Consider the following 72,089-nt stretch of genomic DNA (forward strand, 5'->3'; position numbering starts at 1 on the left):
CGTCTATGTGATTAGTAGATTAAGCAGTGCCATCTGTTGCCAATGAAGATGATCTGTGCATGGAATCACTGTAGCACCCTATATAAGGAAAGGTCACCACTAGATCCTATGGTTCTGGAGTTTTGCCTGACTTAGCTCCTTCCTCAGTCCTAACAAAGATGGGGTTTCTTATCATGGGCCACTGACTACCCATTATAGCCAGATACTATAAGATCCACAATGATGGCCACAATGTTGGGCAGGAACCACAATAACCCAATCAACTGTGGAAATGTCTAGAGAGATCAAATGGGCATAACTAAGTTTGTTCTTCCTCAGATTCCTGCATTTCCTAGCTAAGTTCACACCCAAGGACTTGTAACTAACCAAGGAGGAAGTTACCTGACTGTACCTCATAAATGGGTTTCTTTGTCAAGACGTAAATAGATGAGTAATGGGAAAATGGGCTACCACCAGGCTACCGACCACTAAGAGATGTCTCTAACAACTTATTTGCTCACACTGTTTGTAATGGGGAGAATTTACCTGACCAAAGTATACTTAGGACCATTAGTGGTGGCAAATGGCTTGCTGTATGGGTGAGCAGTTCAAAGAAACAAACTGAGAGTGTAAAATCTTAGTCATGTTGAGGTAGATGGGCCTGTGTCACAGGACACATTTCACAGAGTGACTTTCTGGTTCACTTCAAGACCCTCTGATGCTAGTGCAGCACTGAACAACCAGATGACAGAATGGTCTATGTAGGTACATTTCTTTTTGCAACCTTCTTTTAATAAGGGTTCAACCTCTCCTCTAGCCCACCACTCAGCAGAGGTATGTTATATGGAAGAGGTATATATATATGGAAGAGAAATGTTATTAGGATATGAGAGAAGTGAACCTGTTTAGCAATCGTTCTTTGGGGGTGAGCTCCATCTTCTTTCTCAGCAATTCAATCCTGTAGCACACACCAAATTTGTCTCAGCAGCTGCAGACCAGTCCTCTAGACAGACAACCACCAGGCATGACCCAGCAGCTGTGGTTCAATCCTGAAGAAACTGCAAGGCTCACCAACTGGCCTGAGGCAAGGTCACAGAAGTGGCAGGCTGCCCCAGGAACCTCAGGAGCAGTTCTTGGGCAGGCTTCTCTCAATGGTAGCATTACCACAAGTTGAGCTCAACAGTGCTATGTAAGGCGAACCAATACATGCATGTGGTCAGTGAAGAATAGTGAGGCAAAGCAAACCAGCCAATGCTCCGTGCTTGTTTCCAACTGTCTGTGGGGTCATACTTACCCTCCATCATCATGAGTCTTCTCATGTGTTTGCTATGTCAAATCATCCTTTTAACCTGTGTCTACTTCAGGAAAGCACAGGAAGCACCCTTTCACTTGTGTGCCCCAGCGAAGCATCATTTGACCTCACTAGCTTTCCAAAGAAACCAGAAGTTTCCACTTCTGTCCTACTAGCTGGTCTATCTCCCCAGATGCTTTAGGATACACAGTACAGCTAGGAAATGAGGCGGGGCTAAAGACATGGGCAGGACACTAACAGTATCAATGCTGTCTCACCAAGCCCAGCCTAGCAACTGTTGTGCCAAATGTCTGATTTCACAACAGAGACTAACATTGAGTCTCTGTGGAACATACAGCTCTTAAAAAGGCCAACCAGCTGGTAAGCTTTTTACCTTGAATGCCCTCTGTTTATGAGGATATGTGACTTCCTTACTGACACTCATTTGGGGATGGGTTTGCCTTTCTTTCTTGCCTCAGTGCCTCTTGCAGCGCTAGCAACATAACCATTCTGACATATTTGCACAGGATGCTTGAGGACAATTGGTGCCAAGGGTTGGGATCCAGATGACAGGACATATTTCTCTTTCTCACCAGGGTAGGCAATCCTGAAATAGTCCTTAAGGCTCTTCAGAGAGCCAAGCAATGTGAAGTTCTGTTTACATTCAGTATGGAGTAGGTCAACAAACTACGTTGGGTTAACATTTTCTCCTTTACTGTCTCTCAATTTCCTAACCTAGGTGCTTGTATTTTCTAAAATAAACCCTGTATTCACATTCCTTTCTGAGGTTTTATCTTCTGAGCAAATTGTGGCTAAGACAGTATTCCACCTACACCTATTAAAATGGTTTGTTTGTTTTCTGTGAATAGAGAAGTCCATGTGTTGTAGTAAGCAATCTTTGCTCACACTGTCCCTGACATACAGGAGCTGGGTTTCTGAGTAGATACTGGGTAAGCTTTGGAAAGATTACCGTTATGGCTGTGACGTCCATCACTTGGCCTTGGAGTGGGTTGTGCACATAGTATCCTCCACAATAGTGAGAGCTTCCTTCGCCAAGCAGAGTGTCCTGGCATAAGCTGCATCTCTTCACAGGAACGGGTGACCGCTCTGATTTGAAAAAGAGACCATCAGTTCATTATACCCAAAAGAGGTTTCCAGTCAAGAAAGGCACTTTTGTTTTCTTCTCTAGAAAATTTCCTTATAAAAGATTCAGCATCCATCCACACATACCTTTCATACTCAGCTCTCGATGTTTCCACATTTGGGTAAAAGATTTTCTTAATAATACTCAGAGCACAGCTCGATATATAGTTCAGTCTTTGAGCCACTATTGGTAAGAAAACTGTACACTTTTAAGTTGAGACAAACTTTGGAAATTATCTATAACAAGAAAAACCCTCCCATTTGACAGATAGGGAAACTGAGTCTAGAACCATTTTCAACTTTCTTCTCACTGTCATGAAGGTAGCCTCCAGACTCTAGCCACATACATTTGGCAGGGTCTCTAGACTGCTGTTATTGTCTAAGTTAGGATTTTTTAAAACATTTTCTACTCAAAAACTCCTTTTTCTCTGAAAAACTTTTGTAAGACTCCAAGTACACAGATACATAAGACAGGTACACAAATCAAACATTACTGATAAAAGCCTAATGAAATCTTATTACAGTTCATTGCTGTGCATATAAATTTACTGTTAGAACACAAGCAAATCTGCATATCAATGAGATGAATTTGCTTATTTATTTTCTAGAAAATAATTAAATCTTGGCTGAATATTTAAAATTGCAGGACATAGATTATCTTCTATGACTTAAAAGTTGGCCAACCTTTTGACTTTATAATCATCAACACTGAGAACAGCACTTTACATCAATATCTTAGGTACAAATGGCAGAATTAAACCTTTTCAGAAGTTTTTGGAAATTCTTTGCCAATTCCAAGTGAAACTTCATTTAACACCTTTCTGTGAAACTCTGGTCAGCCACTCAAACAGCTACTCTTAAAATCAAAGATTTTTAACCCAATATATTCTAAAGATATACTAATTGTATCTTTACATAAGGAATGAGAATAGAAACATATTAAAAGTATTTACTTTTTATAATTAACAATCATGCCTTTATAGGAACACAAAACAAACAAACAAACAAAAAGAACCCCATAATTCATCTTTAATTTGAGCCAGGGCATCTCAGAAAGCATTGGTTCCCATAGCATCATGTGATAGCGTGTACAGTACAAAATGCACGTGTTGCATGTGCAGGATTAAGGCCGCAGCGAAGACACATGATGCGATCAATGTAGGTTCATAGGGCATTTGTTAATTTTTTGTCATTGCACATTCTGAAAACTTTGAGTCTTGCCAAATTTTCCATTGCTCATAGAATAAGAGGCTGGGTCCTAAATGGCCCTTTACTAAAAGCAGCTTAGGAGATGAGAAAAGTGGGGGAAAAAATGAAGGACCGACCAAAACTGTGTGCATTGAAAACACACACTTTGTTCTACGCATTATGCAGGGATCTCATACAAACACCGGGCAACCTCCTTTGAATGGTTACTAGGCACCTGCACAATTAGAGAAGGTGGTTGATTCTTATGGCTTCAATGTGTATTGAATATTGGGTCAGAGACAAAGGGAGAGTGAAAAGAAATCAAATAAAAAGGGATTCGTTGAATGGGCATTTGATTGTTGTGTTTTCAACAAGCTTGTGGACATTACTCTGGGGTCTTTGACTCACTGGTGACATATTGCTCAACATGTTCTGCTGTTTGCGATAACTGATCATATTTCACTCTCAAATGAAAGACACTACTGACCAAAAAAAAAAAAAAATCTAGTTATAATGCCTCTGGCTAAGAGGAAGCCAAGAAAGAGGTGCAGGTAAGTTAGTTTCCGAGGAATGAAATAAAGAACACAAGGGATTACAATACAACTCAAGCTGTAAGGAAGTCTCGACGTCAAGTCTGTGCTCCCTCGCTTGGGTCTATGTGGCCTGATAGCTTCTCTCCCGCCCTTCCCAGATGACTGCTTCTGATCCTACCTAGGCTGGAGGATTAGTTAGTAATCACGATGTGCTTGACGCCTCCCATGTAAGAAGGGAGCCTGCTCCATCCTCCCCTCTGATTCACAGTAGGCAGCTGGGCTAGTGCTTAAAGCGGGCAATGCTACCACCAGAACATTCAGAGTGTGAGCCAGTACTATTGCTGTAATGGAGACCCTGAAAGGGAAGAGAATGAATGTGCCATAGAAAGGAACAGCAAGAAAGGGCAAAGGAGGTGACGTTGACTCTGCTGTCTCTTCCCTCTTCCTCACGAGCACCTGGGATGATATTATTACTGCCCAAAGGGGCACAATGTTGCTTCCTATAAAATTCCACAAAGGCATTCTGTGCTCAGCTCAGACCAGAAGAGCTGTGACCCTCAGGCTTCAGAACTCTGAGAGTGGCAGGAAATCTCATCAAACATGGCTCATGTTTTTCTATCAGGTGGTTCCTTTTTGTTTCAATTTCCTGTTTGACAGACACCCCCTTACTCTCTTGGGGACTGACCCCCATGTTTGCCACTCAACCCTTTATCAAGGCCATTTCCTATCATTCTCTGTCCCTGACTTTGACTGTTTACCCATAGTGCTTTGCCAACCGGCTTCCAAATGAGCTAGGTCACTGAGAAGCATCAGCAGGAAATGAGAAGACAAAGAAGAAAGATCAGGGTATTTCTTCCTGCTCTCCTAGATTGTAACTATGACCCTTTGCTACTGAGGCTCGCAGCTGGGGTGCTCAACACAATGCCAGTCACCCTCAAATGCTAGAACTGTGTTTTACTTTTGTTCCTTTAGTCCCGGGAATATCCCCAGTGCCCAGATGCCTTATCCTCTGTGTTTAGCTCTTTAGCTCTTTTCACAGCACTGGGACCACTGCTTTTTGCTGTGCTCATGAGTGAACTCAGAGCCTTGTGTAGTGAGCAACCATTTACCAGCTCTCACTGCATTACTCAGGCTGGCCTTGAACTCATCCTTGTAGCAGAATTTGAACTTGTAATAGTCCTGCTTCAGCTTCCTGAATAGCTGACATTACAGTCCAATGCCTCGGAGAGAGGATCTAAGCTGTGTCTCCATTCGCACTTTTCATTTCTGCCATCTGGACGATTCAGATCCCTGCCAGAGCTTTGGCTGAGATGTCTATGTGCCTGGGGAAATCCCTTTACCCACAAGGCCCATGGGCAACCCTGCATTTTCCCCCCACTAATTATGGTTACAAAAGTAATCTGGTAGAAACGCTGAGTGATATTGTATCAGCGTTTCCTGACATTGGAATCAGTAGTGATCAAGACAATGTGATATTAACTTAGGAAGGGGTCACATCACATCTCTTGTTTCTTGGAAAGTGGATGGAGGTGGGTGGAGGGGAGGATGAACACACATGTATTCACATGTGCATGCCTGTGCATACATGGAGATGAGGTTTATTGGGAGTTTTCCTTCATCACTTTCTAACTTGTTTCTTTGAGACAAATCTTTTTTTACTGAGCCCCACTTTTTTGGCTAGGCTGCCAGCCAGAAAGTAGTCTTTCAGTGTCCCCCTCACCAATGCTGCGGTAACAGACAAGCTTAGGAGCACACCTAGCTCTCACATAGATGCTAGGTGGCATCTTCACATTCTTCAATAAGCACTCTTAACAGATGAGCCGTCTCTCCAGCCCCAGCCTCTCGTACTGTTTGTAGCCTTAACTACATTAAGAATAATTTCCTTCACCAATAAATATATTTCCAAATCGATGAACTGGTCTCTAATAGCTCTAAATCAAAATTCTCAATGACTTGATAGTACTCTAGCAGGGCCTGTACTACCATTCTAGTTAAGGGACATTTGCAGACGTTCCAAGTTCTCCGTGTTCTAAACACCTCTTCGTTTAACATCTTTAGACAATGTATAATACTTTGATATGATAAACTCAGGATGAGGTTCTATATATGCATCAGCAGCAGAGTCGACCCTCACTCAAGAAATGGTCACTTCTATCTCCCTCTGACGCCTCAATGTGAGTCCTGTATAAACTTTCGAGGGATGCTAGAAATTGGTCTGAATCTTCCACTAAAACCCTTGGAGCAAAGAATGGTGCCTCTGCCTTTAGTCACACTATGCTGGCAACTTGTCCAACGTGAGGACAAGTTTTCCTTTTTTTCTTCAAGGAAGGGTTTCTCTGTGTAGACTTAGCTGCCCTAGAACTTGCTGTGTAGACCAGGCTGGCCTTGAACTCACAGTAATATGCCTGCCTCTCCCTCCCAAGTACTGGGATTAAAGGTGTGCACCACCATCACCAAGCAGACTTGGAGTCTTACTTTGAGATTTTTATATATGTATTTCTCTTTAGAAGAGCAAAGAATTGTGTGTTAGAAAGGCAACTACCCTGGATCAGAGTGAATACCAGCTGTATATTAATTCTCTCCATCCCTTCTGAAAAACAATGGCCAATACTCAGGGAAGTTAAGCCCCTTGAAAAGTCTCCCACTGCTGATGGTTACCCCAGCTCCTAGAACTGAGTAGTCAGAACGACTCCTTTCTGTTCCTTTCCCCCATAATCTCCATTAAAAGCACTTTGATAACTCTGCTTGATTAAAAAAAATGAGCAGGAGTTTAGTTTTTTTTTTTAATGGGAACTTTCATGTCAAGTGCAGAAGCCACATTGACATCCCAAATGAAAACTACACCATCACCCAGGAGGCACTCCATTTTGGATGAATTCTTGATTCGCCTGCTATGTGTCTGAGTTCATGGATTTTTCTCTGCTACTGCTAAGGCAATACTATTAACATGTCAGAAGAGCTTCCTGGAGCAAGAGAGTCTTAGAGTGTTTTCAATTCTTAATGAGAGACACCAGACGTGATTTCCAACTCCGACTTGAATCGTGCCTTAATGCTATCTGTTAACTAGTGTGAAAAGAGGAGGCTCCCGTGTGCAAAGTGGTTGTGTTCTACATGGGAAAATGGTTCCAGGGTATGATATTCTATCAGGTGGATTGCTCTCTGTTGTTCCACACAAAAAATTCAATAAAGGGGACATAACCCTACTTTAAAATGTCAAGATGGGATTTACTTTAAATCCCCATGAATTAAGAAGATGCGCAGAGCCTCGGCTAATTTTTATCTCTTCTGTGAAGACAGAATGGGGGAGCAGGGCATACACGATGTCTCTGTGCCAGATGTAGCTGGCCCTCCCAGCACAGGGGTCTGTTATCTGCACAAAGCAACTGACACACTTGCTACCTAGCAGGACAAGCCAGGAAACAGGTGAGGGACTTGAGAGAGAGACTGAAATTGCTTCTGTTTCCTTCCTTCCTTCTTTCCTTCCTTCCTTCCAAATTTTATCTCTGTAGATGTTTCGCTGTTTCCATGGGCTCATTTCTATCTCTATCTCTATCACTACTTCATGCTTTTTTTATTCAGTTGTGTATTCAACCAAAGAAAATGAATAGGAAAAACAATTATGGTACGGAAGAAAAAAAAACAAATTCAAACCCACCATACGTGAGCCCCTTGGGAGTCACTGATTAATTTTCATTTTCTTCATTTAGTTCTGAACTTGGCCTATTTCAGTAAATGTGTGAATAACTCTGGCTTTGCTTCCAGCTCCGGGGGCGGCGGGAGGGGGCAGGTGAATCAGCTTCACTCCCGTTGTTACTGAGATGGGTTCATAGGAACACAAGTTCATGAGCCGTGGTCTCAGCACATAGCATGGGCCTTCGTCACGCACAGCAATTCTCAAAACAGGAGGACTGGTAGATTTCTGAGAACAGTCTGTTAACATAATTCTTCAGGCACAGATATCAACGCTTCTATTGGACTTTCTTGTCCTTTCTTGGAGTCATGTTTGTCTACACATCCTAGGTGTTTCAAATGTCAGCTCCAAAAAAATGGCATCAACTAACAAAGTCTCCCCCACCACCACCAAAGGATCCCCAAGGGATCCAGTTGAAAAAAATGGGTACCAACAGAATTGTGCAAAGCTACTTGTAAATACTTGTAATTAGGGGAATCACAATATATTGAGGAAGACTGGCAAAGATTCATATAGCAGTGGAGATGTGAGCTGAGGTAGGAGGTTGGAGGGAGCTCCACAGGAGGATGGAAGGCATAGCATTTGTAAAATACAACTTGACAGAGGTGAGGTAATAAGTTTGAACAGGTATACAAAGGTGACAGATTCTGACAGCAAAGAAACTGTCACGGAAGAGCAATGACACATACTGGGGGCACGTTAAAGAGTGAAGAAAAGCATCAGGATTGAGGCTGTACCCTGTAGACTCCAGAAAATCACTGAGTGTTTGGGGACAGGAAAGTGGCATGGTGTGTAATGTCCTTGAAGATGATTTATGTGTCATCAGTGACCCACATGGGCAAGAGGAAGCTTTTTCTAGTCCTGCTGTGAGGCCATGAGGTCTTAGAGACGGTGGTGGCAGTGATAGTGAGAGGGGAGATATGGATGACCACCGCCAAGCGTACTTGATTAAACTCTAGTGACTTCTTAGAAACCTTTTAGGAATGCTTGGTAGGCTTCCTCTTCCCACTGCCCTGGACAGCCGGATAATATGTGCTTCACTGGGGTGCCGTGCGTATCCCAAGACTTAAAGTGGGTCAAAATTCATGATAAACAATATTAAACAGTAACCACTGCTTGAGAAATAACCTCTCAGACTGGGGCCAAAGCATCTCTAGTGATGCATGGTCTTCTTCAAGAGGAAGAAAGAACAAAGAGTGCTCTGAGATTCGAAGGGAGCCTTGGACAAGAAAGTACAGGGTCTATTTTTTTTCTTCCACTTGTGACATTTGGACTTCAGTTGATTGCCATGACACCCTCCTCCCACAGGAAAGGAAGAGAGAGTGGGGGGAGGTAGGGAAGGAAGGAAGGAAGGAAGAAAGAAAGACAGAAAGAAAGACAGAAAGAAAGAAAGAAAGAAAGAAAGAAAGAAAGAAAGAAAGAAAGAACGAAAGACAGACAGACAGAAAGAAAGACAGAAAGAAAGAAAGAAAGTTGGTTCAGATTAAGTATCATTTTTCTTCTCTCCAAAGTACCTAGATTGTTCAGGGTCGTTGCCCTTTCCACATCTGAACTTGAGGAATGACTCATCTGAGAGACACCCCCAAACAGAAGTTTCTGTTCTCAGCAGTAGCTCCCTGTTAAACTGCCTGTTAAACAAATTGGGAATCCAGCAAGAGCAACTGAAGTAGTCGAGCAAATTTCAACCATTCACAGATTTCAAAGTCACTGGGCCTGGCCAAAAAAGACCTCAGGTGTCCTAAAAGGAGAAGAACCTTGCCTCTAAGAACATTCCCTTCAGTTTCGCCATTTCCTTCCATGACAGGCATCAGTGGGGTGACAATTAGGTGTGGTGGGTGGGCATTTCTGTGGGCTGGCAGCCTATTTTAACTTCCAACTGTGGGAGTGAGCTTTAACTCTGTGCTAAAATTAGGGGACTCCAGTAACTCCTGTGGTTATTTCAATCAGCTCCCACTTATTGAGTAGCAGCAGCGGAGTTAAGTAATAATATGGTAACCTTGCCAAGGCACAAATGAAATGCAGAGCAGTGCCCAGTTGGATCTGAAGTCTCTTCAATGATCTAAGTAGAGAGCCAAACCAACAAAAGAGCGGCTGGCCCTCTGGGGGCAGGGGAGCCAGGGGCATGGAACAGAATCCTGGCAGCTCTTCTAATGCCAGGGAAAAATTGAAGGGAGCAAGGACTGCTTGGTCTAGAAATTCAGACTCCACTAAAGAAATGCCAGAAGCCCTGGTGGTCTGGAAGGCTTGTTTTAATCTGCCAGAGCCAGGGAGGGCATCCAGCACAACCTTGGCCCCTGGTACTTGAGCCTGCAATGTCCTAATGGATGTCATAATCAACCCAGGTAAGCAGCTTCCATGGCCACACTGTCAAGGGTGCTGTTGTAACTCCACTGTGAATGGAAGATTTTCTCAGCTGAGAGAGTAAAAGGCTGTGATGCCAGCTCCCAGTTCAGACAAGGCCACCCTCATTAGCAGACAGAGAAAAAGAAGGCATAGGTAGAACTAGATGCTTTGAGAGAAGGTTCTGTTAGGGATGTGTGCAGTGCTGTGGGTCAGCGACCCCTACATCTTCCCTTCTGGGTTGGAGTTAGAGTCAGGGAGAACAAAGAGCCGGAGATTACGATGGCACAGACAGGGGCTAACTATGAGTTGATCACACAAGCTTTCGGATTATGCAGGACTTTCTGTCTCACTGTTCTTCCTTGCCTACTGGCCATTTTCTTCTAGATGACTAAGTTGAGATGAGTCTAACCAATACTAAAGGGGCACAGTTTACATAAAGACTGTCAGAGTCAGGATCATAAAAGTCTGCCCAATACACACACCATCCTTGAGTCTACCTGTGAACTGGAGAGAGAAATGAAGTTCATCCCTGGCACTAATGTGTCTCATGGTGTTGTCAACTCAGGCTGCAGAGAGTCACCCCAGAGAGTCACCCCAGAGAGTCACCCCAGAGAGTCAAATGGAGCTGGTGTCAGGGAGGACTGAGACATCTGTGCTTTAAAATCTCCCCCACATGATTCCAGTGAGCAGTGAGGCTGACAGACACTGAATCAGTCACTCCAGAAAAGCTCAGTCAAGGAACTGAGGCTAAAGATTGGACAAACAGAGCGGGCACAGCCCTGGACATTGCAGGTAGGAAGCTAGCGTGTGAAAGGCCATCTGACAGGTATGTCTCCCTTTGCAGGGAGATGCACCCCACACCCTCACCAACAGGAAGCACTGCCAGAATCTTGGAAACTCTGCCCTGTGCACGTACTGCTTAGTCAAGCGGTTCGCAGCAGGGCACAGTCAGCAGTCAGCAGCTTGGAGGTTACCTTACTGCGAGCTGATTTCACTGACCTGTGCTAACTCTCCTCCGCGGTGTTTAGTGAAATGGCGGAAAGAGAATTTCACATAATGTTAAAAAAAAAAAACTTTTGAGCAGCAGCTCTGTTATTGGGCAGTAGGATTAATCCTGTAACACCACCCAACCAACAGTAAGCATCCCCCAAGTCTGAAGATGGGGCTCTTAGTTCAGGATTCCTCTCCTCTGCCTCTAGAAACTCACCTGCTCTAATCTTCACTCTCTAGACCATAACAGCTTTCTACTCTCTGCCAAGGGGCTAGGGCTTAATATGTTACTGTGGAGTTTGTTTAAGACAGTGCTTCTCAACCTTCCTAATGCCAAGACCCTTTAATACAGCGCCTTATGTTGTGGTAATCCCCCAACCACAGAATTATTTTGTTGCTTCTCCGGAACTGTAACTCTGCTACTGTTATGAATCATAATGTAAATATATGATATGCAGGAGATCTGATCTGTGACCCTCCCAATGGGGTTGCGAACTACAGGTTGAAAACCACTGGTTTAAGCACTCTCAGCTTTATCCTGAAAGTTTTATCTGGAACCATACAGAAACATGAGCTCTTGTACCATGAACAAATATTCCTATTGATAAATATTTATTGAAAAACCATTCTATGCCACATCATGACAGGTTCCAGAGGTCTTGTGGTAGGCAAAGGGAACCACAGTTCTTTTCTCATGAGAGCATTCAGGAGATAGTAAATGAAACACATGATTTATTAGTCAAAGAGGTGTGTGTGTGTGTGTGTGTGTGTGTGTGTGTGTGTGTGTGTGTGTGTGTAATTGTAAAGGGGAAACTTATTAGGGTTACCGAATCCTGAAGACTGGATCATCCAACATGCTGTCTGCGAGCTAGAGAATCAGAGAGAACTCAGAAGCTCTTCAATCCAAGAGTCTGGACGCCTCAGAACATGGGGACCACTGATGCTATCTCAGTGTAAGACCTGAAGGCCTGGAGGTCTGGAACTTCCCAGAGAGCTGTCCGTGTGAGTCTGTGCTGAAAGGTAGAAGGGGTGAGGACTGGCTATCCACGGGTGATAACTGCTGTAATTGATGGATTCGCTCGAGAAGAGTGGAGTTTGCACACAGTCCTTGGCTCTGTCTCTTTCCATTATTAGTCCATGCAGACACAGCCTTCTGGATGGTGCCACTCAGATTCAGCATGGGTCCTTCCCCCTCCGTTGCTGTCCTGTCCCTCTTATCAGTCTCTGGAAATGGCCTTGTAGATGCACCTAGAAATGTGCTCTGCTGTTCTTCAAGGAACCTCTCAAACCAATCAAGTTGGGGTCGTAGTTATCCAGCACACATGCCAAGTCACGACTGTGACTCAAGGTACTCGGTGGAGGCATTGAGCGACTTAAAAGTCTTAGATAAGACTTAGACTTCTCTGTCACAGAGGCTTCTTTCAGGAAGCAAGGCTTAAGGTGAGATGGGAAAGGCAAGGGAGCATCAACAACACAGAGGTTAGACCAGAAGCGTCATCCAAATGGACAAAGCTCTTAGAGGAGATGCTATGGGCAGACAGGGAAAAAATGTGCAGGAGGAACTGAAGGAAGAACTGAGAGCTGGGATCGAGAGCAAGAAGAATGGGCAGGGGAAACAGAAGAGGCCTTGTGAAAATACATTATGGCCCTTCCCTTAGAGCTACCAAGTATTGTGTTTTTAACTAAGCAGGAATTTTGAATGTCAGAAATAGCTTCCAATGGGAAGCCCCCCCTGCACACAGTGAATGCCACTAATCTACATTTGGGCTGTGAAACCCGGAAAGTGCATCCTAAAGACTGGAAAAGCCTCTCTAACTATCCCAAGGCCTCTATTGTTTTGTTTGTGTTATCCGCTCATCTTAAACCATTCCTGGTAACCCACTAAATTCTGGGGCTTCCTCTTGGTCATTGCCCAGAGGAAGCTTGTGCCCAGGTGATAAAGACAGAGGAGGAACAACAGACAGGCTGCAGGTAGCCTGCAGAACTCCAGATATCCACAGTGTCTCCCTGCGCCCAACCCTGTCGAGCTGACATCAGTTGGAGGGAAGTTGAGGAGCGCAAAAGGAGACAGTGATGGGCAAAACAAAGTCCTCGTTTTTGTGGCTGCCAGCCTGGGAAGGAGAGATAGGTGACAGGAAACGAATAAACATATACACGCCAAGTCAGATTATTACAAATGCTGCAGACAATGAAGGGGGATGAGCGGTGAGAAAGAACCTGGTATTTTATAGACAGGAAGGTGTCGAAATAAGTGACATTTGAGCAGAACGCACAGCAGGAAGCTATATGGAAGAATGGCTTCCGGGAGCAAGTATGGCAAGTGCAAAGTCTCCAGGGTGGAAACATGCTTGGCATGTTCCCCAACACAAGGCAGAATAACTGTAGGGGAGTCATCAGGGGTTGGGCCATCAGGGGAGCTTGCCTCTTGAGAGTGGAGAGTTATGATAGTCAAAGATAAAGACTGAGAGAGGAGAGGCCACAGTGAAAGCTCCCGGGGCGGGGCGGGGCGGGGCGGGGTGGGGCGGGGCGGGGCGGGGCGGCGGGCAGTGTGTTATTCAGAGCACTCTTTATAAGGAGTGATTTTAGTGAGGTCTTAAATGATTGGAAGTAGAAACAGGACAGATCCATGGGAGAGGATGTCTCCTGACACAGAAAATAATACTGGAGAGGGACTAAGCATGACATACTTCAGAGAGACTGGAACATTGTTCAAGAAGGAGTAAGGAATGGGTAGGGGAACAAATGGGCAACTGGAAGTGGAAGGGGCCAAACTAGAGGCGGCTGGAGGTTTGGCCTAATGCTGCTTGCATTCGGATGTTAATTTAGGTCCCCAAAACCACTTACACAAACATCTGGACATAGCTTCTGGGAACCTACCCACAGTTGATTCAGATTGGTAAATAAAAATGCCGGCAGCCAATGGTTGGGTAGGACAGACAGAAACGGGACTTTAGGATTCCCAAGTGGGGACCAGGGGAGGAAAGAGGAAGAAGAGGTCCATGAGGCCAGAAGAGTGTGCAGAAGAGGAAAGACACCATGCCTGAAAAGAGTGCAGAATAGAGAGGCATGGCAGCCATGTGAAGGAGCCAGGGAGTGCGGCCCAAGAGTGCTCTGGGCCCAGAGCAGTCAAGCTAGAACACAAAATTTACTGAGTAAAAATTTGGGATTAACTGTGTGGCCCAGCTATTGAGCTACTTAAGGCATATAAAAATACAAAGGCCGTGTGTGTGTGTGTGTGTGTGTGTGTGTGTGTGTGTGTGTGTGTGTTTCTTTCAGGAACGTAGAACATTGAGGCAAGTAACGAACCCGCAGCCAGGACTTATTTATTAATTATTTAATTCAACAAAGCATCTTGGATTTTCTTCTAAACATACCAGATAGCTTTGGAAGGGTTGCGTGTGGACAAGTCACATGACATTTGTTTACTTAGAATTTACTGCAATTGCTGTGTGGGTAAGAGACAGTGATAGAGAGCGAGGGCAGTGAGTGGGGCAGTCGGAAGTCACTGCCACTGCGGCGGCTGAACCCAAAGACGACGGTGCCCTGGCTTGTATTAACTCAGAACATATACTGGATGAGAAACTGGCCAACGCTCAGTGATAATTTGTGCATGGGAGGGAGAGAAACAAGAGAGAGGGATCAAAGATCTTCCTGCATCTATGTCTTTTGCTAGTTCATTTGGGGGGGTTGAAAATTGGGGGTATATAAGCAGCTGTCTTGATGAAGAAGTGGTGTCCTAGCTGAGCCAGCACTGAGGGATGGGCCTCAGGTATAGGTATATATGCAGCCCTGGGCACATAAGAAAGAAAGGGAGTCATCCCCCTCCCCGGAGAACAATGACATAACAATCATTCTTCTTAGATTGCTTCTTTTTAAAACTTATTTGTCTGTCTGTCTGTTTGAAGACAGGGTCTTACTGCATAACTGTAGCTGTCCTGGAACTCACTGTGTAGATCAGACAAATATCCACCTGTCTCTGCCTCCTAAGTGCTGGGATTAAAAGTGTGTACCATTATACCTGCCTTTTAGATGACTTCTTTTTTAAGATTTATTTTGACTTACTTATATGTCTCTCTGTGTATCTATGAGAGAGAGAGAGAGAGAGAGAGAGAGAGAGAGAGAGAGAGAGTGTCTGTGTGTGTGTGCGTGCCTGTGTGTGTACATAGATGCAGGTGCCTGGGAGGCCACAAGAGGATGTTGGAGCCCCTAGAATTACAGAGAGTTGGAAGCTAGTACTATAGGATCCAAACTCAGGTCTTCTGGAAGCACAGTAAATGGCCCTTAGTTACTAAGCCATGTCACCAGCCTTACCTGTTAATCATCATTCATCCACAAGTACAGACTCTGGGTTCCAGAGCTCATATACATGCACACATTAATCGGAATGCAGGTGGGCTCCATTGGCTAAACCTTTCATATGACATCCCTGTAGTCTCCCAGTTCCCACCACTTTGTCTTCATGAGACATCCACATAAACAGAACCACACAGTCACATAATCTTCTGAGACAGGATGTATTCCTTCACTAGGAACGCCTTTCTAATGCCTCTGAGATTCATCCAAATGGTTGCTTTTAATCACTAAATAAATATTCCAGTTTATGAATGCACCATAGTTTGTTAACCCATTCAGCCTTTGAAGGACGCTTGGATTATGTCCAGGTCTGGGCAATTATGAAGTGAGCCACCGAAAACATTTATGTGCAGCCTTTTGTTCGAGCCTAAGTTTTTATTTCTCTGGAATATAAACTAGTATCTGGCATCACAGAATAGTGTGCTCAGAAATGTTTCACTGCATAAGTGACTGCTGGACTTCTCTAGAGTGCCTGTTCTGGGTCGCCTCCCCACCTGCAATGGGTGGCAGCTCCCTTTGTTCTATGTTTTTGCCAGCACTTAGTTTTGTTGACATTTTCCTTCTGTTTAAGCCAAGTTTTTGAAAAAGTGTACAACCAACTGTGATTTTAATAATTTAATTTAAAAAAGTAATGTATGTGAAGTCACACAGGATTGGCCGCTCTGTGATTGGTTTGTGTCAGTGCAGGTTCAGCTACATTATCCATACAGCAGGATTTTCTTCTTTTTCAGTTGTAAGTAATCTATAGTGATGGCATATGTATATGTATATATAGAATAATCCAAATGTCCCAACAAACTCTGCTGGGACACACACACACACACACACACACACACACACACACACACACACAGTAACAATCACATTTAGCTATCTAAAGGACATTCAGGCTGTTTCTATCCCTTGGAAACTGGGAATAAACTGCAGTGAGAACAGGAATATAGATGTATCTTTAAGATTCTGATTTCGATACTTTTGAATATCCAGACATGCGATTGCTGGATCATAGTCTAGCTGTATTTTTGAAAACCTCTATGTTATTTTTCATAGGAGATGCCCTATTTAACAGCTCTGCCAACCACCGGTGTGCTAGTGTGTTCTAGTCTCTCCATATTCTCCCCAACATGAGTTATCACCTATCTGATAACCACTATTTCAATACATGTGAGTAGATGTGGGCTTTAATGCATGTCTTCATATTTCAATCTTTTACTTTTATTATATACATCAATATTTTAAATAAATAGTCAACATGCAATTTCATATCTTTATCCTTTTTAAAATATATTTTAATTAAAGTAAAATTATATCACCTTATCCTCTCCCTCTTCTTCCTTCAGCACTTCTCAAGTTGATAGCCTCTTTTGCTTTATTGTCTCTCTCTCTCTCTCTCTCTCTCTCTCTCTCTCTCTCTGTGTGTGTGTGTGTGTGTGTGTGTGTGTGTGTGTGGACACAAATATATAAACACAAACCACTAAGTCTATTTTCTTCTTTGTGTCTATTGGTTTCATTGCAATTTTGAATTCCACTTTCTTCATAGTTATCATTTCGAATGTCTACTCAAGTCCATTGCCCGTTTTAAAATAAACTATTTGATTTTTTGTTTATGTTTGTTTAGCCACTAGTTCGTAAAAGTCCCTTATCAGAGAGGCAGTTAGGAAATATCTTCTCCCACTCCGTAGATTGCCCCTTCCCTCTCTTTATTATACAGAATGTTTTTAATGTGATATAGTCATGTATCTCTGTTCTTGTTGCTTATGCCATTGCCAAAACTAACATGACTGTTCTCTCTCTCTCTCTCTCTCTCTCTCTCTCTCTCTCTCTCTCTCTCATACATTTTACATTTTCAGGCCTTGTATTTAAGTCTTTAATCCAGTGTGCATCATTTTTGTGTATATTATAATAGCCCTCGTTTTGCATATAGAAAGCCAGTATCATACAGCATAACCAAGTAGGATTTACCTTTTGGATACAAGGATGGTTGGACAGCTCTAAAAAAATTAACAGGAGATATGTGCCAGAAGAGCCAATGACAAGAACCACATACACTATCATCTCAGTAAATGTTCAAAAGGCAATTGACAACATCCAACACCATTTTGTAGCTAAAAATAACAACATGGTAGATATAAAAGAAATTTACCTCTACACAACAAAGGCTGTGTATGTGGAAATCTCACAACAAACATCATGGTCATGGGTGACAAACCAGAGCCTTGCTTCTATGATGAAGGCCTAAGCAAACTGCCCATTCTCTTTACTACTTTTATTCTGCCTAAAACTGGAAGGCCCTACAAAGAGCTGGTCAAAAGAAAGAAAAAAAGAACATCAATAGAATCATGGAAAAAATAAAATTACTTCTCCAGATGATAGGATCTTATGTGTAAAATCCTTTAAAGATGCTAGGAAAATAACAAATAGTTAATTTCAGCAGCACTGCAGGATATAAAAGCAACATATACAATTCAGTTCCATTTCTGTACACTCAGTATCTAGAAAGAAACACAATAAGCCATCCCGTTACAATAGCACCAAAAAGAATAAAGTGCTTAGAAATAAATGTAACCAAAGACATAGAACACTTGTACATTGGAATCCACAAAACACTAACGGCAGAAAGCAAAGAACACACAAATAAAAGGTAGAGCACTTCCCACTCATAAGTTTGAAGTCTACTCTTAAAGTTTCCATGCCATATAAAGCAGTCTGGAAAATAGACACCGTGACCCTTTCCTATAATCCTGTACTCAGCAGGCTGATAGGGGAGGAACACTACAAATTTCAGGCCAATCTTGGCTACAAAATGAGTTTCAACTAGCCTGGGCTGTAACTTAAGAGCTTGCCAAAAAAAAAGGGGAGGAAGAGGAAGAAGAGGAAGAGGAGGAAGAAGAGGAGGAAGAAGAGGAGGAGGAGGAGGAGGAGAGGAAGAAGAAGACAAAAAAGCTATCTATGCATATAATTCTAGCCAAAGTCTTAATCCTAATGCCATTTTTATAAAACTAGTAAAAATAATCTGCAATTCATAGGGAACTACAGAATATCATAAACATTCAAATCAATGTTGTGGGAGAAATTGTTGTGTACCAATTTTTAAAAGGTATAGCAAAAGTACAGAACTTAAAGCATTATGGCAATAGTGTAAAAACCCACAGGTAGACCAGTAAGACATATCAGCTCTGGAAGAGATCATAACCAATCTTTAGCAAAGCTGCCAGGAATCCACAGTAGATGAAAGAGTAATCTCCTTAGAAATTTTAGAATCTCCTTGAATACACCTATGAGAATTATTGCTGGGACTTTGATTGTAATTATAGCATATCTATAGATCAATTTAACTGGCCTTTTTCCTATCCATTCCTGCCCTCTCTTCCTCTTGCTTCCTCCTTCCCTCCATCTCACTAGAAGCCTACCAATTTTAGTAATTTTCATGAAGAGTCAACTTTTGTTTTCTATTACTTTTCTGTTCTTTGTTTCTATTCTTTATTCTTTCTTTGTCCTCATTGCCTTTTTAAAAAAAATTGTTTGGATTAAGAGTAGTGGCATGAGGGAACATTGAAGATGAAAGAGAAGTGGTAGATTTTTATGTTTTCTTCATCATCTCCTTCTCTGCTCCCTGTAGCAGTTGTCCCCTATCTCCCTGCTCCCTAGTGTCCATTTCTTGTTTTCGCCCTGCACTGAGTTCAGAACAGAAGAATTAGGAAACAAAAACAAAACAACAAAGTAAATAAATAAAGGCAAATTCATCACCGGTTTAGCCATACTCCAAATTCTAGCCTCTTTCCTCAATTTACCTGTTCTCATCTTTGAAGCTCTTGTGTGTTTTTTACCTCCAGCTTTTGTTGCTGGAATCAATCAGACCAACAACGACCAATATGTCTTTTCCATGTGAAAGTCCAACCTCCTCCCTTGTTTTTAAGCCAGTTCGAAGGAGGACTTGGAATGTGGTACTGGGGGTGGCCATTCCATCTTCTCCAACCCCTACTATTCTGTAAGTGCCATAGGAACCATCTACAAAGGTGATTGAGACAACCTTGAAGACCTTCATATCCCGAAGTGGGGAAATTCCCAGCTACTGCAGACTTAAGACTGGCATTGTTTCTCTTCTTTTCTCTTTTCTTTTCTTTTCTTTTTTTTCAGAGACTAGCTGAATCCTGCCACATGAGAATAGGTTCTTTTGTTCAGAGGAGAAAACTCGTTGAATTTAGTCTTATAGCACCATGTGCAAATGTGAAACATGTTGCCTGAAAGGCCGACAAAGGACTGCATAAGCTTTCCTTCATGCCTCTCCTCCTTGCTGGACCAAGACTAGTTTCTCATAGAGAGAAAAGCAAGCTCTCCTAGTCTCTAAGCCCATGCATACATTTCCTCACGTTTGGTCGATTTGATCCAAGTTTCAGGCACTTTTCGAAGAATTCGTCAGCTTGGGCTGAGCATCCTTCCCTCCTCAAGAAGTGCAGTACCCATCCGGGTGTGAGTCAGGGGACAGCCCCAGTGGCAGATGACTTTCTGTAGACTCCGTGGAGACACACAGAGAGGCGGAGCTTAACATTAAATTAGAGCATGTCATCTCTCTCCCTCACACCTGAACCAAAGAAGCCTGTGTTACTACATAGGATCTGCTTTTTAAATGTATTTTAAAATTAAAATCACTATGGAAATGGAGAGGGTGGATGCCCACAGTGAATGGTCATTGTGTAGCAGGCTGGCTATCTCACTAGTGGTAAGGCCACAACCTCTGCCTCCATTGATAATGTAAATTATCCCTTGTTTCATTTGTCCTCCCTTCAGGCCAGATACAAAAGGCCTGGAAGTGAACAATCCATGCCTAAACACGGAAGAGCTTGAAAGCTGGTAAATGTCAGATGTTTATTCTGGGTCATCATTAAGGTCTTGAGTGGATTTGCTTATCAACAGCAGCTATTCTGTCAGTGGGAGCAGGAGAGACGGGGGTTTTAACCATGTGGAGACAGCTCTTTTAAAGACACATTGCAACCTCTCTGCCGTGCACGGTAAGCTATACAGATAATTCTTTTTGCGGGCTATGAACTGTTGTCTCCTGAGCAATGTGCTAGAAAAACAACGCAGTTTTTTTTTTCTCTCTCTCTCCCTCTCCACTTTGTGGAAACGCCATTTTTCATTATCCGCTGAAGGCAAGCCTGCTGAAAATTGAGATGAGAGTAGAGATGCCCCTCCTACAGATGGCCAGGCATGTCCTGACAAACACACTGCAAAGATCTCCGTGAGAGCCTAGGGAGACCTCCGCCAGCAGGTTTCCCACAACGAAGCTGGCAGCGCCAAGCCTTTGAAAGATGTGGACCCTTGCAGTCCATCCATTTCTGCCGCCCTCTGTTCTCTGCTGAGGGTTTTGCGGGCTGCTGTTGTTTCTCCTCTTCAGTCCAACCAAGGCCCGGCTAAAGAAAAAGTGCCAAGACAAACAGAACGAGAGCCTTGGGGACCCCGTGTTGGGTACAGAGCGTGAGCGTGGTAATCATTCTTCTGATTTGTGCTCCGATGTGTTTTCTGTTCGCTTTCACACAGAACGCGCATTCTCCCCCTGGATCGCAAATAATCCGAACCAGGGTAAAATCATTACAAAGTGGCCTTCAAACACCACGTCTCTGCTGGAACTGAATGAGCGATCAGACATTTAAATACGGAAGCTGGGAATTCGGCGAATTACGTTGGTTCAATCGTTTGAAAGCTCAGGGCTGTTTAAACTTTGCTTTCTCAGAACACCTCCCCTTCTCCCCCCCTCTTGTTTTTCCTCTCTTTCAAAAAGAATTCTTCACCGCCTCCTCCCCCCAACACACACACACACACACACACACACACACACACACACACACACACACACACACACACACACTCTTTTCATTTCAGTGACTTGGGTTTGGGCTTTAGTCCCTTAGACTGAATCTGGGGTCTTAGGTATGCAGGGCACAGTGCCTTACCTGTGAATGCCACTCCTAGTTCCATGATTTGGTGTGGTCCGCAAAGCCAAATATAAAGAAATAATTTCTACCTCATTCCTAACACACGGAAGAAGGAAAGGAAAGAGTCTAACTGTCAGGATCCCGAGCGTCTGGTTACCTCGGTCCTTGACTTGGATTATGACTCTTGAGGTAACCAACCCCTCATGTGCCCCTAGTATCTGCTGACCATCATCTCTGAAGTCAATCACAGGAGAGAAAAAAACTTCATGTTATATGTGGGATGATGGCTTCAGTTGTCTTTCCTCATCCCATCCAGAAGACGGGTGGAGAAGCCCAACTGGGAACGGAAGTTGAACATCCTCCATTGCAGCGGCAAGGCTCTTCTCGGGCAATGCTGCTGCCATGACAGTCACGCAAAGGAATCCTACCACAGGGCTCCAGGACCCTGGTTAATGCCAAGTGCTGGCTTTTCATTTAGATACTCAAGGATCAAAAGGAAACTATTCAATAAAAAAGGAACCTAAAGGGAGACCCCGGTGCCCACCTAAACCTTAGTAAAAAAAAAAAAAAAAAAAAAACCACTTGTTCAAATGCAGCTTCCTCCACCGGCCTTTTCATGCAAGCCCTTCTGCTTCTTGCACACAAGTTTGTTACAGAATAAGGATTTTCCCTATCGCAACTCCACACTCCCTCCCCTTGCAGCTGACTAGGATGTCAGGAGGGTGATGTGACAGCTTGTTGCTAAGGAACTGAAGACAGTGTCACCACTCATCCCCCTCCCCCTAATGAAGAAGAGGAAATCTTCATCAACAGATTGAATGGGGAGAATGCATGAGTGTGTTCTTCTGTGTGCATGTGCACACATGTATACTATAGTTTCTGTCTGAAGTGCAAATCATCGGTCACCGGGTCCAAAGAAGCTGCTCTGGAGAAGCCTTCGACTGCTGCTTCCTCGCCCACGTGCCACGCCTGTATCTGAACTTTTCACTTCAGTGTGCGTGCGCCTTCACACTGTCCTGTCAGAGATTTACCAGAGATGTATCACACTCTGACCTTAGTGACTTCCTCCCTTTAAAGAGTCAAGTACAAACTTTGCAAAGTCTCTAATACGCTAGGTGTTCAGCAGACAAGACTGGGACATGAAATTCCTCCCACCTGGAGCACGCCCACACCAAGGCTTCTCTAAAATCTATTTATCTTAGTCACGACCTCTGAGCATGAATAGACGAAAGTGGTGAATGTCCCCGTGTCCCTGTCCCATGTGCCTGAGAGTGGGGAATAGTTAGAATTTATACTGTGACAATTATTAGAGAGAAGGGGGTTAACTTCAAGATTTAAAAAAAAAAAAGAATTGTATGACAATCTGAACATTTAAAATATATCCTATTTGGTGCCATTGCAAAAGACCTCTGCATCTCGGTTTAGCTCCCCTGTTATTCATGTTGCTGATTTTGTGATTGTGAGGCTAAGTAAAGTGGGAAAAACTAACAGCAGATGATCCCACAAATGAATGGCACACACACAGCAATAGATAAGTGTAGCCATGGTTATGGAGGAAATGGATACATACAAAAGAGAAAGCGGTGATCCTTTGAAAGCAGAAGATAAGACTTTAATTACTTATACAGAAAGATACAGAAGGATGTGAGCTGAATTTGATTGAAGGGAAAGAAACTTCTTGTCAAATCCCTGGGTGCTGGGCCAACACTTGGCTTGAACTCCCAGCGATTTCTGTTGCGGTGCATTCTGAGTAATGCATGTTTATTCTGCCTAATTGAGGAGGCTGGACGCTAATGAGTTTTCTGAGCACTCAGAAGGAGAATGCTGCATATGAAAGGGGAGCCAAAGGCTACATGGAAATGGAAAACAAGAGGCAAGATGGGGAGAGACTGTTCTGAGAACGTGGGAAAGTTCGTTTTAGTGGGCTGGGAGAAATCCAATTGAGACGGGTTGTATAAAGATGTGGTTAAAAGACACTGGCTCATCCAAGTTAGAACTAAACTACAAATCTAGTGTCTGCTTCTGGTCACCCATCAATGACTTGGGCATGTACTGACAAGCAAACATGTCACTCAATCCTATCCACTATGTATGCTACATGGAATTACTTTTTTGTTGGTTCGTTGATGTTGGTTGTTGTTGTTGTTGCTGTTGTTGTTGTTGTTGTTGTTGTAATACTTAGTGTTGCTATAGTTTAAACTCTTCTTGATCCTCCTGCCTCAGTGTGGCAGTGCTATGATTACAGGTGTGCACCATCACAGGTAGCTAAGTTAAATTTCTTTGCGTGCTCACCGAGGTTCTTTTCCTCAGTCTATAAATGAGGCTCTCGACATCTGAAACACTAAATTAAAACTGTGCCACTAAAGACAAATGGTTTTACTAATGCCAATATGTTTTTTGGTTTAAAGGAATGAGATCAAAATGCCTCAAGACAAGAGCATCAGCTTGCACCGAATCCGCTCTACCCAGATGCCCAGAGACTGAAAAGGGCACTAAGGAGTAGGATCTGCCCTGTAGCTTTGAGGAATGATAGTAAACAGATGGCATAACAATGGTCCTCAGGGTAGCTTCGGCCAAACTTGTCACAGAAGAATAGTCAGAGTAGTTGGAGGTGGTGGAGAAGAAAAAGGGCATCTTTGGGCAGGAAGGTGTAAGGAAAGGTCAGGTAGCTAAATGACTGGAATATTTTGGCTACCTGGGTAGTTGATTTTGGATCTAAGAGTTACCATGTGGGCTAAAGGGATCATTTCCGAGGTGTCTTCTATATGTGGTTGCCCTCTCTTCTCCCTCTCCCTCTCCCTCTCCCTCTCCCTCTCCCTCTCTCCCTCTCTCTCTCCCTCTCTCCCTCTCTCCCTCTCCCTCTCCCTCCATCTCTCCCTCTCCCTCTCCCTCTCCCTCTCCCTGTCTCTCTCCCTCTCCCTCTCCCCTCTCCCTTTCTTTCTTCCCTTTCTTCCTCTTTCTTCTCTCCCCTCTTCTCGGACTCTTATCTCTCCCCACTCCCTCCTCTCTCCTTGTCTCCTCTCCCATCTCTCTTCTAGTGTCTCCACCTCCCTGCTCTCTGATCCATCATGTCTCAGGCTCCTCATAGCATGACAACTTGGGATCATACAATTTTTTTAACTAGGCAGCTTAGATTTCCAGGACAGTGTTCCCAGAGGGAGGGAAAAAAAAACCCTGCAAGTCTTCCTATGACCTGGGCAATGCCAAATGTCACTTTAATTGCATCCGAACTCTCCAACAGATCACAAGAGTCAGTCCATGTTCCAGGGAATGGGAGTGAAACTTATTCCCTGAATGAAAACAACGCCAAAATCCACCTGCAGCCAAATGTAATCTACCACAAGAAAGAAAGAATAAAGTGGAATGGCTTAATGAGATGTCAGTGCTAGACAGAAAAGGTAGGCAATCATAAAAAGAAGCAGAGCTTTGAAGGTAAGGCAGAAAGGCTGAACACATGGGGATTTTACACTAGGCACTGTCTGCTGTAGGACTGTCTTTAGTCATGAAAATGAAAGTATCATCATCTTCTGGCTTATCATAATCTTCATAGTCCCAAGCATTGGACTAGGCAGAGGAGAGACACTGCCATTCCCATTAGAAGCTCCCTGACAAGACACTCTGCTGTCCAGGCGCATGTGCTTTTGAAGGACATAAGCTCCTTCAGGCCATTGTCTTAAAAAACAAAGAATACAACAGGCAAAAGAGTTCCCTATGCAGTAGGGGGCTGGCTGCCTGCAAGTCTAACTTGCCCAACACTCCAAACCCAGTGCCAGGGCTGCCCTTGGTTCCTGACAGGTGACTGAGGTTTTCCATCATCCTTCTGTCTTTGATCTCTTACCTTTTTGCATGGATGAACTCTCTTCACTGAGTCCTTAAAATATGCATGTCTGAAAAAACGGCTGCTCCAGGCCAGTGTGGCCTCGGATTCCTACGTGAGTGATCTATTTTCCATTGCAAGCTGGAGTTCTGGGTTCTGAAGAGGAGGTAACTAGCTGGATTAGGCTTATCTCTGAACAGGTTTCCTCGGAGTCCAATGTCCATTCGCAGTACAGTCATTGAGGCCTGCGAAGCAGGTTTAGATGTTCAAAGAAAAGCAACCTAGAAGCATCACCTGACTCCTGCTGCCATCAGTAAGAGAAGACAGGTGGGAACCCCTTGACTAGAAGAAGCATAGACCAGGTGAGTGACAAGAAGGAAGGGTGAGAAACATGCCAGCCTGGCCCTGCAGACTCAGATAAGGAGAAGTTTGGTTCCCAAGCCATCATTCACTCACATTCCAGATCCCTTCTTACCCTGATAGAACATCAGGCCCATTTCCCATTGAATCTGTCATGGCAGCTTTGATGTATGAAGCAGTCACGTAATGCACGGTAATGGATAATATCAAAGAAGGTCCTTTCTTATCTGGCTCTCGCAGAGGGTTTTTAATGCTTGTAATGGTTGGGGGCGGCTGGCTCTCCCTTCCTATGCTACCCTCCAGCTTCTAGCTCTATGACCATGGCATAGAAGAAAGACGGATGACGGATGAATAAGGGCTTCCGTACTTCCAATGAAAATTACTAATTCAAGAAATGGTCAGGGAAACAAATCCCGGTCAGAGAAAGGTATTGATACTGTTAATTACTGCTTCATGTGTCACGGGAAGAAAAATGTAAGTCAGAATTTTCCTAATTAGTACACGCGAAGTCAAGTGAATTTCAAATTGATGCAAACTCTGTGACCACCAGAGAAAAATATTGCTTTTCTTATGGTAAAGTTAAGCATAAAGTTAAAAAAAATCATCATTTTCTTGTTAATCAAGCTTACCTCCACAATAACTTTAGACTCTAGCATTCCTTCAGAAATGCTGCCTGCTCAAAATTCTCCAAACAGCGGCAGCAAATGGAATTCTGCTTGGGTAGGAGAAACGTGGCCAAGCAGTCAAAATCAATTTGTTCATGTGATTGACACTAGGGACTGTGTGTCAGCTGAGCTCTTTCATACCATCTGGGCTCTGATTATGATCAATAGGTATTTGTGATATGCCCAGGAAATGTGCTGTTTGATTACTTTTACATGGAAGAGAAGACACAAATGTCTCAACCCAGAGTCCCCTGATGTGGCTACAGAAGCCGGATGATGAATTATTAGAATATGGAGTTTGCACTGATAAACTTTTGAACTTTCATTGAACTTGTAGATTAAGAATAGGCAATTTTTCCAAGAGGAGAATTCACCAGACAACCAACAATTTTTCTTTCACATATTTAAGCGAGATGTTCGATCTGGTAAGGAAATAATAGTAATTTATGTCTTTGATAATTGAGAAGGATTATAGTTCTATACACAGAAAAAGCAACCGTCACCCAGGCCCTGTGAGTCACAAACCCATTAAAGAAGAAGCTTCTAGCTTAAAAGCAGATGAAACCTCTGGGTCTGGAGGGTGGTGTTTTCCAAGAGGCAGTTAAGAGAAGGAAAAGAAATCCCCTAGAGACCTATAAAATTAGGGCTCTCTGTCTGCCTTCTTCCAAACAAGAATAATGAGAATTATCAGATTCAGCATGACACCCACACTGAAAGAAAAGCATGCATGATCAGACCCATTTCTCAATATGCATGTTTCCCGCTTGCAGATACCTTCAGGTCCACACATACATAGGCCTCCACAGACCTTGTTGAGAGACAGCCTTTCCAACAGCAGCCTCCTTCAATCAGCAGAGATCCGTCGTTCTATGAACATCACTTGCCCTTTAATATTTAAAAGCAGCCTAGAGAAGATCAAGTAGGAAGACTGCTGACATCTGAAAACAAGTCTGCTACAATCAACTTGCTACAAGAAGTCATTTTACCGATAAAACTGACTTGATCAGGTTCTTGAGAGAGAAGAATTACTAATTTTGCTGCTGTGGCTGTATGAAAAACTATATGCTGGCTTGTTGGTTCAATGCACTGGAGACTTCTATTAGATGCTGGACATGCTACAGCTCAGTTACCCTTATAATGATAAAGCCTTCTTTCATGATCTCCTCACTGGAATACTTTGCTTCCTTGGAATTCAATTATAGTCAATCCCACCACGACGTTGAAGCACACATTGTAGACATTCACATCTTACGATTGGTTAATAACTGAGATTTTAGTAGCCCAAGTGTTACCAGGTAAGGCAGGGAAACAGCCAACAAGGGTGAGGATGGCATTCCTAAAGAGAAAGTCATGGATAGAACAAGCTCTATTAGACTGCTCTAAGCCAAGCTAGTTTGGCTACTGGGAATGGAGATTTCTTGAATTTTCAAGAGTAATGAGCCTTAGAGAAGGCAATTATAGAACCCAGAATCCAGTAGTGGAAAGTCACCAGAGACCTGGGTAGGTGTAGAATCCTATTATTCTCTGGGCCTCTCTATCTCTGCTGGTCCTTCAGCACATTGGCTGTCTTTCTGTCTTCAGTGGCATGGATTACTCAAGATTTCTGTTTCTGAATAGCGTGGTTTACATGACCTCTCCTAGTCTTCAGTTTTAGTATCACTGGTAACCACATTTTCTGGCTTGATAAAAATGAAGAGAGACAAGTTAGTTAGCCAGCCACTGTATGAACTACTATGGTGTTGCTTTCTCAGCCGTGGACCAATCCTCTAGAGCCAACAGGACTAAATCAAAGGGAATAGATACAATTGTCATCTAGAAGGGGCAATTCTGTTACAAGAGACTTCTGGCCAGTCTGAAGGTTGGATTCCCTGATCCATGGGATACCTGGAAAAGTTCCAAAGATGATGTAACATTTGAAATAATCCTAAGAGGAATGCCTGAATGGATGGACAGGTACTGAGGGAATGTGGTGGGATGAAAAGGAAAGTGAGGGGAGAGTGTGTGCACTTCAGTTTGGCTGGAACAGCATTTTTCAAACATTGTATGCACGCCACTCATCTGGAGATCTTGTTAAAATATAGACTTTAACTCAATACATTCCAGGTAGAGCCTAAGATTCTGCATTATAGATGGTGTGGATGTGTTGGGATTCACTTTGAGTAGTCAGGCTTGAACAAAGGTTATAACAAAACCCTGAGTGCCTGGCTAAAAGGGCAACACTTATCTCACCTCAGTAAGTAATAGGAGACTAGAAAATGGTAGGACTAGAGCAGTGTTAAAAGACAGGTGAGGAGGAGATGTTTTATGAGGTTAATCCAAAGAGAACTGGAAGACCAGCTACATGGCAATTATAAAGGCGAGGGGGCAGGATAGGACTACATCAAGACAGACACAGCAGAAAGGGAGAGAAAGGACACATGAGATAGATAGCTGACGCACATGACCTTCCTTCTGTCCCTGCTCAGTTTTGCTGTGGTTGACAAGAGGAAGACTCTTCCTCAGGCATCATCTGGTGACATCTTTATGTGTCCTTCTGAGGGTGTCTGCTTTTCATTTCAGATCGCATCTAAAGACATATCCTCTCTTTTACCTCTAACCCTTAATTTCATTCTTTCTCTGCCTAACTGCATTTGCTATTGTGCGCAACTTGCTGCATGAGTTAACTATATTAGAAGCATGTAACTGGGTTATTTCACTATTATTTCATTGTGTACCAGTAACCAAATTCAGTAACTATATTTGTTCTGCTGAGGAGTTTTGGAGGAAGCGTATCTGAAGGGCACTTGGCAATGAAGTAAAGTCTATTACTGCCCTTATCGCAGTCAGGAAAATGATCTGTTTGTTTGCAGTTCACTGGAGTACATAGCAAAGAAATTGAAAGAGGGCTTAGGGGGTGTCTGACTGAAGTCCAGATATGGAGATGGATATGTACTCTAAATATTATGCTGCGGTTCAAAACTCAAAAAAAAAAAGGCAGTGACAATATACAGCAGAGAGGCTTCTAGATCATCTATGGGCAAGGGAAAAATAGATAAAGCAGACAGATCATATATTGGAATGAAGAAACCCTGTTATTAACCAGTTTACATAGTCCCTACTAACAGTTTGAACCAAACCAAAGATAAGCCTAGTGTTAAATAAAAATCTCCACTGAATTTTCTTAAGGCTAAAGGTTTTGGACTATCCTGACATCATAAGCACAAATGCAGAATTCTGTGCTTACCTAATGGATTGCTCAAGCTGTTTTCAGATCAGACTCTTGATTGCTGAACTTTTGTTTCCCAGGCCCCCATGCACTAAATCATTTTTATACCAAACAGGACTTTAAATCCAACCCTTTTTGTAATTGGACAAGATTTTGTGCATGTGAGCGTTTTTATAGCTCAAAACCAAATATTTGGTGCTGACCAGAACACACTAATAAACAAAACAATAGTTTTCATGTATAAAAAAGAGAGAAAGAAGGAAAAGGAACTGTCCAGCCCCGGGAGAGCTGGTTTGATTGTGAGGGAACATAATCAGAGTTGGAACACAATGGGGGAATTGTTCCTGGAGGGAATCTAGATTAAGATTCACACTTTGGCCTCTTCCTAGAACCACCAACCTCCCAAGCCCACAGGTCATTTTGCTTGACACTGTCACATCGATTCACTGCTCGTGGTGGGCGCAACTTTAGAATCTTAATGTGCTGGCCAGAATTAGCTGCATCTTTAGAGAAGAGGACAATCTTGACCATGTTTCCTTTTGGAGAGACTTCCTGGTTGGTCGGAGACAACTGCAAGATTCCTTGTTATTCTAATAAGAGTGGAATGGAATGAAAACCTAATAAGAAATTCATTTGAGACATACACACGTATATATACTTTACACACAAGCTCGTTTGTCATATCATCATATGTATGTATATAAATACATATACATACACATGTATGCAGGTTACAAGCAAACACGAAACTAAACATGAAGCAATTGTGCCTTTAGAAGAACGTGGGTTCCAGGAAAAGGTTCTATGGTGCAAGGAGAAGAGAGTTCCTGTATTTAGTATATGTGACCATATGGGTCAAATGTATTGTTTCCATTCCAGAGGAAAAGTGACACCCAGGCCACTAGGCAGCTCCAGGGATGAGGACTTCAAAGAAATGATGGAAACCCATGCAAGTGGGTAGAGAAACCAATGGAGATAACACTAAGCTACTGCCTAGCCTACTTCCACTCCATGTTGAAGCTCAGGGTTCTGGACCCATTCCTGAATGTCCTAGTGATGAGAGAAGTCTGAGTGGGACAGAAGTGATTAGCCTGGCATAGTGACACATTAGATTTATCTCAGAGCTTTTCTCCTGATGCAGTCCAGAAGGAAACACTCTTATGACTGCTGCTTTCTATGCCATCTCTTTTCCCAAACCTACCATATCAAAGAGCCATTTCCATCTTAAGTGGCATCACTCTCCCAAGAGTTGAAGTACGTTAGTATGTGGTCCCACAACTATCAAGATGCTACCACAGATATTAGGCAGGGACATCCAGGGTGCAAGAAGTTGAGGGACAACACAAAAATAGCTCTTCTAGAAACATGAAGCTTATCTAAAGCCAGCAGCAACCAGTCTTGCTGACTGTCAAGCAGAGAAGTCCTTCCTATCAGGGTCCCCTAAAGAGACAGAGGAAACTGTTTAGCCTCCGTTCTAGGTGCCTTTAGGAGTTCACCCTATCTCTGCTGCAGACCCTGGGAAATGAGACCCAAAGCTTCACTTCCTCCTTTGCAGAAAGAGTCATCAGAGCCAGATGCACTTACACAAGATTTACCTTTCCTGTGGGGTACAGGTAATGGGGGTAAGAGATAAGACACAAGGTCTCCCTTTGCTAGCCAAGGCAGCCTAGACGGTCATCTTTGAAGTGTACAGCTGGGGACACAGTAGTCTCAATCCCATCAGAGATAGCATCGTTCCGGGACCTAGAGTTGCCTGTGTTGTTCAGCCTTCCTCAGATGTGTATAGACCAGAACACACCTGATCCATCATCCCCTTCTGTTTCAAGTAGCTGCCATGATTTCTGTCCCCTCAGTGGTACAGGACTGGCCTACCATAAGGGACACCCAGAACTGGCCAAATTTTTAAAATATTCTCCATTGCATGACAAAACCATTTTCAGTGGTAATCTCAAACTTATCAGTAATTATTCTTCTCATGATTCATTCATCAGTTTTAAAAGACTAAATTTCAATTTTAAAATATTAATCAGATTTGATCACTTTTGTGTATGAATTACTAAGCCTAAACACAAACTAAAATTCCAAGGGGTTATGCGGAATGACAAGATTAAGTCCAGTTGCTGAGTTTTTCTCTACCATCTTGATACCATCCCCATCAGTTGTCTAAACACAAACAAAGCTGGTACCACTGTGACTGGTGACACAACCTGAGCCTGAAGCCAGCCCAACCCGTCTCATGCTCCTTTACCTTAATGGGACTTCTCTTAATTAACTTCCATACAGATAAAGTATTCATTAAATGATAAGTAATAAAATAAATATGCTAATTATATGTAGAAACATCCACACATGTATGCATGAATATGTGTGCATACATACACACACACACACACACACACACACACACACACACACACAATTAAAATGCAACAGTCACCCCAGCAACTGTTTAGTACATGGACCAACAAAAGATTTGGGGTGAGGATGATTTTATCACTGACATTGTTTAGAATTGCTGGTCTGGGAATAATAAAAGCCGACTGACTTACAGTCAATTTTATTATTGGTTTTAAATCCTCTACAGACGACACAGCCCTGCACCGTGTGCGCCAGCAGGGACAGTTCCAGCTTCCCAGTCCGTGATGTCAGAGGGCCTAGGTGAACATGTAGGGCAGCTCCAGAAACAGCTTGACTCCACAGAGAGGGTTTCCTGAGAGAAGAGGGGGATTAAGACACCAGGTATTGTCACCAAGCACCCCTAACATTCATTAGGCATCATAGCCCGTGCCTGTGGCACTGCCCTAGATTTCGAAACGCTACTGAAACACAAAGCTACTGAGCCCCTCGACCATTGGGTGATGAGGAACTGAGAGCCCCAAACTTCTGAAGCCTGGTGTCAAGTTTTCATACTGAGGTGACTCATAGGCTCCATGGAAAGGAAAAGCGAGCTTCGGTACAACGAAAGCCGTTTCCTGTCAGGAGCGCACTCGCAAATATCGGCCTCCACGCGTGTTAACTCAACCGTTGCCAACGCCGCTCTGCAGCCTATGCCTGACATCCTTTTTCTGGGCCAGTGAGTGGCACACACAAAATCCTCAAGGCCGGGAGGAAAAGCCTCTTGCAGAAGTACAGCATCCTGTGAGGTGGGGTGCAGCCTCTGAGAGATAGCCATGCTTCTTTAAGAGCAGAGACTAGAATCATGTCTGGTGTGCTTCAAAGAGGAGGGAGGGAGGGAGGGAGGGAAAGAGGGAGGGAGGGAGGGAGAGAGAGAGAGAGAGAGAGAGAGAGAGAGAGAGAGAGAGAGAGAGAGAGAGAGAGAGAGAGAGAGAGAGAGAGAGATCTGAGAAAGGCTACTTTTCTAGGTCTGAGGAGAGTCCAAGTTGCCCCTTCTCTGGCTGATGAGGATCCTCTAACATAAAGGTGCAGATTCACACAGGGGCACTAAAACCACAAGCCAATTTGAACAGTGAATTCCATGACCTCATGGGAATCCAGAGGAGGTCACCTCCCTGTTAAAAGGCAAGGTGGGCTGCATGCTAATCCTCTTAGGAGGCACTATCTAGGAGAATATCCCATATCTCATCCTACAGGGCCAGGGGAATTGTCCTGTCCTTATACAAGACTAAGAAAGTCTAACACATAGGGGTTGGGGATTTAGCTCAGTGGTAGAGCGCTTGCCTAGGAAGCGCAAGGCCCTGCGTTCGGTCCCCAGCTCCGAAAAAAAAAAAAAAAAAAAAAAAGAAAGTCTAACACATGGATAGGATACTAGGAGTAGAGCATGGCCCCTAAATTCAGATCTCTGCATTACTGTCAAGGAGCCTCTTCCCAAAAGATTAAGGTCCTCAGTGACTCCCAGGCACAGCCCAGCACCCGGAGTAATGTTACAATGGCCCTTTGTGAAATGGCCCTTTGTCTCAGAAAACAATGACTTCTGGGTTCTTTACCAGACAGCAGCTCAGTGTGGAGATGTCACTTGGATGCTTCAGCAGACAGATCTCCCAGGCCCAGCTGGCTGATGTTTGCTGCTGGTGGGACCCAGGGTGAGTCACATACCAAAACGGTGCATAGGAACATGTTGTCTAGTATACCGGGGAGGTGAGGGGCTGAGCACGCCATGTTTCTTTGTATCCTGACACAGCTAATGGTATTTATGCCCAAACCTGGTAGGCAAAATTAACATTTCTTTCATTTTCCTCCATCTCAGCTGTCCCTGATATAGGGAACAAAAAAAAAAGAGGAGAGAGAAAGAGAAAGACACACAGACAGAGCGAGACAGACAGACAGACAGACAAAGACAGAGACAGAGAGGCAGAAAGAGACAGAGAGAGACAGAGACAGGGACAGACAAAGAGAGAGAGTAATAGATGTTGCTTCTCTCTCCTACAAAGAATCCAAATGTCCCCTCTGGGGCAAGAATCAGAAAGTCTTCTCCCACCAGAAAGGCTGAGAACACTACCCCACCCAGACACAGAAACAGGCTGATGACCCATGGTCAGGCAAGCCGAAGCTCACAGCTGAGATACTGTGTGCTGTATCTCAGGGGCGTGAGATACACTCAAGGAGGACTGGACTCCCTCATGATACTGGCAGAGTCTAGGTCTGCAGACAGTGAGGAGAGGATGCCCTCAGGTCCTCACAAACTAGAGACAGACATAGGCTAGACTTTGAATTGCCATTCTTTAACTCCTGCTGCTTTCCTGAGCTTAAATCTTTTTCTGCCAATTCTGCAAGACACAGATAACCCCTAGCACACTCACTTATGGTTGAATCAGCCCTCCTTAGCGTCTTTCATTTGTAATCAGGAACTTTGCCTGATGCTGGAAAAGATACAGCCTGAAAATAAATTTCCCAAAATCCACAGAAAAAAATTTAATATGCCAACACATTATCACAGGATTAATTAAAACCACAAAAACAGGGCAGGGGTTGGGATAGCACATGCTTGTCATCTCAACCCCTGGGAGATGGAGGCAAGGGGATTAGGAGTTCAGCATCTTCCCAGGCTACACAGCAAGTTCGAGGCTAGCCCGGGCTTTATAAGATCCTGTCTAAAAAGAGAAAGGAAACTTTTTTCCCCTAACTGTGAAAATGGGAAACAGAGTTTATGTCCAAAGTAGCCTGGTTAGTTGAACTCCGAGTCTTTTGCTTGGAGAGGTGAGCAGTCATCCGAGTGGAAACATGAAGGAGGCAAGCTCACAAGACAGACAGGAAAGTGGAAACAAGACACCAAAGGGTATGCACGAGACAGGAGGGGAGCGCTCGGGACTTAGAACTGCTTTCGTTTAGGGGTCCCATCTCCAGTCTCTGCAACAGTGGGCCTTGAGCTAATTTTTGAAGAATGAAGAAATAACTGAGTGTGTGAACTATTGGTGCAGGAGGGTATGGAGAAACACCATTAACTGCTATTAGTGACTGTGGTAGGTTTGTTAGACATTTAAAAGTTTTCTTCTTTCCCTAGTCCCAGCTCTTTTCGTCATGTGTTTCTGTTTTCCTGAGAAAAGGGAGAAAGGTAATGTTTTTCTTAGGCCAAACCACTGATAGGTGACCCAACTTGCCCTAATATTTATGGGTCCTCCCTAGAGACCTCAGATGCACTGGAGCAGAGCAGTAAAGGCAAAGGAACAAATGTTCCCCTTGCCAACTGGAAATGCTTGAGGAGACAATCCATTAAGAAGCCTGGCCCTGCCTCCAGCAAACACCACCTTCCTGTGGGCAGTGCACACGGGTGACCTTCACAACCCACAGCCAGAGCCTGGAACAGAAGAGACAGTCTGGGGCAATCAAGCGTCATCAGGTACCCAGGCCAAGTTAAAGGCCTTCCCACCCCCACCCCACGCCCACTCCCACCCCACTCTGCTTCCTTGCCTGCCACCACTCAGCGCACAGTGCAGAGTCTAAACAATGGCAGATTCAATAGCTAGAGGGAGTTCAAAAGGGTTGACTGACATCAGATTGGCATTCAGCAGAGGCTGCTACCAACTCAGCAAGTGGGATCCGGTTCCATTCCAGAATGACTAAGCAGGGAAGCAGGATGTCAGCAGTGCTGCTGAAGCCAGGGGGTGGGCTTCAGGCAGCCCTGAACTCTCCCGGCAGGAGAGTAGAGAGGATTGAGCCTGCCAGGTGAGCTGAGAAGAAATGCAGTGTGCAACAAAACCACCCAGAGAGCTAGCTGCACACCTGCCAGGGCCCTCTCCAGATTGCACTCTCCCTCTCTGTCTCCCTCTCCCTCTCCCTCTCCCTCTCCCTCTCCCTCTCCCTCTCCCTCTCCCTCTCCCTCTCCCTCTCCCTCTCCCTCTCCCTCTCCCTCTCCCTCTCCCTCTCCCTATCCCTCTCCCTCTCTCCTCACTCCACTCTTTCTCCCCCTCTAACACACACACACACACACACACACACACACACACACATTCTTTGTGAAGCAGGGAATCATACAAAAGAAAATGTTGCAGGGCACCACCCTCAAGGCTCCACTTCACTAATTCTGTCCCTTTACTTTCCTGCAGCTGCCACTTCCCCTCATTCTATCAAAACAAGCTCTGTCCATCTGCCCCTACAAGGCATGTCATCTGTGATATGTCTTCTTCCTTACGATGGGCTGCCACCATGCTTAGCAGTCATCCCCAGTGTTGTGACAGCTGGCCCACTCAATGCTGGCCTCAGTTCTGTCCTCTTCTCTGGGCTCAACCAGCACCCCTTCTCCCAAGTTCTAGGTCCCAGCTCCGAAGGACTGTTCCCCCAAGATTCTGTAGTGCAGCCACCAGATGTCTATGTCCTGATTCTATAGAACGACCAGCCTCTGAGTAGCCAGCACCTGTCACCCTAGCTCCTCACTTCACCTCATCTGCACATAGGGTGATAGCTGCTTCCTGATGCTACTGGTTGGAGATACCCTAGGCTTATTTAACCCTTTGCCTAACAATACAAGTTAAATCAATGCCCTTTGTCAAATTCTCTTAAAATAATAATTGCGACCAACCACCTCTCTAAATAATGCTTACAAGTGACTTTCTATAGCACCCATTAGTTGTCTAGGTTGTCTTTCAATTGATATAAAAGTCATGCTTATGCTTTAATTTTATAATCATAAAATATATGGATCTATATAGCATAGATGTATGTTATAATTATATAAATGTATATGTCTATATAGCGTTTTATCCATTGGACTCCTTCTGATACAGGAGAAACACTCATGAAAAAGGTGTCAAGTTGAACTTGCTAATGAAGGCATGCCTCTGGAAGCTTTGATGGAGGGCCACCTCCCCCTAGCTTTAGGTGAGCAGGAGAGCTTTTCATCTATCATGCTGAAATGACACTTCTCAAGAAGCTGTGGTCAAGACCTAACTGGAACTTACCACCCACTAAACTGCTCAACTCATTGCCATTTCTCAGTTAACTCTAAAATATTTTCATTAGGCACAGTTGAATAATTCAAGAGCACATGGCCCCTAAATGGCTAGGGTTTCCAGAAGAAAGGATAAGGAGAGAGTGAGTTCTAAAGGAAGAGGTCTGCTCAAGGAAAACAAGACCCAATCAGATAAGGGATTGCTATAGAGCAACACACAGAATGAGTATGCAATCTAACTGTTCATAAAGACCAAAGGGAGGCCATTGCACTTCAAGTCGGGAGGATGGAAAGACTATTAAAATCACAGGTGGTTGCAATAACCACGTATACATTTGGTGCTGAATTTCTAATCCCCATCTCCTTACTTTGGGAGCAATTAGTCTCGGGTGAAAAATTGCACTTGCAGCTAATTGCACCTGCAATTACCTACTTCCGGGTGCAATTAGCCACTTGAACCTAATTCTGAGTGTGCAAGTGTTTAATTGCCTATGTGAGGAGGTGATTCCAGACACAGTTAGTTGTGCCCTCAGTCTTTGCACCTGCAACTAATTGTGACTAACAAAGGAAGGCTCCATACAAGTCAGGTTGGAGGCACATATGGTGACCCCCATTTGAAAATCCAAGACTTGGATTGGTTGAAATAATAGAAGAACGAGTGTGGAAAGGGCAACTGGAGGGCAGATTATTAGAAATTGTCACTGTTCTTCAGATGTATGGCAGTATCAATCTGTACCTCCCCTTCCTCCATTCATGTTCCTCCCAGACTACGGAGTATCCGGTCAGCTAATTATAGGCAAGTACCCCCCCTTGACTGACACGAGCTACTACAAAGATAGAAGTAACTCTACTGCTAACATTGAAGAACATTCATAGACACTAGTGAGAAGCACAATCCAGCTGCTTCCCCATTTGGGAGTTAACCCTGGTGAGGCTGTTCAAAGCATTTAGGAAACAGGTATGCTTGTATGACATGCTCCCACTGAGTACTAACTCACATTATTAAACAAGGTCTCTGCCTTCCATCTCAGCTCGGCACTATGAATGAATGTTGAAGATCTACTATCCGCTTGGTATATGCAAGTGTTCATGGGCTCATTGGGAAATTCTGTTTGTTCTGCCTTTTTACAAATATCTATTTATCAAGCCCTCTTGGAACTCACATACAAGTGAGGAACCAGATGTTAAATAACTATTTACACAATTAATGTCCTCATTACAGAGACTGAGAGAATGCGTGATTAGGACCTGCCCTAGGCTGAGAGTTTGGGTTAGGATTCTCCAAAGAACTGATGCTTGAGCCCATGTTTAAAATACTACTAGAGAGAGATGAGGGGAGAGGGTTCCAGACAGAGGGGATGAAGATGTCAAGGCTCTGAGGCAGGAAGAAACACAACAGCCTTGAAAATGGAAAGAAGGCCAATGGGAGCAAAGGGGTATGAGGTTGAAATGAGGTTTCCTTTCTTTAAAAAAAAAAAAAAAAACTCATAAAATCTATCCTGACTGCAGCTTCCTCTCCTCCACTCCTCCAAGGTTTTCCCACCTCCCCTCTCACTAAAATGCACCACCCCCGTTCTTTCCGCCGGGGCAGCCATCTTCCAGTAACTCGCCAAAACGACGAACACTAAAGGAAAGAGGAGAGGTACTCGGTATATGTTCTCTAGACCTTTTAGGAAACATGGAGTCGTTCCTTTGGCCACAAACATGCGAATCTACAAGAAGGGTGATATTGTAGACATCAAGGGAATGGGCACTGTTCAAAAAGGAATGCCCCATAAGTGTTACCACGGCAAAACCGGAAGAGTCTACAATGTCACCCAGCATGCCGAGGGCATCATTGTAAACAAGCAAGTTAAAGGCAAGATTCTGGCCAAGAGGATCAATGTGCGGATTGAGCACATCAAGCACTCAAAGAGCAGAGACAGCTTCCTGAAGCGGGTGAAGGAGAACGATCAGAAGGAAAAGGAAGCCAAAGAGAAGGGCACCTGGGTTCCGCTGAAGCGCCAGCCTGCGTCACCCAGAGAAGCCCACTTTGTGAGGACTAACGGAAAGGAGCCTGAGCTGCTGGAGCCCAGTCCATACGGATTCATGGCCTAATGTACACAAAGGAAAGGAAGGATCTGGACTGCAAAGTCAAAAAACAAAACAAACAAACAAAAAAAGCACACCCCCCCCCTTATCTCCCCCAAGAAAAGAGAAGGACACCAGGCCAACACAGGCACAAGATACACTAAGACCAGGCCCAAACCTTCACATCAAGGCTGGACAAGGCAACCCAGTAGGAGGAAAGGGCACCCAAGAGCAGGCAAAAGAGTCCCACTCTTAGGAGTCCCACAAAACCACCAAGCTAACAGCCATAACATACACACAGAGGATGAAGCACAGACCTATGTAGGATCCATGATTGCAACTTCAGTTTCCCTGAGCCCCTACGAGCCCTGCTTAGTTGATTCCACAAGCTGAGTTCTCCCAAAGTCCTCAACTCCTCTGGCTCCTCTTACAGTTCTTTCCCCCCACTTCTATGGGATTCCCCAAGCTCCAAGTGAGGGATTCAATGGAGACCTCCAAGTTGGTATCTCTCTCAACATAACATTTAACTATGAGTCTCTGTATCCATTCCCATCCGCTGCGTTAGGAAGCCTCTCTGAGGAAGACGGGACTAGGCATTGATCTGTAAGTATAGTAGAACATTATAGTAGTAATCATTTTACTGATTATTTATTTATTTCTTGGGCCAGTCGAGTTTGGTTCTGCCTTAGGTCTCTGCAGCTTCCAGTTCCTGGTCATCCAAGCAGTGTCATGGTGTGGGGCTAAATTGCACCAGTTATTGATTGGCCACGCCCATAAGCATCACCATTGCCGTAGCACATCTTGCTGGGAGGACAGATGGTAGGTTGAAGAGTTTGTAGCTGGGCTAGTGACCCAGTTCCACCATTGGAAACCTGGCCTGTTTGTAATAGATTGTTGGTTCAGGCTCCATATCTTCCATTACTTAGGCTCACCCTCATAGATTCCAGAGAGTTTCCACTGCACTGGGTTTCCACAGCACTCCCCAGATGCCCTCCAATTCCAGTGCTTTCCCCCATAATTTCTCCCTCCATCACTCCCCAACCCACCTGGTCCCTCCCACTCCCATGCTCACTTGCCCCTAGTCCACAGGCAAAATCTATCCTATTTCCTTTTCCCAGGGAGATCCCTGCATCCCCCACCCCCACACCCATCCAAACTTTCCTTGTTATTTAGCCTCTCTGTGTCTGTGGTCTGTGACATGATTATCTTTTATTTAACAACTAATGTCCACTCATATGTGTGGAGTGCATACTATGTTTGTCTTTCTGGGGTGACTTCTTTTTTCTAGTTCTCCATTTACCTGCAAGTTTCATGATTTCATTTTTTTAAAACATCTGAATAATACTCCATTGTGCAGATGTAAAACTTTTTTTTAAAAAAATCTATTTTTTAGTTAATGTTTTAAAAAGTATGCAACACTTCATGAAAACCCAATGGCCATCCACTAGAATGAAGGGCATATCAGCCACAGCTGTATGGAAATCTTGGTGTAAGACATTTTTTACTCCTCTTCCTCCAATTTTACTAAACACCCCCAGGACCTTAGAACAGCCAGTGAGATGAGGTAGAGAACCAAACTGCAGATCAGTCTCTGCCTGAAACTACACAGTTGTGAGCTTCAGCTTAGGTCAGATAAATATAGTTTAGGCAAGACTTTTAGTACTTGAAAATAAATATCATTACCAAATGTATACCTTTATGATTGTTACAAGTTACCCAGAAAGCTATTGGATCTTCCTGAGATGACTCTTAAGCATTCGGAGCAGGAATGCACCTACGTGTATCCACTAAGTGGGAGAAACACCATCTCTCCTTGACTGCACGGCTCTGAACTAGTCCATGAAGGCAGTCAGGGCATAAGAGTACTAAAGTGCCCCAGTGTATGGGATTGTTGGGGGTCGGTAATGGGAGGGTGGATCGGGAGGGGAACACCCATATAGAAGGGGAGGGGGAGGGATTAGGGGGCTGATTGGCTGGAAACTGGGAAAGGGAATAACATTTGAAATGTAAATAAGAAATACCCAATTTAATAAAAATGGAATTAAAAAAAAGTACTGAGGTGCGTGACCCTTCCAGGACTAAGGGTGGAGAGGGCAGGGAGTGTTCCATAAAGATAACAAGGAACCTAAGATTTGGATGGACCAGGCATTACTTAGGAATAATGGTGAACACACACAGGATGGTGTCCATTCCCTGCCCAACGAGATGTCTTCAGAAGACTGGTCTGGCTAGACTGGATGGCAAGAAACAAAAGAAGCAGGCTGGGTAGAACAGGAACTAAAGCCAGGTGGACAAAGATTCAAATGCCAGGCAATCAGTGTTAGGAGTCTCAAGCACTGAACCCGGCTTCTCCTCAGACTCTAAACCAAGAACGTGATGACTTGGTTTCAATCCAAAGTGATAGTTCTTGCAACTAACTCCTTCTGGGGGGTGGAGTTAAGTCCTTCCCAGGTGTTTCTTCTGTACTCACTATCTGACCCCATCACTGTGAAAATATGCCTTCCCTTCCCTTCCTAGACCCATCAACAGTTTCTGATCAAGAAAGTAGTTCAGAAAGTTATCAAGGATTGGGGAGGCACATTGCCCCCTACCTAGGCTGGCCTTCTTCCTAGAAGGTACTCTTGCTTGGCTTCTCTTCAGCATCAATGACACTCTCTTAGGCAAAGTCGCCACCCCTACTGACCACACCAGACACCATCTCCACATTCTCCTTGACTGGCTTCATTGTCTTCTCGTTCATGAAAGTAAACTGTCATTTACTGTCCTTATCCTCGTAGGATGTCATCTGCAAGAAAACAAGGATTGGGCTTTCACACCATGGCCTGTCCTTGACTGCTCAATAAGTAAGTGGTAGACACTGAATGATTCTAAATGGCTCAGGCTCCAGGCTATCTTCTCTTACTCCATAAGAGGTAAGGAAGTTAACCCTTTTCCAGAAAAGAGAAAACAGGAAAGTAACCTAGGTGTCTCCACCATGCCAGTTGATCCTGGAATGCTGTTCTCGAGTGCAATGCATTCTAATGAAAACTCTGGGGAAACTGTTTCAGAGGAAACCATTTTTAAAAAAATGTCATTTCCACCTGGAGAATTTACCCAACCTTTGAACCAATTTCAAAATACAGTTCTTTAATGCAGATTTGACAAATTTGAAATCTCTTACACGAAACTGTTTTTCATTGAATGTATGCCCGGCCTGTACCACAGTTTAAGTTATGGGTTTTTAATGGGGTAAAACCCTTCTATAAAAATCATCAATATACCAAAACTGCCTCTCAGAAGTTGATGAGTTTGGAGCATTGATTCTGTCCCTGAAAATCCCAACCTTGTCATTGGCACCCTGGGCAATTCTAATAATAAAAAGTGGCTAAGGAGTTATAATGAATACCTAATGAACCATTTTGTATGTCTATGTGGCTTCTCCAGCAGTAAATAAGTCAATGAGCCTTGCGAAATACATATCTTTAGTGGTAAGTTCATAAACAAGAATCTTGTTTTTCTACCATGACTTGAAGGCCATTCTTTTTATAACACAACTGAAATTTTTATAACTTTTATACATCTCCATAAGCTGCTTTAAGCAGGCAGGCAACCTAACCCATATATGATATTTACAATGGCCTTGGGGTACGGAAGCTGGGGGAGGGGAGCATGTAGGAAAGTCAATGTAACAACCATTTTCTAGTAGCCAGCGTAGGCTATGAGAAAACTCAATGGTAAACAGTGTTGTGGGAACTCCCATGACTGCAAGGCCAGGAGAAGACTTAATCAAACACCATGGGCTAAATGAAGAACAGAGGTGTGGCTTCTACCCCATAGGTCATGCTCAGTGGGCCATGGCCCTGGTCCCAGGCTAGGTCAGCCAAAGGCAGCCGATGACTGGAAAATCTCCTCTCTCAGTGTAGTATGTTCACCTGATCCCTGCCAAAGGTTTTAACTATATTGTTCCACCCACTTCCTCAACTGGAAATGGGGTGACTGCTTCCCCTCCTATTGGCTCAGATGCTGTGACCCAGAGCTTGCCCTGTCTATCTCGCCAACTTCCCTTCCAGAAGCCAAATATAACCAACCCTTTCCCGACTCACAAAAAATTCCAGTCAGACTGCTATGCACGGTGACCAATGGCCCGAGAACCTCTGGCCAACTCTGCCCACAGCCAAAAATAGCAACCACTAGGTTAGTATGGGGTTGGGAGTTTTGTTTTTCCTGTTGTTGAGACTTCGATGGAAGTTTCTTCTATATTTTTGTGTTGAATTTTGTTTTGTTTTTGAAAAGTGGATGAGGTAACAAGAATTTGCTACTTCAGCTTCCCATATTAGGTACACTGGTTTAGCCCAGTCACTGTGGGCCATGACTGGAAAGGTATTCACCACTTAAAATTGACCACTCATCCACAAAAAGAGAGCTTGACAACTCTGTCCAGCATTGCTTCCTGCCTGGCCAAGGTTGTGGTGAGACCCAATCCCCAGAGAGTCTCATCCTCCACCCACCTAAAGACAGGCTGGAGGCTTAATGGGGATCTTTCCATGGCAATACCCATAATGCACTGGACCTCAGACATGTTTTGTGCTTCTCGAGCTGTTAATGCCCTCTGCAAGTACTAGAGGGAGACTCTGATTATTCATTTATTTAAAAAAAAACTGTAGTGCTCAACAACCAAGTCCCCTTCTGATCTGCTTTATGACATGCAAGGCTCTTATCAAGCTGGTTTTTCTGCAGGCCAACAGACACATCTTATTAAGTCTTACCTAGCGGGTGAAGTTAAATTGAAGCATGCTAAAGAGATAGAGGCTGAAGAAGATGATTATCTTCTTGATGCCCTGTTTCCAAATGCGATGAATAATAAACAATTTTGCAAAACTATAACCTTCAATTGTCGGCATCATCTTTGTACTTCTATTCTTCAAAGACAGACCACTTTCTGGCTTTATGCTTCCACCTAGGAAAATAAAAAAATTAAAAAAACACTCCCTCAACTTCTCTATGTGTAAGCACACTGCACAAGTATATTCATTTCTTGTCATGCTGTATGCTGTCCCGGAATCAATAAATAATTTATGTGCTTAATGCATTTATCAGCTTTCCTGTTTCACAATAACACCTGCTTGAATAAAGGGGTTCAGTCTTGTGATTCACACTGCACACACATACACATACACACATACACACACACACACATGCACACACACACATGCACACATACACATGCACACACGCATGCACACATACACATGCACACATACACATGCACACACACATGCACATACACACATACACACATGCACACATACACATGCACACACACATGCACATGCACACATACACATACACACATACACACACATGCACATACACACATACACACACATGCACACATACACATGCACACACACATGCACATGCACACATACACATACACACATACACACACATGCACACATATACATACACACATACACACATACACACATACACACATGCACACATGCACATGCACACACACATGCACATACACACATGCACATGCCCACACACACATACACATGCACACACACATGCACACATACACACATGCACATACACACAAATGCACACATAAACATGCACACATATACATGCGTACACACATGCACACGTATACACATGCACAATACACATACACACATGCACACATACATATGCACAATACACATACATACACATGCACACATACATATGCACTCATACACATGCACACACACATGCACATACACACATACACACATGCACACACACATGTATACATACACATGCACACACATACACTAACACACATGCAAACATACACATGTATACACACACATGCACACACACATATACACATTTCCTATATAATCATGTCAAAGACATCTTCTATATTAACAGAAAACAAGCAACCTCCTGGGTCTTTCTCCACTATGATATTAACTTTGCATCCTATCCAACAAGCAAGTGATACATGATAACAAGTCCCCACACTTTGCAGAAGCTAAAAGCTAATGACCCACACCAAAGAAAAGCATAAGCTAAGACTTGCACATCACATTATTTTTTGAAACGGCTTCCCTTCTTTGTTTGTTTGTGTTTTTTTTTCTTTTGTTTTGTTTTCATTTTTTTCACCCAAGAAAGGTTTCCATTATTCCAGGGCCACTTAGGCTGCAGAAAGCACACAGCTCCTAAGTTGTTGAACTTATGCTGTCGAAGTTGCCTTCCTTTTCAAAATATTGTGTCTGTCATTAAGATCTGCCTGTGAGCACCTCGCAATGCCAAGCATGGTACCAGGTGCGTGTGCTTGGCAGAACTCACCTCTACTGCCGCCCACGGGCTCCAACTTGGATTCGAGCATGTCATCACTCACACCCTTGTGGCAGCAGCATCTTGGGGCGCCACCATTATGACAACAAGCAGCAGGCAAGAGCACAAGGGGCAGCAGCTGCTTCGGGGAAAGTCAGGTGACTGCGCCTGGTTAGGGCCTGTCTTTCTGCTCCACTGCCTGCCCCCACCCCTTCCCACTTGGAAGGCTTTAGTGTTTAATTGTGCCATAAAAGGATCACCGTCCTGGTAGATTCTTAGAGGAAGGACTCTCAAAGATCATCTAGTCTAGCCTACTCATTTTACAAATAGAGAAATAGAACACCACGTCGGGGAGACGGAAGCCGGAGAGCAGGGGTTACGCTCTTGGCTAAGATCGCACAGATTATCCTTTCAGCACGGAGACTGGAATTAAGAATTTTCAGTGGAATGGCAGCGTCTTCTCCACTGCCCTAGTGGCTTCCCAACACTCTCTAAGCAAAGTTCACACGGCAAAGTACATTTGATGCCTTGACCCTACGGGTGTGCGCACACGTAACTGCCAAAAAGTTCCCCAAAACAACACTGGCCTTTGCTAGGTGCTGGTCTTTAGTTTCCATTACTCCATCTTCATTATGGATTACTCCCGAGCTTGCTTAACGGCACGTATATTAAACACAGAACAATACAGAGATGAGCATGGTATCTATTCAAAGACAACGACGCACGAACCTTTTCTGGTTTTGCACATTTACCAAATGGTGCTTTTCTCTGCAGGGATAATATCTCAAGGTGTTCAGGCCTGTGTTTTGCACTGCCCTCTGGATACATCTACCAGTGGATACCTCTACTCCGTGTCTAAGGAGGAGGGGTTCCAATTAGATGCAGCACTGGGTTCTTCCCAGCTTTAACTCATCACATATCAAATCGAGAACAATCTCACTGTCTAATTGCTCCTCAGTCCTGAGTGGCAGGATGATCTGGGAGAGGAAACTGGACATAGAGCCAGGCCCTTGGCTTTAGTCCTGGCTGTAGTATTAAAAACAAAAACAAAAACAAAAACAAAAACAAAAACAAAAACAAAAACAAAAAACAAAAAAAAAACCCCAAAATGTGCACATTTCCGTGAGTTTCCTTTGTTTTACTGCTGCTCATCTGAAAACCAAGCTGTTGCTAATTGACCGAGTTCTAAGAAGTGAATGAGATGATGCACATTAAAGCAATAGACAGCCCTGTACACGAGACCAATCCTGGCAGAGCAATGGTGATCAAGTCTCACATTTCAAAGAAAGTAGGGTGTCTCGAGATGTTTCTGCGTTTTTTCATCAAAACACCTGCAGAGTGCATTCTGAGTGCGTTTGCTCCAACAAAGAAAAACCATACCCTGAAACTGGCTCGTTTTTAAATGCTTTTTTTTTTGCAGGTGTTTGGAGAAGAGGGTTGACCCTAAATTTTGAAGCTGTTCAGCATCCTCTTCCAACAACGACAAAATGTCCTCATAACCAGAGACGATGCTATTCTTGAAAGAAAATCATAATGAGTCTTAGCTTGAAAGACATTCTCGAAGAGCTGTCAGTGGTGAACTGAGGAACGGAGGAACCGTGACAATCTCAGGTGGTACAGACATGCCGGAAGAGGCTGGGGTCAAAGTGAGGCTGAGAAAAGGAAGAGTAGCACCCAGTGTGGACCCAGCTGCTTATCAAAAATGCATCTCCCTGGGAAGTGGCTGGGCTTAGCCAGGGCTCTCCGGTTTTGGACTCACTTAGGCCAACTAGCTGCAACAACACTTAATCATTTAGCAACACATCAATGTGCCTGTGGTAGCTTCATCAAGGAGAGTTAGGACACCCGACTGTTGAGTACATGCCAATGTTTATAAAGTAATGCATTTGTGGCCAGGTGGGGAAGGCATGAGTTCTACTAAGGTAGGACGGGTCATGGGCATCTGTCTTCCCACTGCAACAGCTGCTACCACTGCTGTGATACCAAGAACACAGGTTGTTATGCAGTTCTAAAGGAGAAGAAGGAACTTGGCATGGGTGGGGTAAGTGGAGGTGGCATGGGAGGGGGCATGTTCTATTTCCCAAAATAGCACCTTGCTTTTATCCCTGAACAGTTAACAGAAAGAAAGAAAAAAGCAGAGAAATCTCTTGGGAAAAGAAACTAAAGAAAAGGCTGTGTGTCTTCCAATGGATAGTCTATGACCATTTATGGTTGCCATTATCCATGTCAAAAGACGGCTGATCTGGTATTTTTGAATGGCACCCTTTTCGCATACTCATTTTTATGAAGTTGCCTTATTCATAAAGGCCTCCTAAGTAGAGCATTTGACAATAGAACACCCACAATGGTAAAAGATGGCTCAGGGATAAACATCCTTGGCTGTTCCCTCTCCTTCCGTAGCCAAGTCTGCCTTCCTCTTCTCTAATGCCTGTTCCATGGAGCCCATACTCCAAGGACTTTCCCAACTCCTTCACCAAACTCACTCTATGCAAGCAACTCCCTGTATCTTGGTGGGACAGTACGTGGCCTTCTATTCCTGCTTCCACAGGGGCATTGTTCTAACCAGGATACAACCTGTCCCATCCATGTTCCCCACCAAGAGTGTACCTCACCCTCCCATGACCTCTAGAGATATGATCTATATCCTCCTTATCCTCCAAGAGACCATTTCTCTTCTACTTGTCTCTCTTACATCATCGTCTCGCCTGTCAGCACTCTACGTCTCTGCCCATGTATGAGTGGATCAATCTCTTCTGTATCTCAGATCTTGCCATGACATCAGAGACTTCAGTATCCAATATGGACAGCACGCTCAACACCTTTGACTCCTCTTCTCTAATTCCTGGTCTCCTGACTCTATGCCAGCCTTGGAAATCACCTGGAATCCCCCCCACCTGAGACCATCTCTGTTTTGTTTCGTTCTTTGCCTCCTTTGCTCTCTGTCCATTGATGTGAGGAGACACCACGACCAAGGCAATTCTTATGGAGGAAAACATTTCATTGGGGCTGGCTTACAGTTTCAGAGGTTCAGTCCATTATCATCAAGGCAGGAAACATGGCAGCTTCTATGCAGGCATGACGCAGGAGGAACTGAGGGTTCTACATCTTGTTCCGCAGGCAAACAAGAGAAGAGTAGCTTCCGCATGGATAGGAGAAGGGTCTCCAAGCCCACCCCCACAGTGACACACTTCCTCCAACAAGGCCACACTTCCTAATATTGCTACTTCCTAGGCCAAGTGTATTCAAACCACCACACTCTCTAATCACAGCCATCTTTCCTGTGAATTTCACCAATTCCACCAAACCTATTTTCAGTGTCCTCGAGGCTCTCTCCTCCCCAGTTTTTTATACTTTCATTTTCCCCATTTTCTCAACTCCCTTGGGGTTTGCTTCCTTCCTCTGTCTACCTAGGCTCAACTATTCACCACTTCAAACATGCTTATCATGGCATTCTAAGTCAGCAGTCTGTGACTGTTTTATAATGTACATGCAACAGAGAAGCAAGGAAGTAACTGAGCTCACATTTCTAATGCTTTAGTTATTTTCCAATACAACTGGCATTTTGTTCATTTCAAGTATTCTACCTGTTGTAGTAAATATTTAAGTCCCAGCACAGGGCTTTTATTCTGATTTAAACCATTTAAGTTCCTTGATAAAAAAACAAACAAACAAACAAACAAAAAACCCACACCACTGGAAGCTTTTATATTTGCAATAAGTCTTAAGCCACATAATAACTGGGCAGCTGCCTGCCTCCATGCTGTTCAAATCTACTTCCCTATGATAACCCCGAGTTTTTATTTACTATTTACTATGTTTAACCTGGGCTCTCTTAATTCCAATCGGCCAGGCCTCAGGATCATGTTCTTATGGCTTACCTAACCAATGCAACTTCTATCTTTTCCTCTTTTTCCTGCACTCCTCCTCCTCCTCTTCTTTCCACTCCTTCTTCTGCTCCTCCCCTTCTCTTCCTCCTCCTCCTCTTCCTCTTCCTCTGTGCTTCTCTGAGCCCAAGCCCAGGAACCCTAAACCCTGACTAAGTCTCTTCTGCCCAGCTATTCACTGTTGGTGTCTTTATTTACCAATCAGCAATAACTTCAGGGCAGGGTCACAGGGCCTGGGGGCCCACACTTAGCATTACAATAAACAGTAAAAGACAAAACCTCAACATCTACCAAAATGGAGATGTAGAAAACACAAGACTTTAAAAGACAAAATCAAGTTTCTCTGTGTTCTCTGACATTCTCCTTGGATAATTTTACAAAACCCACATGATATAGGCATAGACTCCAGGCCATCACTCCTTTCTGCCTGTGACCACAGCTACATTCATGGAACCATCTGGACACAAGAATTCTATACTCTGCCAAGTGGCTACAAGATATCCAACACTGTCTCAGACTGACCTCACAACTTAACTCTTTTAGCCCAGGTAAAAGGAACTGTTAGCCCTCAAAGAGCCACAATCAAACCAAAGTACAAAAAGCTTCTTCGATCTCTACCTTCCTCCAACACCCGCCACTGTGCCTGACTTTGCCTGTGAGCATGAAATGACCATTGCATTAAATTGTTTTCACTTGGTGTGACTCTGTCCCAGGGCTTGCAAGACCACAAGAGAGTCTAATAAGCCAGGAAGTCCTCACTGGGTGCTGGAGAGGTCTCCTCTGCCTTCCCATGTCACTCAAATGTAAAACTTCACTAAACCTGACTGTCAGGGCAGGGGCAGGTGCATCATGGTGAACTCCAACTCAAACTCGGCCAGGGATGCCTCTGGCCTTTATTTAAGACCAGTTTCACACCTTGATTGTTCTACAAAGTTGCTTTAAAGGCGGGAAATAGAACCCCTCTAGATACTCTTTTCACTCAAATGCTTAGAGCATACCTGGCTTCACAACATGCCTCCACCTCGATCTCCTCTAGACTCAGCATCAGAGAAGGATTTTTCTATCCGAATCAAGAGATGAGCACAAAGAAGCAAATTGTAATGTCACAGCCTCGGGTAGACAAAGTGTAGGCCAGAATTTAAGTCCATCCTCCAAAGAAAGTGATTAGGAGAAGTGTTGTTGAAAGCCTAGGAGATGTGCAGTGTGGCCAAACTTCTCTCAATGGCTCTAGGGGATACCTTTTGTGTACACACACACACACACACACACACACACTCACACTCACACTCACACACACACACACCTGATGATACAGCCCTAGGTAAGAATAATCTACAGAAGACCTCAGGACTGCCACAGTATTGTCTTCGGGGTAAAGATGATTCCAACAAAACTCCCTCACTTTCTATCAGTCCTTCCGTATTCTCTTTCTCCTCTTCTGTCCCCACCACTATGTAACAGTTGGTCCATGGACTGTTCCTTTGCATCTGTGTGCCTGGAAGTCTGTCATAAATGCACACTCTTGAGTCTCATCCCCGAGAGGCTGAAGCAGTAACTGTGAAACTGGAAGCAGAGAATCTGCATTGGGACTTGGCTTTGCCATTACAGTTTGAGAACCACTAAAAGTAGAATCCTGTCTCTTCTTCCAATTTCGCATTCTTAACATGATTCCATCCAATCCATGCGGCCACATTCGTTCCACCCTCCAGCGTTATAAAGCCAATAGGTGTTCACAAGAAGAATCTAGACAGGAATAGAAGCATCAAAGATCTCACTTGCCTCAGCTGGCCAAGAGCTTCTCTCTCACAGTACCTTACTTCAGTCTGTGAAATCTCACTTCGTCCTCCTAGAGATGCCTTGCTTAAAGAAATTTGGTCTTCATACTCATAAGGAATATTGGGCAAATCTGGGAATATAATACACAGAATTCAAATAAAGTTGCCTGCAAGAAACCTGGAGAAACAAACATGCAGCCAACACTTTGTCTACAATTGATCTGTCTTTTGCCAAAGCCACCGCTTACTAATAGATCTCCAGAAAAAGACTTGAAAAAAAAATGGAGGTCTTAAGGCTAAACAAGAGAAATTAGTAGTATGGACATTTTTCCATCTGCTGCCTGCTTAGCGGTGGGATGTGAATTGGAGGAGGTATCATCTAAAACATGTTAACCTCACGTCAAACCATTCTTCCATGCACAGAATTTTGCTGAAATAGCCTTTGCCACTTTGACCAGTGAGGTAGTATCAGAATAAAGTAGGGTTTTCACCCCATCTCTCTGCTCCGAATCAAGGAAAAAGAGGTAGGAAGAAAAAGAAGAGTGCAATAAAGAAGGGATAGGGGAAGATGGAGAAGGGTACAGCAGCAGAGAGGACCACAGATGCAGAAAGGAGAAGTGCCAGGTTCCCATCCCCTGCTCGTGAACTAGAATCACCGCGTGATTTCTCAGCAGCCGTGCTAACCATTCCAGGTCATGGATTTCTCAGGCGTCTAGAGGACCAGAGACAGCACTGTGTATGTCAAAGGGTTTTGAGAATGACAAGGCTTCACCCCTTCCTGTTGTGACCAAAGAGTAAATGCTTCTATCCAACAGCCCTACCCAAAGACTCAGAACACCACAACCTTAAAGAGAACGTAGTCATGATTTCATTCCCATCAAGGAAGAACAAGGGAGGAGGAGAGTAAGAATGAGACCTTATCCCACAGCTTAAAGATAAGGTCGAGAGCTTGAAAAGTGCTATGTTAGCAGGAAATCAAAGCCAAGGACAGAATGTGCCCTTGAACAGAGTATACAGGAGCTTTAAACAATAGCCAGACCAGCGTCGGCACCCGTATCCCTCAGTGATCCAGTATTTATACACATGCACTTTGCAGCAGGACCCGTAAGCTACAACCTCCTCCCTGAGTTGTGGTTTGTCAGCCCAGGCATTGGAGCTCTTTCTCCTATGACTCTAAGACTCGGATTTTACCTCAGCACTCAGAGAAGATGTTTGTTTCTTCACTTCTCATTTCTGAGCAACCTTATCCAACTGCCCAAACCGCTCCACTACCAAACAGGCCTTGCCAAGGTAGACTTGGCACCAGAACCTGGCCACTTGAGGGAGCCAGGGAGTGATGAGGGCTGAACACTGAGCCAGGGTGACCAGCTGCCTCAGACTTCTCCCCACTCCAGCCCAGACACAGCCCAGCCTCAGAGAGTTTGCCAGTCCAGAGACAAACCTCCAACCTTCATTGCCCAGTCTCTTGGTAAACTCTTCCTTCTTTTCTTTATCAAGTTTGGATAGAAAACAAAACAATTAATTTAGAAAGCAGCCCACAAGAATCTAAACATTATTTATGTCTCTAATTATTTCATTCTAGTGGGTATTTTAGTCCCTATCTGGTCAGGACATTAATTATCTCCATAACTACAGCGAAAGTTAAATAATAAGCACCCACGGCTACAGCAGAGCCGTAATATGCAAGCTTAAATGAACTTATAAATTTTATTAATGGGTGCTTTATACAACTCCATATATTATAAATCAAACAAGGAACCTATTTCTATCTTTTAAGGGTACGGTGAAAAGGCTTTAACATTATTGAGGATAATTTTTATTAAGTTTAAAACTCTCTCTTTTTTTTTCAGTAATGAGACTGTTATGAGGATAATTTAATCTAGTTTGTCATGAGGCACCCCAGCTTGTTAAATAAGTTAATAAATGGCTGTGCATTAATCAAAGTGACAAAGCTATGAAGAGCTGGGGAAGAGAGACAATTCTGGTGATAGTATTAATTAGTATTTAATTAGAAACTTAGGTCCCATAAATAAAAAAAAATCATGGTAGAGACATTTATGCAAATTGCTTGGAGCCTTGCAGTGGAGTTCTCTGCTCAAGAAACATGATTTTTTTTCATAACATACTGTACACAGAAGCCCTGTGGCCACATCACGTGGCTTGAACGAGCTCTTCTTTTGTTTCCAATTTGTTCCAATTACAGGCCTGTAAATTCAAATCATTCTTTTGACTGTCCTGATTGAAATGTGGACTTTCCACAGTTTCTGTTGGAAGTCCTTTCTTTCTTTTTCAGAAAAAAAAAATAAAAAAAGGGGGGGGCAAAAGAGTTTCAGATTCTCCTTTTGCTCTGTTAATTAAGACATGTGCCACCATTTTCAAAGAACAATTGTGGATTGCATTCGCGTTCACTCAATGCCTCTGTTTTCAGCGCTGGCTAGCTGTATCTGGTTTTGTTATATGATATTATACTGAACACCACACAGACTTGCTTGCCGTCATTTTTATGATAATCACAGCACTTCCACGTTTCCTCTCAGTAACACATTTTTTTTTGATAAATGAGCAATTTTGATGGCCCAAAAGGATAATAACCATTTGGTTCTGAATTTCCCCGTTCTTCTAAGGTACGTCCCCCACCCCTTCCCCTTCACGCTTTATTATTTGTTGCATTTATTCAAGAAAGGTTTTCCTCCGTAAAACTGCTTTTTCTATTCAACAGTCTATCTCTGTCATGGTTCATTTATGTGAAAGCATGACAGACTGAAACCCGTATTATCCACAGCTGACAAGTGTCAGGGCGACAGTTCAATCAGCCCTTCCTTGAGATGATGCCCACGGCCCTGTGTTTGAAGTAGGACAATAAAGCAAGAGACACAATCGGGGCCAAACTTATCCAGACCCTGTATGTAAAAGGGATTCTGCCTAATAACACAGTGTGGATCTTTTTCTTTCTCCTCTCCAAACACATTAAACAGTAACTTGGCCCTTAAGAAAATCTGTGACTGACAGGGAAACGCTAAGTTTTAACGTGGTTGGTTTATCTGTAACCTCATGGGGCTGCTTCTTTGTGCACAGTGGTTTTGTCAAAGTCAGAAAAATAATGTATTCAGTGTCTGATCATTTTGGGGAGGGGAGAGCTGTTTGAATGGGACTTTAAGTCAGACATCCTGATGTTGACACGGGGGATCATTTTCTTGTCCTTTTGTTTTACATTTGTGGAACAGATCATTTGCATTGGCTAATAAAATTAAAGCTCAAAAAAAAAAAAAGTGCACACGAAAGCCAGCTCCCTTCTGCAACAATCCTTAATCTCTTCCACCAGCCGCGTAAACAGAGTTGGCCAGGCCTGTTTCTTCATGTGATGTTTCTCTAGGATGCAGACATAACCCCTCCGTAGCCCGGGTAGCACTTAAAGAGACAGTGGCGCGTATTGAAGCATTTCTGTACAAATCTCTACAATCAGCAGCATAGCCGAAGTCGATAAAATGCTAATAACGCAAGGCTGCTCCTTGCAGGGACTGGGGCATAGTAGCCCTCGCTCTCCTGAAGTCTCTATGCCACTGCCACCACGGCAGTGACGAGGTAGAAGGGCCAAGGTGCTCACCTCCTTAGAAGGCGTCAGAACACTGCATGCCTTTAATAGGGAAAGAGCCGAAGACCTTCTTCAAGCGTCATAAACTGTGTGCGCCAGGCGGTACCACAGGGAACAACCCCTGCACTTTATGGATGAGGCCCAGGCACATTTTGTGACTTCCGTGGCCAGAGAGCCTGTAAGTCACAGTGGGAAAGTGAACCCAACAGCAGAGAACTCGGTTTCGTTCCTCTTGGTCCGGCTTTAGTTGGCAGAGCCAAGTTCACGGGGAAAGGTTTGATCAAAAGGAGAATCCAGCTCAGATGATGAGTAATGGTGCCTGGAGCCACCAGACCTGACGCCAATTGCCCCTTGGGCAGTTTCAGCAGTGAGTTCTTCGTGTATTGTTCAATTTCCATCAATACTGCTCTGACCCTGCTCATCGGTTCACCCACATTCTCTGCCACTCTCTGCCCCGCCCACCACATCACTCAGACTCTCTGGGTTACTGGTTGCCAGGGCACAGCAGATGTGGTCAACCAGGCCCTCCTCCTTTGTTCCTCTCTTGAGTCCCCATCTATGGGGTGGTTGAATCCTCCCAGAACTCTGCCTATACTGAGTGATCGTAGCCTTCCCAAGTCCCAGTCACCCAGTGTCCTCCTGTGACCCTACAATCATAGGCTCTCATAGCTTCGAATAGCTGCTCACCGGGAGAGTCTGCCATCTTCTGTGAGTTTGCATCACTCTGCCCAGACTTCTGGAGGTGGTGCCTTCTTTAAAATCTCATTCTAAGTTCATCATCTTAAGTGAGTTCCATTTCCTGTCAGGACGTACTTGAACCTAGGCTCACGGGACTCTTAACTGGGCTTCCTACAACTAGTCCGTTGTTTTTAACATATTGTGAATGCCCTTGGAGAATCCGATGAAAGCCATGGACTCTCATTCCAGAACAAAACCTGTGACACACATACATGAAGTAACAGGAAGTTCTCAGATTCCTCAAGGCTCTCTCCAAATCCCCTAGTGTGCCTCAGAATACCTCAGAATATCTCTGCTCAGTGAATCTTCTAGGAGCCATCTAGCCAAGTCCCATTTGATCATGTCATGCTTCTCCCATGGCCCTTTTAGTGGAATATCCCACAAAGAACATGAAGCCAGGCCTCTTACTACAGCAAGTCAGGTTTCATCTGACAGGAACCCACTAACAAAAGAGCCAGAGAGAGGGAACTTAATGCAGGGGAGTTGCTACAGAGGAGGTGAAAGGGCAAAGGGGAGGGTAAGGCAATCCAGAGATTAGCACCAGCAGGAAGCCAATTGCAGGGACAAAGGGGAGAGGTGAGGTCACTGGTGCCCAGAAGTCAGGTCTTCCAGGACAGCCTCAAGAAGACCACCTGACCCCTGCAAGAGATGTTATCCAAAGCAGAAAGACTGTCTGGTGGTTGATCTGCAATCCCTCATGACCACACTTTTCAGAAGTTGGGGCAGTGAGAAGGTGGGAGATTGACCAGAGCCTGAACCAGAGCATGATCCCACAAAGCCTCCATGACCTGACTATCCCTTCCCAAGGACCTCTGACCCCTGGAATCTGCTTAGTTCTGGAAGGTTCAGACTCCTCTAATCTTAAGGGTACCAGCTATACGCTAGGCACCAGCTCCCAGAAATGCTACCTAGGAGTTACAAATAATATCAGATTAAAGCTGGCAAATCGTTCAGGCATAAGAGCAGCAAGATTAGAACAGAGGACAACGGAGGATGCATTGCCAGGCTTGCAGGGCAGTGATAACTCAGGCAACACAAGGTCAGGAACTGATGACTAGAATAATCAGAGAGGAACTTTCTTGGCTTCACCAGAGACTTCTGATAATGAAACCCAAAGGTTTTGAAACCCAGGGCCAAATGCACAGGACCCAAATGCACTGATAACTGAGGTTGTACATAGAAATCCCCTAGGAAGCTTGGGGGAAAAAATTAAGATACAGGGTCCCACCCAGTGACACACTAGAATCTGTTCTTAGATCACAAAAGATGGTGGCTATATTTTCAAAACCATTCAGAGTTGGTGGTTAAACACAGCCATTATTTATATGGATTGTATATGCTAAAATTAAGATGCTTGTTAAAAATAGAGTAAACAAACATTTAAAAACACATCCTCATACTAATTGAATGGATCTTGTGCTTTTGAGGCAGTTGGCCACCTGAAACTATGGGGACACTATGTTATAATGTGCTGTTCTTTCTGACTCAGTGTACAGCATCACTAGAGTGAGGGCTTATAAACATGTAGACCACACAAATTAGCCAGCACAGGGCTTGATTTAGTGTGTGTTGAATGTCCACATCAGAGGTCAGCAAACCATAGCACATGCACCAAGTCTAGGCAGACATCGGCTTTGTTAAAGAGATGAAGGGAGAGAAGGGAGGAGAAAAGGAAAAAGAAGAAAGGAGAAAAGAAAGACGAGAGAGGGAAGTAGATGAAAAGGGAAAGAAAGGCAGGAGAGGGGAAGAAAGGGAAGGGAGGGGAGTGAGGGGAAGAGAAGGGAGAGGAAGGGAAAGGAGAGGAGGGGAGAGGAGGTGAGGGGAGGGCAAAGGAAAGGAGAGGAGGGGAGGGCAGAGGAGGGGAGGCAAGAGAAGAGAAGAGGAGGCAGAGAAGAGGAGGGGAGGGAAGAGAAGAGAGACAGCCAGGGTAGAAATTGAGACATCTGTCAACCACAAAACATAAAGATACATAAAAATGTATAATATAGCGCTTTATTGACTTTGTCAGCCTCTGGTCTAGACTTACAAAAATGCTAGTAGCACAAATTAAAATGGGTCATGCTTGTGATGGTTACATTGTGAATATCACACACAATTGGGGGAAGGCTCTTCTGTTGTCAACAACTTTCCTACTACCCAGTTGGCAAAGAAGGCTGTCCATCTCTAAAAAGTCAGTGGAGATCCAGCTTCATTGCTTCTTTGATGTATTTGTTGGTGCTGATGAAAGAAAGATACTAACCAACAGCCACGTTAGGACTATTCTTGTAGATGGGAATGGTACTTGGAAAGCAGCCAAGCATTTATCTGTAGATGGATCTTGTCAGAATATGACTGAGCTATAGGCTCTGGGTTAACTGCAGACTCAAAGGTCCTGCAGAACCTAAGGAGAACATTAGCTGGGAGTTATCTAGCTGAGACCCTTTGGTGGCAGAACATTACCCCGTTACCCTGTGTCTTGTCAAGTGTGTGAGTAGGATGCTACTCACACATTCTATTAGTAAATTGTGTACATATACACAGGGGCACTTTTCCTTCTCCAGAAATCCAGTTACTTCTACCAGAATCCAGTTGTGTTGATCGAGAGTGTGACTTCAGCGTGTTTCAACTTCTCTTTCGTTATTCCAATGTTTGGCAATATTCACCATCCCTCATTAGCAAACACTTGAAAAGCGGGACGAGAACTCCTTTAGGAACTTGTCGCCTTTGCAATGGGGTGTGCAGGATAGTGGGTATTGTGCCTCCCAGGCATGCACCAAGCCTTGGCTTTGATCCCAGCACCACACAAACGGATGTGGCGGCACACGCCTGTTACCCAGAACTCCAGAAGTGCAGGAGGATCTGAGGCTCAAGGTCATCCTCAGATTGGGAAACACTTTGAAGTCTGAATGAAATGACTGAACTTGAGCGTGAGGAGGACTGTGAGACATACTTCCTGGAGATGTCCCTCCTCCTCTCAGAGCAAACTTCTCCTAGAGTAGTGTTTTTACGTCCTCCTAGGGTCCTACTCTTGATTTCTCTCCCAAGGTGACTCCCACAGTAATTCCACTCAGGGACCCTCTTCTCCTCCTATTGCCTGACTAAATCATAACCACTCAAATTCCAGGTTAGACAGCTCCTCTTCTATAAGAGCTCCCTACCTATCGCATCTCCCACTCTAGAACCTGATGGCCCTTTCTAACAAAACGTTTCTTACTTGGCTACACTGGGTCCTCTTTAGAGGCCTCACTGGTAGGCAGCTGTAGCGACAGTGATTGTTTTGGCTGTTGAATCCTAAGCCAAGCTGACTGACCAAGGCCCTGTATCAAAGCTGTTCTCCCCTGATGGGCCTGTCAGATGCGACAGAGCCACACCAGGTCTGCTGGCAGGTACCCTGCAGTCATTTCAAGAGCAGGAGGTACCCAGTCAGCATGCAGAGGATGGAAGACACATGGCAAAGGGAAAGGAGCTGGGTGTTAGGGTCGTCAGATTCACTGACCAAGCCCCCCTCTCTTCCCACCTTTGGAAGTCTTGCTTCCAGTGGACAATCGTTCTCTGTTCAAGCCACTCCTCTGGCTTGACCTCAGCCAGATGCAATTTTAAGAGACATGCCAGTCCTCCAGAATGCCTTCTCACAACCCTCCATGCCACCTTGTACCTGTTCTGAAGCACCTAGAACTGACAAATGAATGGGTCAAATCTCAGTTCTTTGACGTTTGAAGCGCATTTCTCTATAACATTGGACTATTTCAGAAAATCGGGAGCAAAAGTTTGCTCTTGTAAAGTATTTTAGGGGATTAGAAATAAGATTTAGGTAGATTTACGCTCACGTAGCCTCCTATAGAAGTTGTTTCCAGTAGTTACTTGTCAATAAATGATGTATAGTAAAGAACTGTTGGGGTGCGGTGCTCGCGTTCACCCACAAATCACTTTTGAAGCAGGAGGAATGTGTAGATATAGCATGTGTTGTGTGAGTGTGTGTGCTTGGATCATAACAAAGGGCACAGAGTACCCAAAGGCCATATCTAAGCATCTAAAGGCTGTGCAAGGGCTTGACAGACCACATTAGCAATAACTATTACATACACGGTTGCGTTCTATTTTTGTATCACATTAACGGATATATTATTGGTAATTGTTCTTAATAGAATCACAGAAATGAGAGATGGAAATGTTATACAGTATGATGGAATGCTGTTCCTTCCCCCCACCGATCATTTTAATAAGCCTGCTTGGTCATTACTTACAAGCCATACTACAACTTTGCCAATGAGGCAGACCAAAACGAGGAGATAAACAAAATTTGTTTCCCCGCTAAATCTGGAGCCTAAATTTTAAGATAGTTTGCTGAAGTTTTAAACTGATTGTCAATTAGTCAATGAGCTATGGCAGGCAGTGTATTTCTGGGTAATTAGTGTGTGTCTTAGGGGGGTTATTTGGCACGAGGCTGAGGGCAAAGTAATTTGTATCTCCCAGGAAGTGCAATAATTGCCTCAAGCTGAACTGCTTGGAAAGTGTATTAATTCTATTAGGAAACATTTATGTTATTTTATATGGCATCCTGTATATTCATGAAGTATACTCATAAACCATGAATTATTCATTTTGGGGTCTTAGCATATGACGGCGGCATTGATGATAACCAAGAAAGCAGGAAGGGTTGTGTGTACCATTGAGGAACTCAGATATCATCAGAAAAAGATGCGTGTTGGCCTATTAAATCCATTGTATTAGGATATCATTGGTCTTATTAGGATGTCACTGAATCCCAGAGGGAGGAAAGGCTGGTCTCAGAAAAGCAAGGTCAAAGGTAGGTGCACGTGCTTAAAACTAGCTTTTTAGAGGGCCAAAAGACATTCTAACAAGGGTTTGCTATGTAGGCTTTGAAAACTGACAGCTACATGGAAATGGGTTTTTGGTCATGGTATTTGAGGCACTTTCTTCCCCATCCCTATGTTGGAGATTGAGGACATGAAAACATTTAACCATTCATCCATTCATACAGTGCTTACAAACGACTGCTCAGACTGCTCGTTATCTACTCTTGTGGTGTGAATGGCAATGGCCCCCATAGATTCATGTGTTTGAATGCTTGCCCTATAAGGAATTCTATTAGTAAGTATGGCCTTCTTAGAATAGGTGTACATTTGTTGGAGGAAGTGTGTCATTGGGACTGAGCTTTAAGGTCAGAAGCTCAAGTCATGCCCAGTGTCACAGCCTCTTTCTGCTGCCTGTAGAACTCAGCTCCTTCTCCAGCATCATGTCTGCCTGACTAAAACCATGCTTCCCACCATCGTCATTGACTAAACCTCTGAACTGTAAGCCAGCCCCCACTTAAATGCTGTCCTTTACAAGAATTGTCAAGGTCAAAGTGTCTCTTTCACAGCAATAAAACCCTAAGACATCCACTGTTCTGTAACCAATTTCCCACTGAGTTCCCTACAACCACACTTATTTATTGTCTCACAGCTTCTGTGTCAGACTCATGTTCTTGGTCTTCTGCCTCAGTCTTCACATGGCTACGTAGGGGAGTCAGCACAGGGTCTATGATCCTTCCTAAATTCTCTGCTTCCACTTTAGTTCTTGTGGGCGGTTGTGTTGAGGACCTGAATTCCTCAGTGGATGGTAGCCAGAGGCCACTCTTAGTCTCTTGCCACATGGCTTTCTTCATGATGAAAAGAAGTTTCATCAAAGTAGGCAAGGCAATAAGGCAATAGGTTGCCTGCTGGCAACAAAAAAGGTCACACTCTTTGGAAAGTATTGTACAGAGGTAGTATCCCATCACCTTTACCACTCCATTGATTCAAAGCAAATTCATTGATTTGGATGACACTGAAGAGAGGGCAACACACACACACACACACACACACACACACACACACACACACGGAATCTTCCAGTCTATCATAAAGTGCTGTTCAGGCTCCACTTCCCTGTGAAGTGATCAGCTCATGATCACAACCAGAAGATCCTGGTAAGGAAAGCAAGGCAGGAGGGCTAGAGAAAGGAGACCCCACGTGGAGGTGAGTGTGGCAGAAATAGACTCTCAGGAGGCAGCTTCAATGAGACAGTTTGCTTAATGAGGGGAACGGAGGCTATTTAAACTTTTGTGGGTGTGGGTAGGGGCCTTTGGGATGAGCGTACATCATTGGCCTGGAGCCAGGATGCTGAGGGTGCCTCGTTAGCATAAATAGGAGTCCCAGGTGCTGTTGGACATGACCTTATAAGGCAAAAGGCAGTTTAACCTAGCTACCAGGCTACACAACCTCCTCCAGTAGGCAAAACACACAGGCCCAGGGTATAGGGGGTAGTAATCCTACTCCTCCTGATCTCAGGATGAGATTTCTGGGGTTTGGACACCCCTTGACCTCACTATTGCTCCGGGCGTGTTCCCCATGTCTCCATGGCTCCCCAGTTCCACAATGAAACCTCCTACCACAGCCAGACTCAGGCCTCAAGCTCCCTCATTTACTGATGACTCTGGGGCCTAAAAGAAAGTATTTGGGGAATTCTAGCTCAGGCAGGATGACTAGAGGAAGCAAGTATCATTAAATTTGAGGACCATAATAAACAAAGTTTGGCTAGTTACAAAGTAGGCAAAAAGTATACCTATTGAAGGGGCTGAAAAAAGACCTGAGTGACGAAGACAAGAAACACAGGGGAAGAGGTGGGACAAAATGAAGCTGGAAAGACGGGAAGGGCCTGCATCATGCTGGGCTGGAGGTCAGGATGAGAAGTTAAATTTTATTCAGAGTGTCAGTGAGAAGCCACTGGAGAGTGATGTGATCCAATTTGCATTTGTAAAATATCAGCCCAACTGCTGCAAAGAGAACAAGTTGGAAGCATAAAGACCAGCTAGAAGCGTGATGTTAGGATACCTGCAGCGGGAAGGTGGGTGCAGAGATCTGAAAAATGGGTGCCCGTGAGCTAGCTTTTAGAGTTTAGAAGGGACATCCTTGTGAAAACTGTCAGCGTAAGTACTCTGCTCTTTGTCCATGTTTTAAGAGAAAGTTCAGGGAAGAATCCAGTTGCTGGTGGGAAAAGAAGATGCAGAAAATAAGGTGGATGAACCCATGGGGAGAGGAAACAGCTGAGGGCAGGACGTGCAGTAGCTCAGAAGGATCCTGGACATGTCTGTGTTCCTCTGTCACACTGTATTACACAGTGCTTTATTTCCATGCTGCTGCTGCTGCTGCTGCTGGTGCTGCTGGTGCTGCTCCTCCTCCTCCTCCTCTTCCTCCTCCTCCTCCTCTTCTTCCTCTTCCTCTTCTTCTTCTTCTTCTTCTTCTTCTTCTTCTTCTTCTTCTTCTTCTTCTTCTTTCTTCTGTAAAGTCATCTGCCTTTCAAGACTATTGAAAAGATCAAATTAAACAGCATCATACACATTCCAATAAATCCCCCCACCCATGGATCATTTAGCTTACTGTTCAGATCACTATCCACTCAAGTATTTAACCTTACTGACCATCTCAAGGAACATGGTACAATCCAGAAATCCTCTTCTTAAATCCCTTGCCCATTATAGTCTGTTTCGTAGCATTGACCACAACCTGCATGGCTCTGTGGACCTTTCCTCTAGGGGCCCAGGAGAGCCCCTCTCCACACTGGGAAGTTAAATGTTTGTTGAGTTCTGTAAGGTGTGGCTGCTAAACAAAGGCATCCTATGTTAGCTGTCTCCAGTATTTCATGGTATATTAGCTTGGGATTGAAAATAAGACACGACCATACATGTAACTGAGGATATCTTCTGTAGGTCTTTGCATTGTACAGGTGTATACTTGACCTCAGGTTTCAATTCTCCTGCTAGTTGGTCTTTGACGTAGTTAATGTTCTCATGAACAGATGGGCAGTGGATGGAATTAAAAAATCTTTCCAAAGGCCAGAAACCGAAGATGCTGAAAATAAGCCAGAGCCCTGCTTTACTATGAATTCAGAAGTATATGTAGTAGCATCCCAGATCTTTATGAGTTTGAGGTCAGCCTGGTCTACTGTGAGTTCCAGGATTGTCAAGGCATGGTAAAATAAAATAAAATGTGAATTTACTTCCCAGAAAAACACAAGTCAAAATGTTTTTCCATCTCCCCAGTTATTGCTGACCCACACCCACTAGAACCCTGGCCCTGCCCTCTGGAATCACCTTTCTCTGCCCATCTCTGACTTTCCCCTATATATAATAATAGCTAACATTACAACTACCAACGTGATGTACCTAACTGGACCTGAACGAATTGCTGGAAGTCAGACAGCTGGTGTCCAGCCAACTTCTCCATATTCCAAATTCCTTCTTATGGAGGAACTTGTTTGCATACTATATTTCTCAGTTGTGTTTAATCTGACTGTATGCTGCTGGTCCTTGTCTCAAATGCACTGGTGAATACATTATATGATGCATAACCACTGAGTATTTATTCAGTGATTTAAGCCTTTGTGCTAGGCAACCAGATGGACATTGTCTACCCACTGGGAGTTATCATGCAGGAGCAAAAGCAGAGTTGACTGAGAACACTGTGGTTGGTGTTACACAGGGAGGTGTAACAGCACCATGCCTCACTCTTGGGAATCCAGGAAGACTTTTGAGTGAGAGTCATCCAATCATAGCTTTTTAAAAAGAACACCTAGATCCATCCAGATAAGAGCATAAACCATCCTAGACACAGAGAGCAGTCGGTATAATAAACCCCAAGACCTGAAGGATGCTAAAATCCACAAAAGCCAAAATAAAATATAAGAAGAGCATGCACAGGAGCCGGGTATGATGAAGCTGGAGGAGGAGGTAGTATCAGGACCTGGCTGTAGTTCATTGACTCCTCGACTTCTCCACAGTGAGAATGAATAGCAAGGTTGTTGCCTTATCCTCGGTTGATAGTCATAACAAAAGCATCACTGGTGTGTACCTGGGAAACTGTGCACTTCTATCTCAAGCCACATCTTGACCTCTAATTAGCTTCTATCTTCTTTGTGATCAGAACATCTGGGTAATTCAAACCATTCTTGCCTTTTCAAAAACTTGCGAATTCAACTTGGAGGACACAGCCCAGCCTAACTCCTTCCCAGGGAAATGGGTTCTGGGACATTGTGATTCTTGAAGCTTCTGCTTGCATTTGTTCATCCTTCTTGGTTCTTATAAGTTAGTGGTCGTCAGGTAAACAGGTAAGTGTCTAGTGAGAAACTTGAGAAGATGTTTTTATTGTTCCAAGGCTGGGAAACACCATTGACTTTGCTTGTTTTGTTTTGTTTTCCAAGACAGACTTTCTCTGTGTAGCCCTGGCTGTCCTGAAACGCACCAGGCTGCCCTTGATGTCAGAGATCCACCTACCTCTGCTTCCAAAGTGCTAAGAGTAAAAGCACGTGCCACCACTTCCTGGCCACCATTGATCTTATTGGGTAGAGCTGTAGTTATTCTACAGTGCATACATACACAAGTGGCCACAACAGAGAAGTCTCCAGTGTGCCACATCCCTTTAAAGTTCCACCAGATGTGCATGTAGGTTTAAAATATATTCACCATTTTCTTAGCCCAGAGACTAACCATGCTTTCTATAAGGCGCAATATTTTTAGTCAGTGTCAGCATTCAGGAACCTATCCAATAACAAAATTACAATGGGAGCTGATGAAGATAGGACTTGATCCTTTCAAACTTTTCTCGGGGGTTTGTCATCATCAACAAAAGTCATGCTTGATATATTGGACACACTAATAGTCTAGTCATGTATAAATTTGTCTTCAAAACTGTCACATTCCCCATGATTTTATGTATATACATGCATATATATTATGCATATATACATATTATATATGGGTCTTCAAAATGCCAGTTCTAAAGAAAGTGACATCAATATTCAGTTGCAGGCATTTTACTGCTCTGAATTCTAAATGTATCTATTATATTAGGAAAGCATCAAGTGCTTCCTCATCTCCCTGGTTTCTTGCTTCTCAGGCGTGATCCACAGACCAAAGCCTCTGTGTCAGCATTGGAAAGCTTATTAGAAGGAATGCTCATGAGCTCTGCCCAGATCCACAAAGCTGATTCTGTGATGCATATGCTCTCCAGGAAATGCAGACGGGCAGAGATATTCGGGGTCTCCCCTACTATGCTATAGATCTGAGGGGTGAAAGAATCAGTCTCTTACTCTAAATTATTTTTATGTCTCCTCTTTAGTACAGTTAAGATACTACACAAGTGTTTCAGATTGTATGTAACGATGGGTATTCTATTAATGAACTTTACAACAAGCAATGGGCGTTACAGAGTCTTTTTTAATGGGAGTGAGTGTTGGGTTTGATGGGTCAGGACTTTTGCTCTAGGAACCCTAGGATAGCTGGTCATGGGAGACTTTAGAGCAGTTGAATAAATAGCTATCCCATACATGAATAGGCAACAGGGTCAAATTTCTTTGGATTTGGCCGTTTATATATTCTAGTAGCTCCAAGATCTGTATTTCTAGCTACTGAACAGAAATATACTTTGCCCTCTAAGTACCCTGAGTACATCCCTGCCTTATAAAACAAGCAAGCAAGCTAGCTAGCAAACAAACAAACAAAACTTTAGATATTTCACAAGGTCAGGATCCTTCTGCTCATACAAGATCAACTAGACTCACTTATTCTGAAAAAACTGTTATTCTCTTCTATGTGCGATGTAATGTCACATTATAGAGGTCATAGTCTAGAACAGCTAAAAGACTTGGAACAGAGAGGCACAGACAACATGAGGTGTGGCAAGACTGGAAGAAACAGCAGACTAGTTAAAAACATGAAAGTCACCAAAAGTCAATGTCTTGTACAAATTCCAGGAAACTCATTCTGCCCCTCCCAGTGCTCCCTGGTTCCTCATCCTAGTCATTTAGGCCCCTCCCTCTTTTTAATCAAACTTGTCTTGCCATGTCATCAGTTCACATTGTTTACTTCTCACCGTAGAGACTGTCACCCACTATCATATCCTTACATCCTTACTGCTCAGTCCTTCTGGTGACCATGGCAGGACTATCTATTTAGATAGCTCTCTACTGCAAGGATCACTCCTTCCATTCATTGTAAGATCAAGATCACATGCTTCTCAGTGTCTCTCAATATCACTCCCTAACCATTGTCCAAGTATCTTTCACTCATGCTGTGGGATTCTCTTCTCCTTTACAACTAAACTTCCTTTAAAATAGAATGCTCTATCTATCTACCTATCTATCTATCTATCTATCTATCTATCTACCTACCTATCATCTATCCATCTATCATCTATCTGCATCTCTCTTTTTGTCTCTCCCTCACTTTCCCTCTCTCTCTCTCTCTCTCTCTCTCTCTCTCTCTCTCTCTCTCTCTCTCTCTTTCTTCCTATATCTCTTATCTTGCTTATGCTCCAAACAATGCAGCACTGAAGTCCCCACACCCACTCCACCATCACTCAGTTGTTACTGAAGCCATCTAACTCTTTGATGTCTTGCTAGAACTTTCAACAGGTCAGCTTTTGAAGTACCTACCTTTTCCTTTTGCTTTTCATGGTGGTACACAGCCTGTGTATCTTCCTGACTCTCTGACCTGCTTCTCTACCTCAGCCCCTCCATGTGCATCTCTCAGAAATGTTAGTGTTTCCTGAAGTTCAAGACTCTCTTCTCTCCCAATCAACATTTTCTCCAATTTGACTGTTTGCTTCTTTATAGCATTTCCTTCCAAAAAGAATGTTCTCAATTTTTTGACATCTATGACAGTGATTGGCATGACTATTTGCGCAGGTTAGAAACTGGCAGAGTTATCTACCAACTCCAGAAACTGAAGCTTCACTGTTAACCTCCATCCTCTTTCTCTCATTTCCATCATTCAGACTTCACAGTCCAGGTCCCAGCCCATGGACTCATAATGTTTGTCTCAGGACCAACAATGAGCAAGGCAAGAGGAGATATTTGCTATAGGCCCTTTCCACACACTGCTCTCTCAGGGAAACATTGAAGCCCTGCCATCCTATCAATTCATCCTGCCTGCCTTCCCGGCTCAACTTCTGCAAAGCACGCATGGCCACAGACCCTACTCTTTATCATCAGACAAGGATAAACTGAGCTGTGTTCTTGATTTGAAAACAAATGGCTCTCTCTCTGTATACCACGGCACAGAAGAAAGGATAATTAGCCAAGCGGAGTTTTAGAGCTAGCTCATCATGCACACATCCTCTAGTCTTCTTGGAACTGCACTTAGAAGAAGAGACAATCACACACTGAAAGTCAAATGACAATATGGGCAACAGGATAAGGTAAGAGTCAGGCATCTAGGCAAGTGCAGTGGTTCTTAGAACCCTAGTGTACTTAAGAATGCTTGCTCTATGGAGTCAGTAAAGATACAGATCCTGCATTCCATCCAGCAGACCAGAATAACTGGGACTCTCATTAATCTCAGAATCTGCATCTTGGATAAGCATCTACATAATGCTCACACGGGTTGAGATGTACTGACCATCGATCCAGCCAACAGTTCTCTGATGTCCAAAGGGGAAGGGAACACTCTTGGGCAGACGGAGGGAGAGCCATTTTTAAGTTTAGACATCCAAGAGCTCACAAGAAATCCTTTTCATCCCTCTCCCACATGGTTGAGAGTCTTGAAGGGGAGCCAGAGCCTTGTCATTATGAAATGTGCAACTGGCACAGGGAATAAAGAGGGACGTGTCCAGCTGAGTCTAGAGCTGGTGAGACCCGTTTATCTAAATCTGATTCCAGAGTCTCTGGGCGCTGAAAGGTGCTGTTATGATTCACTGAACCTTTCACATCTATTGTGTTTCTTTTCTTGGGTGGCTTTGCCAAGGACCTTGTAGATATCATTATTTTCAGATTACTGTTATTACATTCTTCTTGAATAAAATACTACCATGTTCTTATCTCCACAGAGTAAGACCAAGTTTCAGTTGTCTTCTTATCTTTTCATGTAAAACAATCCCAGCAGTAAGATCTCAGATGAGAAGAAGAGATAAAAAGGAAGGAAGGAAGGAAGGAAGGAAGGAAGGAAGGAAAGAAAGAAAGAAAGAAAGAAAGAAAGAAAAAAAGAAAGGAAGGAAGGAAGAAAGAAAGGAAGGAAGGAAGGAAGTCAGCCAGCCTGAGGGGCACACACCCACCCCGATTGAAGGACAGGCGGACAACGTGAAGCCATTTCCCTGTACTAATGCCAGCCACTAGGGCTTAAACCGCACCATGAGCAAATAGCTCAATTTAAAGAAAAGGAGTTTCTACAATTTTGCAGGAAGGAGTGATTGACGAGTAACTCTACCCAGAAACTGACAGATTGTCAAATCTGCCTGCTACCTCTGGGTCATTCTAGCCATAGAATTTCTGGCCCAGCGAGAGCAAAGTTATTACTTTCTCCCTTGGTGCATGGGTCTCTTTCTCAGTACAGAGCTCAGAGTAGAAGAAATATCTGTAAGCTGTTTGAAAGTCATGGGCAGACGACACGATTCTGTCCTTCACGTCTGGCTCAAGCTCCAGATTTCTCCACAGCAGCTGTAGCTGGGCATAGATATCAACTTATTTAAGGCACTTTAAAGATGAACTACAATTCAATGAAGGTCTGATGGCACATGTCCTGATGGCTTGAGATCTGGCTTTTAAATTAGACCCTCAGCTGAGGTTGAGTAGCAGGGAGACACCTGCTTGATTTGTTCTGTGCTGGAACTCTGGGTCCTGCCTAGCTGCCAGTTCTATATGGGCTATGAGATCGAGTAGCCATGCAAATTACAGGATGTCCTGGTACATTTAAATTTCATAAAACAAAGAACAACGTAAGTACATTCCATGTAGTATTGAAACATACGCATACGGAATTTTATCCATATTTTTCCCGAGATTCAAATTTAACAAAATGTTTTGGGATTTTATTTGCAAAATTTGGCGACTCTACTCTGAAACTGTTTGAGTAGTGTTGTGGTTTGAATATGAAGTGTTCCCTCCACTGAATACTCATGTGTTGGAGGCTTGCGTGGCTGTTGACATATGTATGCTTGGATCCTGAGGACACTAACATCATAGATGGGTTCTACAGAGATGGGCTTAGCAGAAGGAAGAGAGTCGGGGGACAAGTCATATATGTGTATATATATATATATATATATATATATATATATATATGACACACACATATATGTGTGTGTATGCATCATATATGTGTGCATGAATATATCCATATATACCTTATATTTATTTTTATATACTTTTTGAGACAGGATCTCACTGTATCCTTGACCTAGAATGCACTATGTGCACCAAATTGGTCTCGAACTCACAGAGATCTGTCTCTTACTCCTGAGTTCTAGGATTAAAGGGATATGCCACCATTATCTACAGAAGGGTATACCTTACTGGCACCACCCCTGTCCCTACCATTAATGGCAGCTTTTAGGGTGTCTTGTGTTCAACATGAGGCTGGAAAGATGGCTCAGTGGTTAAGAGCACTGGCTTCTCATCCAGAAGTCCTGAATTCAATTCCCAGCAACCACATGGTGGCTCACAACCATCTGTAATGAGATCTGGTGCCCTCTTCTGGCCTGCAGGCATTCATGCAGGCGGAATGATGTTTACATTTACTAAAAGAAAAAAAGGAAAAAGGATTCCCGACAAAGAGCCTCTTTCTCTTTGGTTCTTTCTTGAGACGAGCAGCTCTGCTTGCCACAGCTCAGAAATACAGAGCAAAGTGACCCTGAACTGAAAACCCCAAGTCTGTGAGCTGAAATACAGCATTTCCCTGCTAAGTTGGCTTTGCCAGGCATTTTTCTCATGGCCTTGTAAAGGTAGCAAGCCTAAGTGCCATCCATGTCTTCATGGTTCTTATTCACTTGAGGCTCTTTATCAGGAATCCTTTTTCCTTCTTTTCTTTTCGTAAATGTAAACAGCTTTCTGCCTGCATGCATGCCTGCAGGCCAGAAGAGGGCACCAGATCTCATTATAGATGGTTATGAGCCACCATGTGGTTGCTGGGAATTGAACTCAGGACTTCTGGATGAGAGGCCAGTGCTCTTTTTTTTTTTTTTTTTTTTAAAGATTTATTTATTTATTATATATAAGTACACTGTAGCTTCCTTCAGATACACCAGAAGAGGGCATCGGATCTCTTTACAGATGGTTGTAAGCCACCCTGTGGTTGCTGGGAATTGAACTCAGGACCTCTGGAAGAGTAATCGGGTGCTCTTAACCACTGAGCCATCTCTCCAGCCCGAGGCCAGTGCTCTTAACCACCGAGCCATCTTTCCAGCCTCATGTTGAACATGAGACACCCTAAAAGCTGCCATTAGTGGTAGGGACATGGGTGGTGCCAGATGGAGACCTCAAGGCCAGTTGTCTGTGCTTTTACTCTACCTGGGAGGGATATAAATGAAGACAGGGTGGATCCCTACTCAACCATAAGGGGATATCTTCTAGGGGACATCTGAAACTGTGGGTCATTCCAAACCCTATGTGTACAATACCTTTTCCCTATACGTACATATTGTAATAAGCTTTACTCTATAAATCAGGCACAGTTAATGGCAAACAATAACTAATAATAAAATAGAACAATCATAATGTCCTGTAACAAAACATTACTGAATGTGATCTCTTTCTGTCAACATATTATAGTACATTCACTTCTGGGGAGCACTTTAGAGCCTCTCTTTGGGGTGCTCTAACTGCCAGCATCACTACTCTGGTGCTCAGGGGCTGTCATTAAATAAGAATTTCTCAAAGCAAGCGCCACTATACTGTGACAATTTGATATCGAGCAGACCACTAAGTGACCAATGGGCAGACTATAGACAGCACAGATGCGCAAAGAAATAGCAACTCATGTCCCAGGTGGGCCCCTGGCAAGATGGCCCAAGATTTCCTTGTGCTGCTCAGAATGGTGTGCCATTTAAAGCTTGTGAATTGTTTATTTTTAGGAATTTCCATTTCACATCTCTTGACCACAAATGATTAAAACGTTGAAAGACAAAACCGAATAGAGAAATTTCCGTGTGCTTTTAAAAGCTGTCTATACAGCGAGGCTAGCCTAAACACTGAGCTTAATATACAAGGGTCGTCTCAAAGAGTATACCTTGAAAGGTTGGCCTGTTAACCTTTCTTCTCTTTCCTTATACAGCTGGGGTAACCTGACCTAGATCCATGCTGCCTGCCCTGGGCACCAGTTGGCTGTCTTACTGGGTCTTACTACTGGGATTAGCTCTGGACTCTGAAACGTGCCATCATCCCAGGCAGCCTGGCTCCCAGCTCCTGGCAGCCACTCTGCTCTGAGAACAATGAAACAGCAAGACTATTCAGTATCTATGCATTCATATAACTCCTGGGATCACGCATTGTATATTACGGTCACACTGTGTATGAATGTTTCCCTTTCTTCCTCCTAAAAGTTCCTTAGTCAAGTTCAACCTCTATGTGCTAGTAGTTCACAACTGCGTAAGTGTCCTAAGTTTATGTGGCCTCCTCTGGACCTTGGCCAGTCTGGACATGCCAGTGTGGAAGCCCAGGAAGGCATTGTAGAGATGCGGGCTTCAGACTCCTCTACACTGTGTCTCTCTAACATGAGAAGTATGCCACTCTAGGGTACGATCCTTCTGCCATAACCTCCCTCTCGTAGTTCTGGGGTCTGAACTGTGCAGCCCCCCTCATCCCATTCTCTGGACACATCATCCAGGACCCTTTTAGCTCCAATTCATTGGCTCCTGCACCGTGGCTTAAGGGAAGAATGAAGTAGGATTGTTATCTACCTTTGTTACCCTGAAAAAGCATAAACCTGCCAAATCCAGGGATCCAGAAACCCCTTCCAAGAAGACAGTGCCTCGTCCCTGACCCAGTTCCCTTGCCTAATCATGGGAACCACGCTCTCAACAGGGACAGGCAAACTGGTGATTCTCAGTGTTATTTTCTAAGGGCCGAAGCCATGGTTTTCCTGATTGGACCCTTGCTTACT

The 72,089-nt window shown here is 43.9% G+C and overlaps 1 pseudogene across 1 annotated transcript; it reads left to right on the top strand.

Moving 5' to 3' along the window:
* The first annotated feature begins 38,474 nt into the window (after window positions 1-38,474).
* On the top strand, window positions 38,475-40,953 carry LOC134485594 (large ribosomal subunit protein eL21-like; annotated as a pseudogene). Its single transcript, XR_015670620.1, has one exon. The product of XR_015670620.1 is annotated as a large ribosomal subunit protein eL21-like (transcript).
* The last annotated feature ends 31,136 nt before the right edge of the window (window positions 40,954-72,089 follow it).

The sequence above is a fragment of the Rattus norvegicus genome, chromosome 2, assembly GCF_021556685.1.
Source record: "Rattus norvegicus strain SHRSP/BbbUtx chromosome 2, alternate assembly SHRSP_T2T, whole genome shotgun sequence".
Taxonomy (NCBI): Eukaryota; Metazoa; Chordata; class Mammalia; order Rodentia; family Muridae; genus Rattus; species Rattus norvegicus.